General features: G+C 41.0%; 2 protein-coding genes and 1 long non-coding RNA gene across 5 annotated transcripts; all 3 read right to left on the bottom strand.

Annotated features, from left to right (window-relative positions):
- Nucleotides 1-3364: 3364 nt before the first annotated feature.
- Nucleotides 3365-33997, bottom strand: PPP4R3A (protein phosphatase 4 regulatory subunit 3A). 2 transcript variants are annotated; one of them, XM_033141103.1, is made up of 15 exons: nucleotides 33297-33997; nucleotides 26991-27046; nucleotides 25047-25145; nucleotides 22885-23502; nucleotides 19032-19109; nucleotides 18833-18949; nucleotides 18077-18193; nucleotides 14660-14791; nucleotides 14456-14558; nucleotides 13503-13661; nucleotides 12057-12226; nucleotides 10076-10218; nucleotides 8410-8600; nucleotides 6942-7168; nucleotides 3365-4234 (listed from the first exon to the last, which is right to left on the bottom strand). In XM_033141103.1, exons 1-15 carry the CDS (start codon nucleotides 33436-33438, stop codon nucleotides 4136-4138), a joined length of 2451 nt encoding a protein of 816 aa, XP_032996994.1. In that variant the 5' UTR covers nucleotides 33439-33997; the 3' UTR covers nucleotides 3365-4135. The 2 variants fall into 2 exon arrangements, with proteins under 2 accessions (XP_032996994.1, XP_032997002.1); XM_033141111.1 differs by lacking the exons at nucleotides 22885-23502; nucleotides 25047-25145; nucleotides 26991-27046 and having other exon boundaries at nucleotides 33297-33378.
- Nucleotides 33998-39722: 5725 nt separating this feature from the next.
- On the bottom strand, nucleotides 39723-59560 carry LOC117041834 (cation channel sperm-associated protein subunit beta-like). Of its 2 annotated transcripts, XM_033141073.1 has the most exons (8): nucleotides 59467-59560; nucleotides 58528-58679; nucleotides 48161-48271; nucleotides 45219-45329; nucleotides 43685-43823; nucleotides 42893-42993; nucleotides 40900-40974; nucleotides 39723-39976 (listed from the first exon to the last, which is right to left on the bottom strand). In XM_033141073.1, exons 1-8 carry the CDS (start codon nucleotides 59549-59551, stop codon nucleotides 39752-39754), a joined length of 999 nt encoding a protein of 332 aa, XP_032996964.1. In that variant the 5' UTR covers nucleotides 59552-59560; the 3' UTR covers nucleotides 39723-39751. The 2 variants fall into 2 exon arrangements, with proteins under 2 accessions (XP_032996964.1, XP_032996955.1); XM_033141064.1 differs by lacking the exons at nucleotides 58528-58679; nucleotides 59467-59560 and adding an exon at nucleotides 50810-50946.
- Nucleotides 56136-57228, bottom strand: LOC117041849. The gene is made up of 2 exons (XR_004426030.1): nucleotides 57168-57228; nucleotides 56136-56287 (listed from the first exon to the last, which is right to left on the bottom strand). It is a non-coding gene; the product is annotated as an uncharacterized LOC117041849 (long non-coding RNA).
- Nucleotides 59561-60948: the final 1388 nt, after the last annotated feature.

Here is a 60948-nt window from a genome sequence, read left to right as displayed (position 1 = left end):
TTATAACTGTGCAAGCTGCATTGCCTTGCCTAATGATTAGGAAACTTTTATCACACATCTGCTTGATCTATCAGGCCACGGTTTTACAACATGCTGGCATTAGTCTCTCATGTTTGTTGTTTTTGTAATCTGGAAGGAGCACTTTTGGGAAGGCAAAAAGCGGGGCAGATCCCCTGCCCCTGAAAATAAAGTATGGCATGCATACTCATGTGTGGTACCAATTCCCTTTACCGCATGGCAGGATGATACATGGGACCAAACTAACCCTAAAATAGTTTCGACAGCATGGGAGGGTTCTCCTTACTGCAGAGGAACAGTTTTGTGTGCACATAATCACTCAGAGAAAAGAGAGTTGGTTGAACAGTACACCAGTAGACCAAAATCATCGTGGCAGAAGATCCCATTTAAAAAACGTATTACTCCTGGCCTTCTGTCAAGACAAAAATCAGTAAGGTAATAGGACAGCTATGAATACACACCAACTGGGCTTTTTATGTAGTAAAGGGACCCATGACAGTAAAGCCCAGCCGTGAATGACTCTGGGGTTGCAGCACTCATCTCACTTTACAGGCTGAGGGAGCTGGCGTTTGTCCGCTTCCACAGTTTTTCCGGGTCATGTGGCCAGCATGACTAAGCCGCTTCTGGCGAAGGCAGAACAGTGCATGGAAACACAGTTTAGCTTCCAAACATTAAGAAAGGGTAAATATTGTTAGTTTTCAGAAAAAGTTTTCATAGGGGTGAAGCATTGTGTTTCATGAAGGGTTTTTTAATCTACCCACCTTTGCATTAGACATCTTCAGTAGGTAATCAGCTGAAGGAAAATCGTTGATATTTGTAACCCAGTTCTTAATTCCCCATCTTTCAACATATGGAAAAAGGGTAAGAAATTTGTATCTGTAAGCTTCCTATCTCCATTACTTGTATGTGGGGGGTCTGAGAACTCTGCACTTTGCCTTCTGGGAGCACCAAGCACACTAGCTATTATCCTTCCCCTATTATCACATGATGGAGACACACACAATACTGGATGTTATCTGTTTAATCCATTTGTAGCTTGATGTGCTTCTGAAAATATACTATGATCCTCAGGAACTGTTGGAGCACGTGATTTAAGTACAGTGGTACCTCTAGTTACGAACTTAATTTGTTCCGGAGGTCCGTTCTTAACCTGAAACTGTTCTTAACTAGAGGCGTGCTTTTGCTCATGGGGCCTCTTGCTGCCGCTGCACCACCGGCACACGATTTCCATTCTCATCCTGGGGCAAAGTTCTCAACTCGAGGTAACTCTTCTAGGTTAGCGGAGTTTGTAACCTGAGGCGTTTGTAACTCGAGGTACCGCTGTAATTCATAGCAGACATACTACAAACTCACACCTCCTATGAAGATGGATCCATATCCCACTTATTGTGGGCTCCGAGCTAATCAATGTAATCTATTCAACTTTCCTGCTCTCATTCAAACAGCATTTCCTACAGACACTTAAAATCCAAGGAAAACCGCTCCTCTGTATTCTTGGCAGGCCTGCCGCATGGCTGAGCCACACAGCTCAGTTTCACCTTATGCGTCTAACATCAAATCATAATCCAAAATATAGTCTCAGAACTTCCATCGGTGCCAAGTGGGGAGGGTGCTGTGCGGAGAGCAAAGTTTAACTCGACAGGCAGAGTACTAGACTTGGACACTGCAAAGCTAGGCTAGGTTGAAAGTGATTGGCTACCTGGTCCACGGTAAAATCACAGGTTAGCTTTACAACAAGCAAAACAATTTTGAATCACTGTAAATGTTGGAATGTCTTCCAAAAAATCTTGGGAAACACTTAGGCAAGGTGCTGAAAATTGTAACTGAAGAACACGAGGCTCAGGTCAATATGACACAGGAGCAAATCCATATTATTTAATAGTGCCTATGTAGGAGAGAGATGTGATGCTCTCCTTGCAGTGAATGTAATGCCTACTAAAAAAAGTTTTGCTTTATGCTGAAGACATCCTACTTTTTCCTTTATTGACTGAGGTAGAGTGTGATGAAGAATAAAAATTTAAGTGTGTCCAATATATTAAGAGAACTCCATGTTATAACAAATGTCAAACATACTGAGCATAGAGAGCACTAACAAACATCAAAAACCTGCACTTGGATACAAGTTTATGCAATTCAAACTACCCCTCAGGGCTTAAAGGCCATAAAGGGATATTCTGTAGTATAGAAATGGGTTAAACCATCAGTGCTGCTTGAAGCAGCTCTTGACAGTTGATTCTAGATGGTGGGATGATTGGGTTATACTGGGACTCGATGATTGGGTTATACTGGGAAGTCTCAACCTCAAAACTTGAACTTGAGCAACTCTCCCCCTCTGTATAGAGGAGTGAATGGAACTTATCCTGGAAACAGGTGGGTAGCCGTGTTGGTCTGCCATAGTCGAAACAAAATAGGAAACAAAATAGGAAATTCTTTCCAGTAGCACCTTAGAGACCAACTGAGTTTGTTCTTGGTATGAGCTTTCGTGTGCATGCACACTTCTTCAGATCCTGGAAAGATGGTGGTGTTTTGATTCGACAAATAGGATACTTTTCAACTACTTGATATTTTCTCTTTGCAGGAAGGGACAGAGGTCCATGTTCACCCAAGAACTATACCAAATTGAGAAATCTCTCTGGAAATTATAAAATAGAACACATCCTAAATTGTAGTCTTCTCTCCACCTCCCCAACAAGCAACCAGTAACACGTTTCCAGCAAATGGAAATTCAGTCCTTATAACTATCTTATGGAAACCAAAGTTTTAGTCCAGTTTGCAATGAGCAGATAAGAGATAACCAGTGTTATACCAATATTTTCCTATCAAGAACTAGAATAGATTAATAACCTGAATCCTCATTAATATTTCAGAGTTCCAGCACAATCTGTGAAAGTAAAACTGGTATTCCAAAGGGAGTCAGAAGTTTTTAAAAAATGCCACTAATGCAGTAAATTGTTTCATTTCTATTTGTTTTTATTTTAAAAACTCAAATGTGTCAGTACTCTTAAATAACCATTTCAAATTTGATTTAAATGTACCAGCATGGTTCCAAGCTAGGAAATTTCAAAATCTCTTTGGAATACTAATTTCATATTTATAGGTTTCTTTATTTTATTTTTTAAAAAACAACCTATTTCCCTGAATTGTTTCAAGACAGTTGATGATGTAAAGTTTAATATAAAATATTTAGTCACAAAATAGTATTGCTTTTGTATGCACATTGTGGCAAGATTCATTTGCTCTTTTTCAATAAAAACTATACCATCTCCCATAAAATCCTAAACATATCAAGAATTGTGATGCAGAACAGAATTACACAGGTGAAACAGGTACCAGCACAACAGTGAGATTATATTACATCAAAAATTTTTTAATGGTCCCAAATATATACTCAACAACTAAGCATACACTCGGGGCAAAATAAAAATATGACACAAAAGTGACCACATCTAGAATTCCATTCAATCTTTAATCAAGGGATAGACAAATCCCTTAGATCCAAACAAAAATCTGCAGTTTAAAGGGCAAAAGGGAACAGATTTTTTTAAAAAAAGAAAGAAAGAAAGAAAGAAAGAAAGAAAAGAGGAAACTTATGTTCAGCCCTCCCCCAATGAGTTTTTCTTTAAAACCTGTTGTAGCTTGACTAAAATGTTCAGAATGTATGGTTTCAAAGGCAGGTCTCTTTAGACAAAGAAACTGCTGGCATTCTTAGCTAGTGAAGAATTAGGGCAGAAAAAGCATTTTCTTCAAAGTCTTGTACATGGTCCAAGAAAGCATATTCTGATTGTAACAAACTGAACAGCCAATCCAGAGTTCCACTACCAAAACTCCTGCCCTGTTGGCTTTTACATATATATATTTTTTCCGTTTCCTTCCCTGAGAAAAGGGCAATGTGTGGTCCAAGCTGGAGAGGTCAAAGGCATGTCTTTTCCATAAAGCATAGTATTTCCTCTTCTTCTGCTCCTTCAAATTGGCACTTGACTAGCAGAAATCCATGTTTTAAAAGTTGATCTGTGTTATACACAGTAATTCATTAGAAATTATAGTTTTTAATTATAAACTTTTCCCCCTCTGGAAACTTTGTTTATCCCTCAACCGATACTAATTTTCAGAGCTGTCATTATGAGGACTCTAGCTTTGCTTTCTGTGACAAAGGTATGCTTTCTTCATCATCCTCATCATCATCATCAGGATAATCTACAAGCCCCACTAGGCCTCCCTAAAAAGAAAAAAAAAAGATTTACAAACATTAGCTATTCCAGAGTTTCATCCTTCAAATGGACTTAAAATGATCTGCTTAAAACTCCAGTAAGTTGATATATATGAAAAACACAGATACAAATTCACAATTTACAATATTCAGAGAGAAAAATATAAATGCAATGCATGGCAATCTAGTTTCATTAATTCCTGTACTGTGCAAGAGGTTCTTATCTTAACCAAAATATGCATATAGTGGTACCTCAGGTTACATACGCTTCAGGTTACATACTACACTAACCCAGAAATAACGCTTCAGGTTAAGAACTTTGCTTCAGAATAAGAACAGAAATCGTGCTTTGGCAGCGCAGTGGCAGCGGGAGGTCCCATTAGCTAAAGTGGTGCTTCAGGTTAACAACAGTTTCAGGTTAAGAACGGAACAAATTAAGTACGTAACCAGAGGTACCACTGTACTTAAATGACTCTTGCCAGCAATTAAGGGGCATGATGCTCAGGTATGATGAACTGCTAAAAGCAGCAATACTTGGCTTAACACATACAAAGGAACACACAGTGCTATGCAAGCAAAGATTTATAATGTGGGTATTATTACTAGATTAATAATGTGGGTATTATTATTATTAATTGAATTTTATACCACCCAATACCCTGGGGTCTCAGGATGGTTCACAGGATAAAATCAAGATATAAAACCACAAAATATGTAATAAAAATAAAAACAACAACCCAATAGTCCTTTCCCAGAAATACAATGGGCTGTTCGGGAGGGAGAAGATAGTTTACAGTCATACCGCGGGTTGCGCGTTTTCAGGATACGAACTCGCTGAACCCGGAAGTACAGGAATGGGTTACTTCTGGGTTTCAGCGCTCACGCAGAAGTGCTAAATTGTGTGAATGCTGCGGGTTGCGAACGTGCCTCCCGCATGGATCGTGTTCACAACCCGAGCGTCCACTGTATATGTATATATTACAGATGCATGCAAACCAGCCCCCCACTAACACACTATCAGATGTCTCTCTCTCTCTCTCTCTACACACACACACACACACACACGTCAAAGCAATCACATTGTTTCGCAGATCTTTCATGGATTTTAAACGTACACATTCCAAAGCTGCAATCCTAGAAAGCAGTCATACTAAAGTCTGCTTCAAGGGAAACACTGTGGTTGGAGTGTCAGAATAAGACTGTGGAGATCACGATTCAATTTCCCTCTCAGTCACGACCATCGCCCAGTCACCATCTCTTAGTCTAACCTACGCACAGGTTTGTTGCAATGATAAAAAGAATCTCATGTATGCTGCCTTGAGTTTCTCAGAAGACAGACAAAGCACAAATAAATAAATAACTATGCTTCACTTCATAAAATACTACTTGTTACATGGAGTGCAATTTAGGGGAAGAATTCTGGGTTCTAGCCCCACGCAGGGGGCTGGACTAGATTATTCTTGTGGTCCCCTTTCAACTCTACGATAGAATGAATCTAATCCTAAAATCCAACATGCACGAGAACCGGAAGCAACTGAACTGCTTAAGCAACTGTGCTGGGACTTAGCAATACTTGGCTGAAAACTAAAAATGTTCCTTTTGCCTCATCTCACCACCTCTAAAACTCTAGAAAACATTTCATGCTTTTAAGAACTTAAATGATGTTTCAAGAAGATAGCAGCCACAAACCAAGTCTTAAGAAAAAGAAAAAGTCTCCTTGCAAAGGAGACCTATGCAGCGGAGCTGTTTTTTGAGATAACAAGTTGCTGTTTTGTGGCACTGGCATTCTGAAGGTGCTCCAGGAAAACATAAAGTACAAAAATTATTGAGATATGAAAAGTAAGCAAATGCTAACAATGATTGGAACATGTTGCGCAGTGGTGGAACCACAGACAGCACTGGGAACAGCATAGCACTGGAAGAATGAGAGGCAAATATTGGGGAACAGAGTTTAGGGCACTAAAAACTCCCCCATATTTCTCACACCATATTACCCACTGAACCCTAGTTTACTTTTAAAAAATGACTTAGAATTACACAGACCACACACCTAACATATAGGACTTAATTTAGGAGAAGAAACTAACCTGGTATGTATAAGAGACCTGGCTGACTGAAGCTGGTGGTTCTAATAGACATAGCTGCCTGCTAAGTGTACTCTGCTTAGAAGCAGCATAGGGCAGGAAGGCTGTGCTGCCATGGTTTAAAATAATGCCATAATTCTTACCATGTATCTTGTTTATGGGTTATATTCAGTGTTTACACTTGGACTTGGGTCCAAAGGACAGAATACATTCTGTTAATAAATTAGCTGTGCCTCCCTGATTTGACTGATCCCAATCTCAGTCAATGTACAGGGGAGGTAGAAGTATTTCCTAAGCAACTCTGTTAGGAGTCTAAATGGACAAAACAATAGTAATAAACTCATTAATTAATAAATACCTTGCGCGTAACTAGATGAATTCCCCTAAAATTATTTCTATTGAAGGCAGTATATTTTGTATATATTTTAAAGGGCTTCTATGCACACAAGCAACTATTCTTTTAAAGGCTCCTTTACTTTTAAGTATAGACCGTATTAAAAGCGTGGGGCAGAGAGATAGCCACAAACTCCATCTTAATCACCTATGGATTTTCCAAATGGCAAATTCAGAGATTGGCTGTCTCGTGGAATAGTTTTGATAACAGCATGATTTGAGTCAAGTGAAAACAGTACCTTGGTAGTTATAGCTGCCATCTGAGATGTGCTTTTAGAAACTGATCCAGGAGATCCAGGGGACCCGGGAGATCCTGGAGACCCAGGAGACCCAGGCAAATTACTTGCAGATGACTGGCTGGTGAGATTAGCCTTTGTACCACTAGAGAAAGAAAGTTTGAAACTTGGGCTCTGGCGACCAGAAAGATTAGTTTTCAGAAGGACCTCTTTTTCTTCACTTTCTTTAACTGTAATTTAAAACAAATACAGCTTTAATAAAGTTGTGAAATCCAACAGGCTAAGGGGATAAAAATTACTATTATCATACTTATGTTACATTCCTGCTTATTTTAGTACCATAGAATCATAGAGTTGGAAGAGACCACAAGGGCCATCCAGTCCAACCCCCTGCCAAGCAGGAAACACCATCAAAGTATTCCTGACAGATGGCTGTCAATAAATACCAATTTATTACTGTCAAAAATTCAGGAGGCAGCTCTGTGCCTAATTAGCTGTGCTGCACACATGCACCTGTATATATACACTGGCCTTTGGTATAAAAAGTAAAAGTGAATACATTAAAGGGATGGAGAACTTGCGGCTCTCATTGATTGCTGGACTCCAACTCCCATCAGCCCCAGTCAGGATGGCCAATGGGACTGGTGCCCATTGGACTAGAAGAGTAGAAGTCAGAAAGACCAAGAGTAGGTGGATCTAGTGCCAAGCAAAGGCAGAGCCAACTAATTTTACTTTTGTTCCCATCCGCCTCCCTGACGAGTTCTACAACGACAACACTGTTTGGAAGGAAGAACAAAATCGAAAATTCTTTCTAGTAGCACCTTAGAGACCAACTGAGTTTGTTCCTGGTATGAGCTTTCGTGTGCATGCACACTTCTTCAGATACACTGAAACAGAAGTATCTGAAGAAGTGTGCATGCACACGAAAGCTCATACCAGGAACAAACTCAGTTGGTCTCTAAGGTGCTACTAGAAAGAATTTTCGATTTTGTTTTGACTATGGCAGACCAACACGGCTACCCACCTGTAACTGGAAGGAAGAAGGCAGGCAGATGTGGTCCGGCTAAGGGGAGGTTAAGGTTGGTGAGGCAGTGTCCTATTCACCCTGATGGATCAGCCGTAACTGGCCAATGACCAGGGATGATAGAAGTTGTAGTCCAGCTACTTCTGGAGGGCAACCCCTGCATTAAAAGCTTCCTCAATAGAAACACAAAAAGCAGCCTTATACAGTCAGATCAAGTAGATCTAGCTTAGTATTGTCTATGCAATGCATTGCAATATTGTCTATCTCCCTACCTGCAGATACTGGGGATTGAACCTGGGAGCTTCTGCTTACAAAGCAGATGCTTTTCCACTGAGCTTCAGCCCTATGATAGCTATGTCCATTTAAACCTTACAATATCCATTTACAGCCCTATGGTAGCTAAATCTATTTAAAGCTTAAATATAGTAATCCCTCCCAGTTACTTACATTTTTTTCTTTCCATAAATTTACTTATAGGATCCATAATATCTTCATCATTTTTACTTTTGTCAGAAGGTGGCACCACAGCCTCTCCATCTTCCATATCATCTTCATCAGTGTTAAACCACATTTCTTCCTCATCCTCCAAGGTCCTTGCATCTCTCCTGTATCTATGGTTTCTCAAGATGGAACGCATGCTACGGAAAAAGATTGTTTTAAAATTATTTTTCATATATTGCTAAAACAAGAGCTTAAAAATGAGCAATGTGCCAAAACCCTTACATTTCTCTCACACAACTACGTGATACAATGCCTAAAGAAATATTTTTAGGATCTAACATACTAGGACAATCACTATGCAAGCTGTGGGCGTGTTTTAGCATTAAGCTAAGCCACATGCACATCAAGAAACCACTATTTCATTTACCGGTAGGTGTGTCTTCCTGACACTATTTCCAAGCCTTTTTATTTTCTCATCTCTTGTATGACTTTCTAATGCAGGTGATTAATGAAAGAATAGGGCACTTCTGGCCGCCAGCTACGTATTGCAGGTGTAAGTTGTATAACATTTTGAAGTTTGAAAATCATCAGGGAGACACTCATCTAAGATGCACTGAGATGAATGAGACAACTTACTAAAAAATTGTGTACCTTATTTTTTAATGGCAAAAATACATAGAATCATAGTGCTGGGAAGGACCATGAGGGTCATCCTGTGATGCAGGAATCTACACGTACCTTTAGGATGAAAATCTATCAAAATGGAATGTTTTAAAAAGAGTTGGCTGCCAAAGGTTTTTATCCAAAGACCAAAAGGAATGAATGCAAATGTTAGTGTGTGTGTCCCCATGTGTGTATATGCGAGTATATATATAAACCGAACAACTAGAATCAATGCACTCATTTTTTTATTGGGGTCTCCCTCTCCAAAGAAGTTGTATTTTGAGATAATACAATTTGCCTGAAATAGTAATTTCTTCATAGGGATAAAGTAGACAGAGTTTGTGCTTTCAACTGATGAGCTGTATCCAGACACCTTCTGTTTGCGGAATAAAGATGAAACATGAGGCTTAAGGCTTCCCCACCCTTGCTCCAATGGCAGAGTCTTGTGGACAGAACTATGCCCACAAGTAGTTTGAATCCAACCTGATAGGTTTCTTACCTTGGAGGTGCATTTATTTAGTTACAAATGATGAGTCTTAACTGCTTGATCTGGGCAATGAGAGACACTCTCACAAGTGATTTGCAAACTTTGGATATGCATCACAAAGTACACCTGCAATATGAAGCTGGCAGCCGGCAGAACAATATTTCAGCCTACCTGGTACTGCATCACAGAATAAGTTCCAGGACTTTATATCTTTTTCTGGCACTGGGAAATAAGCATGTGTGTTATAGTCACCCACCAGAGATTATTTGGGTAAATTGTATGGAGATGTATATTTCTCTGTACAGGTATATCCTGATATGGCTTAATTAAAGAATCCTTCCAACACAGCACAGTGGCTTATAGCTTCACTGAATGATCTTCACTTAAAAATATGTCAGTCAACTGACACTAAAAGCAGCCATCTGAGAAACAGAACCAACGTTTGCTTTTCATTTTCCCCTAGTTTGTCCTCAATAAGAAAATGTTTTATGAAAGAGCCAATAACAATTTGTGTACACTAACCTGTCAAGTTTGGGATTATCTTGTCTTTCCCTTTGTTGTTCATAACGCAATTTCAAACCTTTGAATGTCTGCACATAATCTACATCTTCTAGTGCTTTCCAGTAATTCTCAATTACATGAGCTGTTAAGGATTTTATGTCTTCCTAGAAAATAAAGTTATTTTTTCCAATTAAAGATGTTAAAAAGTAGAAGCATAGAAAAGCCACAAAAAATTCTTTAAAATTGATGAAGGGAATTATTCTAAGTTTGTTCCCTAGTCATTTTTGTCATCCATACAACTACTAAGCAGCATGAGGTAAACATGGCCGTCATTACAGAAAATGCAGCAAATGGAAGTATGCAGCAAATCAAAATATAAAATTTTAGGAAGAACCATGTTTTTAATCAGTCCTTGACACATTGTTGGTGCTTAGAAAGTGTCTTCTATGATTAAAGAATAGTAAACAGATGGAAAGTTATGATGTCCAACAAAATGATTGAACAGTTTTGAATTCTTTTTAAAATCCTGACTGGTTCTGACAATATGCCAGCGGCCAAATTTCGGAAAACCATTCTCATTTTTCTTCCAGGAACTGAAAATTACAAGTGACAATTTTACAGTTCATGAAAGAGGTGCTGTGATCAAAAGATGGCCACTAATGTATTGTTACAATAAACTCTAACTGAAGTCCAACTCCTTTACTCTTTGAGCAGGATACCTAGCCAGATATCTATTAGCCAGAACATGCAAATTTTAATTTTGCACAGATTATCTATGCTGAAGACTGCTACGTTTTTAACAAGATTATAAAATAAATCTGCAAACACTTTAAAAAAATGTTTGCACCACGTTCCAGGCCAAAAACTTCATCTTCAACATCCTGGTGCTTCAGTAGCGAAGACCCACTGTGAGTCACCATTACTCCATCTATCCCTGGGTAGTTAAGAGATGGGTTTCCCTTTGTGTTCAGTCAAGAACCTGCCTCAGTACTGCACATTAGGCACTCATTATTTTCTTGTAGTGCACTAAAATCTAATTTGTTTGAGGAATTCTTTTTTGGGGCCCTGAGGGAACTAGACACAATCTTCTGAACCAGGTGGATTTCCATCATTTCAACTTCTATATATGTATCAAAAGTAATGGCTCAAAATGTCCTAACACACAGTAATTGCCCTCATTGGTACATTCTTACTCCTACTTAAATCCTAGTTTTAAACAAGGCTGACCATAAATACTTTCCCCCTAAAAAGCAGTGCCATCTCTCATGCTTCTGTCACTATCAATACGATCTGACTATTGGGTGAGTATTCAGCTCTTCCAATATTTCTGCACAGCTTGGAACCTTGGTGTCCAAAGGAACACCTCTGCCGGTATGTACCTACCCAAGCCTTAAGATAAGCAATCTTAAGTGTGGCGGGTGGCTATAAGAGAGTGACCCTCTTTCTGTTAGTGAATGCACTCCAGATGCCTGCCTTGTGACTACATGAATTACTTTTTTGCACCAAAGACTATTTTCCCTCTCAGGCCTTTTAACACCAATTTAATATTTAAAAAAAATATCTTCCAAAGATTATTTTTTAACATCAGTAGTTGTTAAAAACAGTTGATGGTAGTTTGTTTTTAGCTTTTACTAAATTGTTGTAGCACTCCAGAATATTAATGTGATTAGACTGTCATTAGAATTAGGTTTTACTCTCTGTGTTGGTTTGGTTTTTGTGTTGAATTTGACGGTCACCATTTGCACATGTTTTAAACTGAAGTATTGCACATCACCTAGAGAGCTAATGAGGTGATCAATATAAAAAATAATTTTTTCTGCCTTGAAAGGCCTCCTATTCCAGCATTCCACAAACTTTCTTTTTCTCTCTCCAAGCAGATACTTGGGAGTTACCTTATTTTATCTGCAACTCCCACCTGTACAACATACTCAGAGTTAATAATGTTTTTGACACCGGCACCTGCAGTGTTAACATCCACCCTTCTCTAGAAAGTGGTACTCACCACTCTGATAAATTCAAACATCTCTATAATAGCAGAATTCATCAAATTATAGCGAGATCCATTGCTGAGAAATGCTTTGACCACTGGTTCAAACAAAAAACTTTTCATTATATAGCGGTTGTAGAATTCATCCTTCAACCCAATTATCTTTCTTTTAAAACGCAGGGCACCTAATGAAGAAAAATAATTATTTAAAAGCAATTTTCACATTTGGTTTCCAATAACAATACCCTCAGTATCCGAACTTTAATAGAACAGCCCACAGCTTAAGTAATTCACAACACACTTTTACATAGTAGTATGTAATGATGAAAAGCAAACAAGGACACTGAAGATCAGTCAGATGAGAATATACTGACAAAGGACTGCCACAGTATCATATAAAACTCTTTATGAAAAAGAGAAAAGTCACTATGTTGCAGATAACATCATAAAACAGAGGTAGCCAGTCCTCTAGTTTGCTTATTATGGTAAGTTGAACTATGGCTTACCAGGACTCCACAAATGCTCTCCCTCCAGTCAGCATAGTGCAGCAGTTAAGCCAAGGTTTGGAACAGTATGTTGTCTTGAAACCAGGATCATGATTACGGTCTCTCTTCCTCAACCATGACCTGTGACCATAGGATAAACCTTGATTACAGGTAGTGGTTAAGGAGGAGAGACCTTAATCACAATCCTGGGTTTGGACACACTAAGTTTGGTTTAGCTGCTGTGCTAGGACAGGAGAGTAGCAAAGCAGCTGTGAGCTCCTCTCCAAAAGCTAGCACACTTGTAGAGTCTGTTAACTTGGCTAACCATGATGTGTGAACAAGGCCAAAGTTCCACTTGGTTTGGACTATCACCACTGACCACTGGCCGTGCTGACAAGAGCTGCAGTCCAAAACAAATGGAAGCACCACAATGGCTGCTCCTCCATACAAAAAGGTCAGATGGTTTGGGTTGGTTGAGACAAGCAGCAGCTCCACACAAATGACAAGTCTGTCAGATCAGTTTCAATTACTGCAACCTTATGACGTGACCAAGCTGCTTGAGGGGTTGTTCCCTCAACCCTGGTTGAGGCTAAAAAAAATGAGCGAAAGGCCCAGGGAGTTAATAATACTTCCTTCCAATGGGGGAGACAGTTTATCCCCTCCTTAAGAAGTTGTCGCTGGATCCAGAAATGTGTGACAACTATTGCCTGGTTGCCAATACCCCTTTTCTGGCAATACGCTTTACTAGGTAGTGGCAGGGGAGCTTCCTGATACTTAATTATATGCCTCTCTTCAGATCTTTTTTATGTTGTTTCCACAACTGATTTACTTAACAGTCTATTAGTATGCTTTGTATCGATGCTACTTGGATCTGATTAATTAGTTTCTGGGATTTTAAGTACGGCTCTTATTAGCTGTGACTATGCGTTTTACGTGACTATTTGTAAATCACCATGATTTTTATGAAAATACTTACATAGTGCCAAGAAGGCATGCATTGAAGACATCAGAACTAGCACTCTTCGAAGGATATCCTTATTTATAATGTAGTTCTTTATATGGTATGTATGATGTTCCACACAGAAAGTTAGTAACTCTAATATCAAGGCCAATAGCTGGGCTGTCTGAAAGTCATCTAAAACAAAATAGACAACATAAAAATAAACAATTTTTTATTTTTTGATACATAAAACAACTCACAATTTATTTCTGCAACATAAACAAAAACAGAAATCAGACTGGGCTTATTTAATTTTCTGTTCCACTTGTTTGGCATATAAAGCAAAACATACTAATTGATTCCAGCACCATAGACAAATCACTACATAATGGATATTATTCCATTATTATTTTAGTTTTTTATTAGTGTAAAAGCTGCATGTTCAATTTTTGATGCATTTTATGAGATGTACAAGAGCAATCCAGTCCCATTTGTACACACAGAGGACAGCAAGACACACACAGTCTAAGTGCCTTCTATCCAGGCATGCAGTGATCTACTACCTGCCCTTAAACTCAAACCACATTTGCTGGGAGCACATGAAGGTGCTGGATGACTGCAAAGGATGGGGCTATGCACAAAGGTATAGGGATGATTCTTAGTGACTGGGCCAAGACTAAGCTCAGATCTCTATTACATGAATTTTTTACTATTATGGGAAGCTCTGAAGTGCTACACCTGGAAGACCTGCTTGATGAAAATATAAACTGTCCTCCCCCCCCCCCCAGCTGTAAGTGATCTGGATTTTATTGATAAGGATGAAACAGGGCAATGTGCCTCACACCATTCCTTCTGAAGCAGCAGCTCTCCATCCACACATACCCTGTCATTTTGCTGGTTACGAAATTTGTTAAGATTATTTGTATAATTCAGTTTATTATTTGTATAATGCTTTTAAGGAAAAAAAACCTTTTCATTTCTTGCCTCACCTTTGCTAGGCTTTTCCTCTGTAGTATTGGCCAGTAGTGGTGCAGTGAGGACATGCATACAATGTTTGTAAAAGAACCCCAAGAATTCAGTTTTTTCTGTTTTCTGCAGAATAAATAAATAAAATTTATACCTAATGCACATAATACAAAGTGCCTTAATAACTTGGGGGCGTATATTATGACTGCATATAAATACTTGCTTACATTGGCAGTAGCTAGCATATTTTCTGGATCCACCAAGGTACGCAATAGACCCATCAGTTGGACTGCTCCTCCAAGTTCAGGATCTGTATCACAAATCATGTGTTCTATGATGAGGTTAATGAGTAAAATATCCTGGTTTAAAAAATAAAATTAAATAATGAACTGGTTAGTAACAACTAAGATGCAAAATAAGACACACCAGCAGGCAATTCTAGATAAAAGCCTGGATCTAAGCAGGAACTGTGGGTGTGTGTTTTCATAATAGCAGCCACTCGTGCTGTTTCTGGAAGTGAGGAAAATTTCAAAAAACATGGGATCGTCTGCTGTCCAAAACGGGAGGGGGTATCTACAACCCCACAGGATAGATACACATCCTTGGGCCTACCTGAAGCAGCTATGCAGATGCTAGCCAAGTACTCTAACATACAAATGTACTTTCCAATTCCAATAGATGCATCACTACCATGTGAGGAGTAGGGAACTGACAGACTGCTGCCTACTCATGAAGAAGCAAGTGGGGCTGTGCTGCATCAAGTTTCTCTGCATTTTCTCCAAGAATCCAACCCAGAAAAAGGCAGAGATATTCTACATCATCCTGTAGCCGAGCACAAAATAGGAGGATGTTCTTAATAGGAGCATCACTGGCCTGGCATGAAGTCTCCTCGCCTTCTCCCATTCAAAGAATAGAGAGGACAAGGTTCCCAGCAACAGCTGCAATAATTTCTCTCCAGCACTTGCTCTGTGAGGGAGGCAAGAGGGACATGCACATGGAGAAAATCAAACCACTCAGTGCCACTAAAGATGGTCCACAGTTACTGAACAACTGCAGAACCAAAATCATGTTCAGAAGCTCCATTAAACATACAGAAAACCAAGTAAGTGGGGAGAGACTGATTTCCCCCCTTCATATTTTGGTCTCTTTTTTAAAGGTAAAGTATTAGCTACAATATTTATTGCAGGCTTTAACACGGAAAAGGGGCTGGGTCTAGAGAAGCACTATGGAGCTTTACTGCCACCTTTCCTCCCAGGTGCAGTCCCGCAGTGGCCCTTAAAAACTGGTGTGCAAAAGGTCATGGGACCTTCTGGATCAGCAAGGGATGAGGTGGGGAAGCTGCAATAGGAGGGGGAAACTGGTGGAATTCTGGAGACCACCTTGTGTGAGCAAATGGAAGTTTCCACCCACACAAAACACCTTTACATGTAACCCAACAGTGTGACCTACTGCTAAAGCTGGCTTATATAAAAATGATTGCTTTCATGTAACTATATATTTGATCCAAAACCTTTGCCTTGGTTGTGTAGTATGCAGTATCATTGAACGTTATGGGAAGATCCTTGAACATACACTATGCTACAGCCATTTGGGGTGGTATGGCATAATCACTAGCTACTAAATGCTCTGAACTACATGCTATAAGAAAATTGCATCCTATTTACAGAAACACTCAATTGCTACTGCTGTTTTAAAAATGTGTTCTGGGGTCTAACATACTATATATATCAATCTCTAAATTCAGCTGATATCACTTTAGAGATTTTATTGAAAGGTTTTTTTAAAGCAAAACATAAAAACTTATTATTAAACATATTCAAAAATTTAATATATTAATAGAAAAACAAAACTCTATGTCATCCAAATAAATACTGTTATCAAAAATAATCATGTATATGACTTGTGCATAGTTATATTCACAGATCTGGAGCTGCTTCATGCTATCATTTTCAGGGTTTTTTTCTCCACACAAGTTTTACCTAGGGGCGCACTTGAGAGTGATTTCTCTACAGTGGTTTCTGTATTCAAATAAAGGGATATCAGTGGAAAGTGTGAATCAGTCTTCAGACATTGGCCCCGTAGGGACAAAACTTTGGCTTACTTTCCCCCACTCTCAGTTCTCGGAAGTGAATCTCCTTTCCCTTGCTGGCTTTAACCATGTTTTAAAACAGCCTCTGCATATCATCATTTGCATGGTCACCACAGACAACAAGAAATTATATGTAGGTATGTGGAATGTGGCAGCTAGAGGAGAAACATGGAACTCTGTTCCTCCTCCTATTTCTACACAGTGCATGCAGTAGAGCACCAAGCACAGAAACAGAGGATGCTCTTCTCTTCTTCCAGCAGCCCTCTGCACTTGTATGAAGAATGAGGTTTTACTACTTTTTAGTTATATATAAAAATATTCATATATCACTATGTCATAGAATATATATCAGAGCATTTACAACAATAAAACATAAAAACCATACAATAAAACCATTAAAATGTTAAAAACATATCAATTAACCCTTGTGGAAGGATGTACAGCAGTACCTCGGCTGTCAAACGTAATCCGTTCTGAAAGACCGTTTGACTTCCAAAACGATTGACAACTGGGGCGCAAAGGGCGGTCGGCAAAGTGGAGAAAAAAGAAAAAAATGCAGAAGTCGTTTGACTTCTGAGGCGTGTTCAAAAATGGAAGCAATTACTTCCAGGTTTTCAGTGTTCGGGTTCCGAAGGGTTCAGCTTCCAAGACGCTCGAAAACCGAGGTACCACTGTATTATTGATTGCCTGTGCAGGCCTGACAGAATAGTTTTCAGCAGGCGTTTAAAAGTTGGCAGAGAAGTTGCCTGTCAAATCTCTAATGGCAGAGTATTCGAAGTACTGGGCTGAAGACACTAAGGACTCAGTTTCTCATGATTGTCAAATGTGCCTCACCAACTTGGGGAAAAACCAACGACATGCCTGCAGATGATCTCAGCAATTGGGCTGGGATATAAGGGGTTCAAGAGATTCTTGAGGTACACTGGAACTAACTTGTTCAGGACTTTGTAAATTAGTACAAGAACTTTGAACCTGCCTTGGAAGTAAATTGGCAGCCGGTGCAGCAGTTTTAACAATGCTGTCACATGTTCTCCACCAGAAGCTCCCTGAAGTAGTCTGGCTGCGTGGTTCCTCCTCTGCCAGTTTCTCTTTGGTTGGGGGGGAGCCGAAATGTTTACAAGACAATTTAACATCTGTATCAACCATGCTAACCATGGTTAATGGCAACTAGCATTTCCAAATGAACCTGGGGTTGTAAGACAGGACTTGCAAATAAAGGTTTAGAGGAAATTTGCTTAGTATCATCATTAATTAGTGCCAATGCAGAGGTAACTCTGAACCATGGTAAAAGCTGACAAGGCAAGCAAGAGGGAAATTTGTGCTCAAGAGGCAAAAGGAATAGACTACAAACTTCCAAGACTGGCTCCTAATGTGCAAACTGTGGTTTGCAGAAGCCAGGAACACATCTGTGAGAAAACTGCCTGAGTTTTATACAATTACACATCAGTAAAAGAATACTGAAGCATCTATCTAAGCTTCAGTTGCTGAAATACTTCACTGTCATACTTTACTAATGGAAATGTAATTTTGAAAACGGTAAGAGCCACCTACTTACATCATCATTCTGTTGAGCTTCCTGCATGACAAATTCTCGTACCATAGATGGGTTATATTCAACCAAATATGAGAATATATCAGTAGCTGCACTTCGCACTTGTGCATCATCCATACCCTGCAGTCAAAAAACAAATTGTGTAACTATAGTAGAAAGGTAGTCTAAAACTTATTTTCATTGTTTTAATTAACACACTTTTGAGACAAAATGCCTTACTAAAGAAGTCTATTTTTTAATATTCTTTGCCCCCAAGGAAGGTTGAAACCAAAACCTCTTGCACATTTTGTGTATCTGATTAAACAGCCCAGTACAGTTTTTGATGCTTTGTCTATGCTTTGGTGCTGCCCTCTTCCATTCCCCTACCTGGAGTATGACAGGACAGGATATATATAAAACTATATAGTTTTTATAGATAATGTAGTATCCCAAAATGGTACATAAAAAGTTGCAAACATTTATTTGCCAGACTATGGGCAGAATTAACTAATGAGTCCCATCAGTGGAAGCCCAGACAAGGATTTGCACTTGTGCAATGGAGCCCCCTGCCCCCCCCCCAGCCAAAACAAAAAAACAGCTCAGAGGAGTCAGGAGAACCCCCACAACGACATGCAGGAGAAGGGGGGGGGATTGCTCCTTCTGGCAATGCAAAATGCTTGCCCTGATGGAATGATTGACACAGTGCTACATGGAATTCTTCCTCAAAAATACTCCAATGAAAAGAAAATACAAGTTTAGAAGTAAACTTTGCAAACTTACTAGGATGACTTCTAGTGCTGGAAGAATGCCCATATTAGACAATGTTTTGAAAAAAGCATCTCTGTTTTGAGGTTGTAATGTTTGAGAAAATGCACAAAACTCTTTAAGAAAGTTTACCTGAAACACAGAAAACAAGACTTTATTCACCAAGAAACAGAATGCAGCAATTGCCTCACTAAGCTCATTTCAAAATACTTACCAATTCTTGTCTTTTCTCCTCATCTGTAGCTTCATCTGTAAGTTGTGCAAACAGGTCTGTCAAAAACTTTTCATCTTCCTATAATATATCAATGTTATGTTTAGAAATACAAATTGACACTCAAGGTCTATAATACATTCTCCAACCAAACACACCAGTTACAAATCAGGTCATTTGAAGGGACAAAGCTATGCCTTACTGGTACACATTGTATTTAACAATAATATAAAGCAAAACTTGATTTAAGGGCAAACTCCCACTGACTTCAGATGCCAGAGATATCACCTGGAAGCAGCAATGTTTCATTCACCTAATAACTTGTGCATAATGTAAAAAAGAATTGTCTTGATGGTAGAAATCAAATATTCACATTGTCTACAGAAAATGAAAGAATATTTTCATCTAATACCACATTTTTCCTAGCCTTTGCAAGTGAGCTTACACAGCCTGAGTCAAAGTTAAAGCCCCCCCCCCCCCCAATGACTCCATACATTTAATCATTTCATATTCTTTACACAAGCCTGCTAGTGGTCACTCTAACAAATTGTACACCACTTGCACATAAACTTATGTAATAGGAAGTGGTATCACACTTCTTCCCCTTGCATCTTTGTTAACATGTGTTTAAAACTGGACAGGTACAACTTAAGAGCCAATGCACAAAGGACAAGGTAGGCACAGTAGACATAAGTAGAATTTTGCTCTCCTGATAAACGCACGTTCTAAGCAGTTTCAGGTACATGTGAATAAGGCATCATTACACCAATCTCTTGTAGAAAATGAATGTATATGACAATATAAAAACAAATTCCTCTCCATCCCTCAAGTAATCAGATTAGAAAGCCTTTGTATGTATTAGTTAGCCCATCCACGTCACCTAAACACTAAAAGTCATACTTCATGGAACAAGTGTGCTTTTTTAACATAGAAATGGTCACTAAATATTAATAAACTGTTTACTATTAGATTCTAATGGATTACTGAATATTGCTTTATTTGATGTAGGTTGTTTATTTTAAAGTTATTGTGGCTTTTTATATTGGATCAGATTGTTATTATCAATGTTTGACGTTTTAGTGTGTTTTTGTATGTGCTGGAGGCTGCCCAGCGTGGCTGGGGCAGCCCAGCCGGATGAGCAGGGTATAAATTAAATATAACAACAACAAGTAGGTGAAATAGCCCTAAGACCTAACAATCAAGCACTGCTATCCTGTCCACTAGGACAAAATTTTAAAAGTGACAAGGTTCAACCATAGTAGTTGTTAAATGCATATCTCACCATTGATAAATGTTAACAATCACACACTGCACTCTATGTAAATGCACAGTATGGGTGTTTGAAACAAAGTCTAGGTTGTAAACTCTGTATTAACACACACAGCATTTGTATCATAAATGATTCCCAGTTTATCCTCATGATTTTTAACTATTTATTTTTGGTTAACAAAGGGTGGTGTTAAATTAATGAACATGTTTATTTCAACAGGTCTACGCCAAGTAAAACTTAGCTGAATACCACCCATCCCTTTTGGATTTAACATTCGATTAGAGAGATGATCAATTAATGAAAAGGTGTTCACAACATTCACTTTTTCCAAGCAAAGAACATTCCCGCTCCTCTGCCATGAACAGATAGCAATTTCTGTTGTGAACTGCCCTGCGATCTAGGGGTATAGGGCAGTTAGTTAGTTAGTTAGTTAGTTAGTTAAATAAATAAATAAATAAATAAATAAGGTTTCATATACCTCTAGCCCATTCCCAAGGCTAGATGTATATCAATATTTTAAAAATGCACCTATTAAAAACATACTTAAAATTTATTACTACTTAGAAGCTTAGCTCTAATCATCAAAAGCCAGCTCCCAAATAGTACAGGATTAGGAGTGTTTCATGTGTACCAGGTGGTTATAAAAATATATATATACGATTATCAGTTAATTGGGTTGGATTCAGAGTTTCCCTTCTGTGTAGGCTCCCATGACTGAGATTGAATGGAGATTCTCCATTTAAGAAAGTGGGAATCAATTCCCTTTCCAGGCCTGTGTCACCACCTATCCTCTTCTGCAGGGCCCTCAACCCTCTGGAGCAGTTTTCAGGGAGGCTGCAGGGTGAAATAGCAACCAGCAACAATCACGACTTCCACTACCAAAAGCAGGAGCATCCTGCGAACAGCACTCTCTTCTACTCTTCTTTTCCTGTTTGCAAAAGTTAAAACATTTCTTCCAAACCTCTCTACTTCTGTAGGACAGCTATACTTAGCATCTTAATGTTTTCACAATAATATCTGCCTTCTATATTTACCTTTGCATACTTCTGCTTGAAATGAGCACACAAAATTTGTACTATTTCAAATGCAGTCTTACTGACTCCTGAGTTGTACAATGCATAAGCTTTAATGTTCCTGTTAATATAGTCAAAATTCTCCAAATCAGACCCCTTTGTACCACAGTATCACATACTGATATTTAAAGTTATATTAGCAACTCTTTAAAAAGTTCAGTTTGTTATGCACTATAGCCGTAGCATTTTAACTTTTCTTTCTCATGCATAAAACTTTACATCAGGCCTTAAACTGCATTTTATTACCTGAAATAGTTCTCCTATTCATTCAAATATTTGCTAATTTCAGTAAATATGATTAGCTTATTATCTCCAACTTTACCCAAGCTAATAATAAAAAGCAACAGAACCACAGAATCACTGAGTTTTTCAAAAAAGAGCATATTTACCATATGGTAGTGCCTTGTAATCCAGTATTAAGACTCCAATGTTCATGGGTTACAGCTTTTAATTCCTAAATATTCACATGTGGCATACATTCATTTTACCCATTAGGTGTATTCTCCCCATCCCCCAATTACACTGCCCTTTGCAAACCCAAAAAACTCAAAACCTAAAGTATTCAAAGCATACACAATGCTTCTAACCCCAACCAACCCCCACAATGGATCAGAAATTGTCTAAGTTAGCACTGACCAGCAAAACAGTACAGTATTATTTAATTTCTGATGTGTAATTTGGGATTTCCTGGCATATCAAGAACACCTGACTTTGCTACTTACTACAGCAGTTTCGGCTCTACGAAACTGTATCTATTAAAAGTGACAATTCATTTTATAACAGAAATTGTTTCCCTTCAGCTTCTTGGGCCTCTGCAGTTCTCAACATCCCCTGACACTGCTCATGGGACTTTCCTTGTTAACTACTGCCAAGGCTTGTGCTTATTGCTTACCATATAATTAACAAACACCAAGGCTCTGCAAAAAACAAAAAAAAGTTTGGATTCGTATTGGTTTGTGGGCATACAATGTTTTGTCTCATTCCTACTTTTTAGGGTTGCTTCATTTTGTAAAGAAAGATTTACTTTACTGTATTACCCATTGGGAAAAATCACATTGCATTTGTATCTTAACATATTTAAACAGAACTGAATCAAATTTGCAGGAATGGGAGCCCCTTCTAAGAGGATGGATTCTGTCACTTTTCAGACAACTAGGTCATAGCAGGTTTGTGCTACTTTCTGTTTCCTTCCACCGGCCTTTTAGTGCTAAGTATTTGCATGATATTCACAGGGAATGCAGAGGTGCATTTTGATAAGTTACTGGCAAAATTTTACACCACTATGTTAAAGAGTTTAGAAGTTACCCAAAATTCATTAAAAATCCAGTATTTGAGTTTTTAATTAAACCAATAAACAGGAGCCAAACTGTAAGACCCAGCATCCCAGACTGCACCCTTCCAGATATAGAAAATGCTCTAGGTTTGCCAGCAGGCTCCAAACAAGGAAATCTAGATAGAAACAACATTCAATCTGCAGAAAATCCAAGATTAAAGAAAACAATTCCAGACTTACCTGTAACATACCAACTATTTCTACTTTATTAAAAAAGATGAATGAATGAAGAGTTGATAACATGTTTTCCTCAAACACCGAAGGAGTAGGTAGAACCATATCTTGAATATACTGTACTCTGTATGTCTGATGTATTTTTTGTTTCAATTCTGGATCAGATATTGGAATAACTTCTTTAAATTTTGCAGTTTTTGTCAGAAATTCCCTGTGTTTCCGTGACTGTGATAAAGAAGGATCATATTCTAGGCATCCAATTACATCCATTATACATTCTTCAGAAAACATTACTTCAAAAAGTGCAGTTCTATTCAAAAGGAAGATTCCCTTAATAATTTCATACAAATGGTGTAGTCCTTCAATGTTTTCCAAGTCCTCACACACATGAAAAATTTCTAAGAGCTTTTTAATGTAGCCCTCATTTTCCAGTGCTAGAGCAAGTTTTTCTCGCCGCAATGGAGAAGGCAGCGAAGACGCCACAAGTTCTGCAATTTCCTCTAGTCGACTTAATTCACAAGATGGCAACTCTAGACCTGGGGATGACATATCATCAAAGCGTTCCTCTTCAGATTCATCCACCAGATCCTGAGTAATGTCCACTGAAGGGTCTTTCCCTTGAACCTATTAAAGTGAGAGAAAACCAAAGGGGACTTCTTCAGCTTTCACAGCCAGATGCCTACAGCTATATACAGAGATGCAGACAATCCAAGCACTTTTACCATAAATTTATCTTAAACAATTTCGCAGAGAAAAGGGAACTGTACCCAATCCAGTGGAAATGCATAAAACCCAATACAGTGGTGCCTCGCAAGACGAAAATAATTCGTTCTGCGAGTGCTGTCGTATAGCGAATTTTTCGTCTTGCGAAGCACCAACGGGAGAATAGCGGTTTGACGGAAAAAAAATTTTTTTCGTCTTGCGAGGCAAGCCCATAGAAAAATTCGTCTTGCGAGACAGCCTTTCGCTAGCGAATGCCTTTCGTCTAGCGAGTTTTTTGTCTAGCGAGGCATTCGTCTAGCGGGGCACCACTGTATTAAACCTTGAATATCAGGTATTGAAAAAAATATACAAGAACCAACAGGGTGGGTGAAAGTTCTAGTTACAGAAAAATCCACACCATGACAGCTAAGCAGCACAATGCAAGCAGCACCAGGTTTGTCTTCAGATATTGTTATCTTAGACTAAAAATTGAAGTGAGCTTTTTTGCTTCACAATACTAAGTTCAGCCTCTAACCAACACTATGGAATGAGCCCGAATATTTTAGAAGACTGTTCCTACCTAGCTAATGCTTCCCTACTAATATTTGGTTTTTCTATTTGAATGTATTAGCATCAATTTTTGTAAACCACCCAAGAATCTCTTGATGAAGGGCAGCACATTTTTAAAAAATGCAAACAGTACCACCCTAGGCAACTGCTGCCTAGTTATCCACACTCTGGTCAGGGCTACTGTTATGAATTAAACTGGGCCATCTTGCCAATCCTGCCCTCCATACTTATGTTCAAATATTCTTGCTACTCCAAATTAACTGTATGGGTAGAATTCAACTCAAGCTCCTTTGGGAGGAAGGGTGGGACAGAAATTTAACAAATAGAAACAATGAAATGCTCTTGTGCTTGCAAAAGGACTTTTGATTAGCAGGTGTCTCTGCTGATGGAAATTATAGTTTTCACAGTTTCCCCCTTTTTCCACACAGCTTTTCAGAGTACCTTACATGCTGTTTTGGAAGGCCCCCCAATTCTCTGGAGATTACTTTTGGGGGCTGCAAAGGGAAAGGGGAACAGGCAAAAATCTCCTCTTCTATTAATGGTATTATCCACTTTATGAAAAACCCATCTGTTAAGTGCAAAGGTACCAATTTAATTCTACTTTTGCTATTGCTATCTTAGCACCTTCCTAATGGCAAGGTTTAATTTATGATTTCCCAGTGTTCTACAACAGTGGAATATTTTCGTTTTCATATTTGCTGACAATCAGGAGTTGTAGGTATTTGGTCCTCTTGTTTAGTTAGCCCATTTGTTAGTTTGAATGGAAGTCTGAATATGCACTACATAGACTTCATGTTTTAAATAAACTGGATGCTTCTGAAGGAAATGGTGAAGGAAATATTCACTTAATATTGCAAATGGAACAAATATTTAAACATTTGAGAGGGAAAGCTTACCTGACATATTTTTTCCCATATTTCATCACATCCAGCTTTTTCTTGAAAGCTAAGTGCCAGATCATAGTTCTCTGCTTCAGACCACACAATCAGTGTGTCCTTAAAAAGTTAAGAATTATGTTTAGTTGAGCTATATTTAACATTTTACCAATTGAACTGTACTATTTTTCTGCTGGTCTTTGACTATTAAAGTTTTACTTACTTACTATTTAACATTACAAAACATTTTCTAAAGATGAATTATTTGATCCAATAAAGTCTGAGATAAAAAAGTAGTGTTTCACTTGCATATTACTCTTAATAAAACAACCCCCCCCCTAAAAATTCCCATATTGGACTGTCAGTGGATACCAAGCCAATGCAAAGAAAGTCACATGCACGGCACACTGGCAGTGTTTTTAGCATACAGTTGCCACTGAGCAAACTATGGCTGCTGGATCTAAAACATCATCTATATTTTGGCAAGTAGATGAATTTTATAGGGCAACATTGTGTTATGTCATGCTTTGCATGAAATTATGATTGTCACACCTACATTCTCATTTTGATTAAAAGCCACTTTCATAAAGAATATTTCTTATTCACTTTTTTATCACCAATGACCACACTCCATCTGTATTGTATTTTAGACACTCTTCATAAAACAATTCATCCATCTGATAATTTTAGCAGCCTTTATGCACCCTTTTTACAATTTCCCAAGGGTTTTGAACTGCATACACAGAACATTTCAAATATACACAACATCAACTTTGGTAATGGCATTATTTGTTGTTTAATTTTCCACTCTTTTCCTATTATCTCCATTTGCTTTTTCCCTACAGCATTATACAGTCATACCTCGGGTTACGGCCACTTCAGGTTGTACGTTTTCCGGTTGCGCACCGCACTGAACCCGGAAGTACCGGAAAAAGTTACTTCTGGGTTTCGGCGCTTGTGCAAAAGCACTAAATCGCACATTGCGCAGAAGCATTGAATTGCGACCCACGCATGCGCAGACACGGCACGGCGGGTTGCGAATGCTGTGGGTTGCGAATGTGCCTCCCACACGGATCACGTTCACTGCACTAAAAGACTTCTGCAGAAATTTGTTTACTCATTCACATGCTCTTTCCTGTTTTTGAATCAGTCACCAACCCATAAGATCACAGAGACTAATTAATGACTGCTACATTCTTAATGAACTTTTCACAAGGCCCTTCAATGCACACTTTTTGAAAAAAAAAATCTTTATATTTACAGGACTGCCCTACACTGTCTGCTAGTTGAGACTACAATTATAATCCTACTAGCCTGGCAACAAGCCCCACTGATTTCTATGCTTCTGAGTATACATTATTCTGACTGCAGCCTTACTTGGGTAATCTGACTGAGAAGCATACAGTTCCTTGGATGCTATTTAAAAGCCAGTGTTACATTGGTGATCTACTAGTAATTTGGTATGGATGGTCCTGCAATTTTACATAGGAGTTCCCTAAGAACCCATTGGTGAATCACAATTTATCCAAGCAATTGGTTACTATTTGGTTTGTCAATCAGTCCAAAAATCTCCTGACACCTTTTTGGGTGCAGCTTTTTTATTGTGTTAGCTGATCTGTTAAGTTTAATGTGAAGTTCACTAGACTTCACTGTATTCATTTACACTTGAGTACCTAACTCACAAGACTATTGTACAGAGGAATGATAAAAGGAGTTCTGGAAAACTGTCATACTTCAAAAAGGTTCTATGGTAACTGAACTGTTAGATTAAGCTGGAGACACAAACAATTACCATGTTACTGTTACACTGTTGCCAGTGAAGCATCAACAGATACATTTCTGGGTCATAGCAGTTCACAACCCAAGCCACGACAGCCTGAAAGCATGTTGAAGTTGGCAGACCCAACTGTCATATTTCCATCAAACATTTCTTACACTGGGAAAGATAGCTGACTAAATTGTTACCTGTTGCTTCTGGTAAGCAGTATTAGGATTGATTTTGGACTCCAGAAGAAGAGAACCTAAAAAGAAGGGGGAAAGTGTTTTATTTCCTCCCCTAGAAATAAAGCAGCATTTATATAATCTATACAAAGCAAACTTAAAATAATCATTCACCAGGTATACACAACTATTCCTGTGAAGAAATGGTTACTGATTCTGCAAACAGTTCTTCTCTTAAGGTAACCTTCGCCATCCTGGTGTCCTGCAGATCTTTTGAACTACAACTCCTATCAGTGCATACATCCCAAAAAATGAGAAGGGCACCAGTTGGTGAAGGCCGTTCTTACGATTATCAAGCACTGAAATCCTGTAATATATAATTTTAATTAAAAGCAGTTAGTTAATGTTATATTTATTTTTCTAAGTCTTGATTGTGCAAAGCAAACTTTCCTAGGTTAATATCAAAACACACTTCCTCTCCCTCAAAGAAGGTTTCAAGGTATTGAAACATTCTGGAAAGGAAACAAACATAAATCATACAAATCATGTCTTCTGTAAAACCTTTCAGGATGGGTAACAGAAAGGTTGATATACTGTGAAAGAGTGGTGGCCAACTAGTCACTGTTACAGAAATAAAGCAAGGCTAGCTATTGCAACTTCCTAAAAGGCCCTGCATATATTACACTCCACTTTTGTACTGGACTCTAGGGCTGGTAAGTATTTCAATTTTTTATAGGCTGAACAATTTCAAATTTCTAGGTGCCATTATCAAGCTTCCAGAATTTTTGTGATTAAACAGATCCACCCCTCCAGCCCAGCTGAAGATACCGATTTAGACTTGTTCTGGTCTAGTTAGAGGTAGACAATGCGAACACAGAAATGCAAAAATCCAAATCAGTTTGCATGCAATGTGAAGCCAATCCATGGCTTAGTACAAGCACTTTGCATCTGCACTTACGTGAGCTAAGTCATAGTTTGGGTTAGTGTATCATCAGAACACAGGCTCAGGATTTCTCTCACTCCAGAGAAACCAGAAGCTGTAACCAAGTTTTGGTTTACATGTCAAACCATGGCTTTGCTTATAGCAGTGCAGCAGCGGCACCAGGAGCAGAGGAAGAGCAAAGCAGTTGTGATTTATTCATCAGAAACCTGCATGTTCATGCATTTGCAAAAAGCCATAGTTTGGCTTTGTATTATATATTAACCACATCAATAGCGGTAGGAGAAATAAACTGTTGCATTAAGGTTCTGTATTACCTGTAAGCACAGATCTATAACTAATCATGGCAATGGGTTAAAAGTAACAAATTCAAGCATTAGGCAACTAGGAAGAAGTAGTGTATGGCTGAAGCCAAAGGAAACATACTTCTGAGGACACATTTGAAGGGTAGAAAAAGTTTACAGTTCAAATACTGAGTTATTACTGCCAGGGGGAGGGAAGAGAAGCAGTACCATTAAAATGTAAAAGCAGCTGATGGTTCAACACTTCTTAAATGCCTGAAATAGTTAAAAAAGAAAAGAAGAGACAGTGCCTAGTTTTTGTTCCCTGCATAGACCAAGTCTCTTGTTTATCATCCCAGGAGAGTGCAGAGAACATTCTCCTAGAGTTAACTGACTGAACAAATGGAACAGGTACCTGAAAGTTACCTTTTAAACTCATCTCTTACACAAATTTCAGTTAGTAGGAGTCTACTTTTCAGTTACTAAGTTAATGGTTAAATGATTAACACTATTACCAAATATATTGTGTTTAGTTGTGGCTGTTGCCTTACTTCACTGAGATAACAGGTGTTCAATAAAATTGATTTAAGGGCATGGAAAGATTTCACTAGCGAATAATATGGACTAATGTTAAAAACATGTTTGTCCTCTTCTTTAATATAAGAAACAAGGTGGGTTCAAAAACAGACAAGACATGTGTTATTTCCCCAACAATGTATAACTGCCACTAAATCTACCTCATATAATTTAAGAGATTAGAGAGATATTTGCAATATTCACAGGTTACAATCCTATACCCACTTACATGGGAGTAAGCCCCAATGAACTCAGTAGACTTCTGTGTAGACATGTACAGAATTGCACAGGAAAATGACTATACAGTAAATGGGAAGTATCACAGTAAGTAAGCTGTTCTTATTTTTAATTTGTAAGCTACCTTGAGTCCTTGTCAATGTGGGGGTATAAATAAATATACAATAATAAAGTAAGGGAAAATGCAATAAAAATAGGCTTTCCTTTCATTCCAGTTTTATCATGCAGCCAAAAATCTGTGTGTGCTGCAGAGGAGAAATGAGATATTTCTGCCCTCCCAGAGAATCAAGTTGCTCACATATGTTGGCCATCTTTGCTTAGAAGCCTTATCTGGGGTGTACATTTTAAACTCCCTTGACAATATATCATTCATGTCAATGTCAAAGCATATATACAAATATAGAGGCTATTGGCATGCCTGAAAAAGCGGACCATTTGGATTCCTTCCAGTCGGGATTCAGGCCTCATCATGGGACTGAAACTGCCTTGATCGCACTGGTCGATGATCTCCGGTGGGCTAGGGACAAAGGTGAGAGCTGTTTCCTAGTTCTGCTGGATCTCTCAGCAGTTTTTGACACCATTGACCATAACATCCTTCTGGACCATCTGGAGGGGTTGGGAGCTGGGGGCACTGTTATACCGTGGTTGCGCTCCTTCCTCCTGGGCCATGTTCAGAAAGTGGTGGTGGGGGATGAGTGTTCAGACCCCTGGGCTCTCACTTGTGGGGAGCCTCAGGGTTCTGTCCTCTCCCCCATGCTTTTCAACATCTACATGCAGCCACTGGGAGAGATCATGAGGGGGTTTGGCTGGGTGTTCAGTATGCGGATGATACCCAGCTCTACCTCTCATTTAAATCAGAACCAGTGAAGGCGGTGAAGGTCCTGTGAAGGTCCTGTGTGAGTGTCTGGAGGCGGTTGGAGGATGGATGGCGGCTAACAGATTGAGGTTGAATCCTGACAAGACAGAAGTACTGTTCTTGGGGGACAGGAGTAGAGGACTCCGTGGTCCTGAATGGGGTAACTGTGCCCCTGAAGGACCAGGTGCGCAGCCTGGGAGTCATTTTGGACTTACAGCTGTCCATGGAGGCACAGGTTAATTCTGTGTCCAGGGCAGCTGTCTACCAGTTCCATCTGGTACGCAGGCTGAGACCCTACCTGCCCACAGACTGTCTTGCCAGTGGTGCATGCTCTAGTTATCTCTCACTTGGATTACTGCAATATGCTGTATGTGGGGCTACCTTTGAAGGTGACCCTGAAACTACAACTAATCCAGAATGTGGCAGCTAGACTGGTGACTGGGAGCGGTCACCGAGACCACATAACACCGGTCTTGAAAGACCTACATTGGCTCCCAGTACATTTCCGAGCACAATTCAAAGTGTTGGTGCTGACCTTTAAAGCCCTAAACAGCCTCAGTCTGCACCCCCATCGTTCTGCCCGGACACTGAGGTCCAGTGCCAAGGGCCTTCTGGCGGTTCCCTCACTGTGAGAAGCCAAGTTACAGGGAACCAGGCAGAGGGCCTTCTCGGCAGAGGCACCAGCCCTGTGGAATGCCCTCCCACCAGATGTCAAAGAGAAAAACAACTACCAGACTTTTAGAAGACATCTGAAAGCAGCCCTGTTTAGGGAAGCTTTTAATGTTTAGTAGATTATTGTATTTTAACATTATGTTGGAAGCCACCCAGAGTGGCTGGGGAAACCCAGCCAGATGGGCAGGGTATAAATAAATAAATAAATATTATTATTATTATTATTATTATTATTATTATTATTATTATTATTATTTAGTATGGCTAGTGCTATACTCCACTTTCCCCTTCTCCACATTGCCTTATCTTGGCACTCATCACTTTGCTAGCACTGGGGTAGACAACTGAGCATGGTGAAATTCCATGCTGCTGAAATGTGCTTGACTATTTCAACCATGTGGCTTAGGCCATTTGCATGGGTTTTTCCCAAACACTCCTAATGGCAGTCGCTCCTGTGATGCAGTGTGTATACCTGGTATGCGGGGGCGGGGAGCTTTGTTAATACCACATGATTTGTATCCCAAGTACCAGGACTATCCCATTGCCTTTGTCACCAATATGCCTGTCTTCAACCTCATTTGGAGAGACTACAACGCTATGGTATACTTACTGCTTTTTACTCCCTAGAGATGCAGATACCAGGTCCTATCTATCACTTTCTACCAGGTCCTAGGTCTAAAACTTTCAGTGTGGTGCACAGCAAGAAACATAAAAATATTAATATGGCAACAGAAAATATAAAGCAAAGCCGAACACGAAATTCTAGAACTACAATACATTGGGAGTGAGAAAGCTCTCTACTTAATCTCCAGGGTGCCTATTCCAGAAGGCTGTGTAGTGGCAAAATTTGTGACACACCCCACCAAACTCAGCCCATCAGTTATGTATTGCTGCCTGCTAGTGGCATGGTAAGTTTCCTGTTTCTGCTGCTTGTCTTGTACAGCAAAACAGCTCATTATCTGAGATGCAACTGGACTAGGTTCAGCTTGCAGATCACGAAGCATGACTTGTGTACAATCAGTAAAACTTCCACAATATCTATATAAATGTTTACATTTCATCAACATTATTTTACACGCTGGTCCCATTATCTGCACACTCACTATTTGAAAATTCATGTCCCCATGAAAATAATTATGCCCAAACCTTGCTATACACTCCACAGATTCACTTATCTGATTGCTGATTGGCTGCAGCCATTTCACGAAGAAACCATGGAGGGGGAAAGAGAGCAGACAAATCCCACAGTAGAATTTCCATAGGAAATTGTAACTAGTTATGTGAATGCTTGCCTAACCAATGATTTCACAGAATGCATTGTGTTTAGTAAGCGGGACCCATGTGTATTTTAAAGTCTGAAAAGTTTAAAAGTAATATTAAGAAATAAAATAATTGCATTTTACTTCATTTATAAAGTTTGGAAAATGGACTTCCAGACTAAGATAATTTGAGGCACACTTTTGATAAATCAACTAAGAATATTAAGTTCTAATCAGTCACAAAGATTCCCCGAGTTAACACGCAAACTTAGTGTAACTAACGGCATGAGTCTACAGGTATTATTCAACATTGTACTATCACAATTGTTCCATAAGTACAAACATTTGCCCCAGAGCAGATTTGGGGGGCTTGGTGGGGGGCGCAGTCCCACTACACTAGTGGGAGTCCTTGAACTAACCAGGTAAGTTGAATCCGGCACTATCAATGGGATTGAATTAACAGTAAATATGGAAAGGATAATGCTGCAAGACTGAAATATTATGCACAAACTTATCAGCAAGTCTCACTGCTCTCTTGGAAATCAGCTCCATTTATTTGTTAGGGTTTTCCCCCACCTAGCCTACTTTCATTTTTACTTAGTTTCAAAAGAGGGAGAAGATGTTTTTCGGCACCAACCTAAAAGGGTCACTATCAAGATAAAAAGAAAACAAAAATAGGAAGGGGGAAAATGTTGTTAAAGATGAAATAGAACTTAAGATCACTTGTGTATATTGCAGCACACACAGGATTCATTGAACTTCCAAATTGCTATTAAGTATTCTCCAACTGATTTGTACTTCCTTTTGTTGGCCTAAAACCTGAAGGAAAAAACATTGTATTTTATTTACTTTAAGCAGATACAAAAGGCAGATCCTGAAGCTTAATTTATCATAAAGAAATTATTTCATATGCTTTCACAAAGAATTTCACCACAGCAATCATGAAATAAATCTTATGTTAAAAGAGGTAAGTGTGTTTTTCAACTTATAATTTTGATAATCTATAGTTCATGGGTTTGACAAACATGAACTATGGATTCTCTTTAGAATGTAAGGAGATAATGGGTTCTTATGGAAAGTGGGAATTAGAAGTCAATATCATTCCACACTTGCTGAGATAACTTAAGGGTTCTAGGACAGCATGTACATTCATTAAAATTAATGCAATTTTTGTAATTATCTTCCATCCTAAGATTTTAGGAGCAAAATTTGCTAATCAGTACTTAATTTTTATCTAGGCACAGTGGTCAAAGTCTATCGTTGCAAATATTCTACAGCAGAATATTGCAATAACTGTTATGTAGTTAACAACAGCACATTGTCGGGAATCAACTGTCATGATAGCCAACATATGTTGAATAATACTTACCTGGTTTCAGACTCCCATATACATCATCCAATACTTGAAATTCAATTCCAAGATAAGATTACCACCTCCCACCTTACTAACACGAACACAGGGATTAATACTTTTGGTGTGCACATGTTCACACATTCAGCCAAACTTACCATCGCTCTCTGCCCTGACTAGCAGGGACATGCCCTTCAGCCTTTCCACATAGCCAGAGGACACATGTCCAGTGCCTCGGTCGTCCCACTGTCTATCTTCATTCAGTGTATAAACCTTCACCCTTCTCCGGGTATCAGTCATCCTGCCTCTTGCCACACCACAGGGGACTACAATAGTTGACTGAGCTGATGTGCAGGGTGGGGGCTTTGCCCCCCTCAGTGAAGGGGAGCAGTAAAGAGAGTAAAAAGTCTCAGACGGTGTCCCACAACAGTCCTCTTTATGGCAACTGCTAGAGTAGCTGCTGCATCACCCCCAAAAGGGGGCCAAAGCAAAAGTGAGGGGGGGGGAGAGAGGAGGGAAGGGAACTTCTTCAGTGAAGAAGCAGCACTGCCTTGCAGAATGCAAGATAACAGGAAGTAACAATGGCAGAGTTGAGAGGGGGAAACAGAAGGACAAGGGTGGTCTTAAAAGAAGGGTGTGAAAAGAGTCCCGAATTAAACAGGTGACTAAAAGCGTAGAAATTAACCGGGTGTGCCAATAAGGCAGGCTGGCATGAAGAAGAAGTGGTGGTGGTGGAGGAGGGGGGCGCAGATCGGAGGCGTAAGTGACAGAGCAGCGGGAGGAGAAAGAAAGCGGGCGGATCAGTGGTGACAGGAAAGGTAAGCCGGGGGAATCAGCTAGTTCCCCCCACCCCAATAAAAAAAACCCCGAAAAGTACCACGGGAGCGGCGGGAAGTGAAACCCGTAAGGATAGATCGGGGAGACGTATTTAGGGGGGAGCGGAAGGCGAAGTGGGGGAAACAACGGGCAGAGCGGATCGGTTCGTCCTCTGCCCGGCTCTATTGTGCGCCGAGCTCCCAGGCCCGAAGCCCCTTCTTTCGGCCAGACTAGGGGATCGAGACGGAGCCGCCCCTTCTTCGCAGAGAGGAGGCCGCGGCCTAAGCCGGCGGCGGCGGCGGCGGGGGGACGGTGCTGCTGCTGCTGCCTCGCTGCCTGCCTCCCTGGGCGTGGGCGGGGAGAGGAAGCGGGGCCGGGCGGGCCGGGGGCGCGCAGGCGGCCTCACTGCCCGGTCTCCCCCATCAGCTCCCCTCACGAGCAGCGGCAACTCAACTCCCAGCCCGACTCCTCCGCCGCCATGTTCTTCCTGCTCCCGCTCCCGCCGCCGGTGCCGAGTCCCAGCCTCGAGCCTCGTCGCCTGAGGCGCTCCTCCTGCTCCTTCCCGCGCACCGGGCCAAGGCGCGGGGCCCTTCCGTGGGCGGGCTGGGTGGCTGAGGCGCTGGCCGTTCGTGTCCTTCTGTCTCAAGGCTCAGTCACGGCGCGGCCGCCATCTTGGTTTCACCTCTTCGCTGCGCGCGCGGGGTCTCCCAGCGAAAGGCAGCACGGGCCGGCCGCGAACATTTAAAGGGCCAGCAGCCTCGCAGAGGCTCCGCTCGGGATGGTGGCTCAACCTGAAGGCGCGCGGCGTTTCTTCGCACTTTGATCCCCCTTCCTCCGAGAACCGCACAAAACTCTCCCGGAGGAAAAACAACACGTCTTGTTCCGCCTAGGAAAAGCCGCGTCTGAAGCAGCCTGCAGAGAACCGAGTTCCGTGAAGGGGGCCCAATGCACACGTGACATTCAGGAGTGCCAACTTATCCCGGGGCCGTGAGTGCCATGTAGCGTGCACCGAAATTTGTGGGTGCCCAGTCCCTTCATGGGGATTTTTGTGGGTGCTCGGGCACCCAAGGCCCCAGCGAGTTGGCACCTCTGGTGACATTCATGGTACCAAGGAGTTTGTGCCAAAGACGACTTGTGTAAGGGCGAGGGGTAAATCACAGCTGGATCTCTCTGTCACCTGCATGTGCTCTGGGGATACATTGCCAGTTCCAGTGTTAACGCCCCCCCCCCCAAAAGAGAGCCTGTGGCAGCCAGGATGTCTTTCAGCCTTGCTGCTGCTGCTACACATCGGCCAAGCCCAAGCTGCGCATAAATGAATGCAGATTTCCAAAGAATAGCAAGGAGAGACAAGAGGGCCTTTCTAAACGAGCAATGCAAAGAAATAGAAATAGAGGAAAATAACAGTATGGGAAAAACCAGAGATTTGTTCAAGAAAATTGGAGATATGAAAGGAACATTTCGTACAAAGATTACCACAATTAAAGACAAAAGTGGAAAGGACCTAACAGAAGCAGAAGACATCAAGAAGAGGTGGCAAGAATACACAAGAGGAATTATACCAGAAAGATATGGAGGTCTCATACACCCCAGGTAGTGTGGTTGCTGACCTTGAGCCAGACATCCTGGAGAGTGAAGTCAAATGGGCCTTAGAAAGCCTCACTAACAACAAGGCCAGTGGAAGTGATGATATTCCAGCTGAACTATTTAAAATTTTAAAAGATGATGCTGTTAAGGTGCTACACTCAATATGCCAGCAAGTTTGGAAAACTCAGCAGTGGCCAGAGGATTGGAGAAGATCAGTCTACATCCCAATCCCAAAGAAGGGCAGTGCCAAAGAATGCTCCAACTACCACACAATTGCACTCATTTCACACGCTAGCAAGGTTATGCTTAAAATTCTACAAGGCAGGCTTAAGCAGTATGTGGACCGAGAACACCCAGAAGTGCAAGCTGGATTTCGAAGGAGCAGAGGAACCAGATACCAAATTGCAAACATGCGCTGGATTATGGAGAAAGCTAGAGAGTTCCAGAAAAACATCTACTTCTGCTTCATTGACTACGCAAAAGCATTTGACTGTGTCGACCACAGCAAACTATGGCAAGTTCTTAAAGAAATGGGAGTGCCGGATCACCTCATTTGTCTCCTGAGAAATCTCTATATGGGACAAGAAGCTACAGTTAGAACTGGATATGGAACAACCGATTGGTTCAAAATTGGGAAAGGAGTACGACAAGGCTGTATATTATCTCCCTGCTTATTTAACTTATATGCAGAAATCATCATGCGAAAGGCTGGACTGGATGAATCCCCAACCGGAATTAAGATTGTCGGAAAAAATATCAACAACCTCAGATATGCTGATGATACTACCTTGATGGCAGAAAGTGAGGAGGAATTAAAGAACCTTTTAATGAGGGTGAAAGAGGAGAGCGCAAAATTTGGTCTGAAGCTCAACATCAAAAAAACTAAGATCATGGCCACTGGTCCCATCACCTCCTGGCAAATAGAGGGGGGAGAAATGGAGGCAGTGAGAGATTTCACTTTCTTGGGTTCCATGATCACTGCAGATGGTGACAGCAGTCACGAAATTAGAAGACGCCTGCTTCTTGGGAGAAAAGCAATGACAAACCTAGACAGCATCTTAAAAAGCAAAGACATCACCTTGCCGACAAAGGTCCGTATAGTTAAAGCTATGGTTTTCCCAGTAGTAATGTACGGAAGTGAGAGCTGGACCATCAAGAAGGCTGATCGCCGAAGAATTGATGCTTTTGAATTATGGTGTTGGAGGAGACTCCTGAGAGTCCCATGGACTGCAAGAAGATCAAACCTATCCATTTTCAAAGTAATCAGCCCTGAGTGCTCACTAGAAGGACAGATCCTGAAGTTGAGGTTCCAGTACTTTGGCCACCTCATGAGAAGAGAAGACTCCCTAGAAAAGACCCTGATGTTGGGAAAGATGGAGGGCACAAGGAGAAGGGGACGACAGAGGATGAGATGGTTGGACAGTGTTCTCGAAGCTACTAACATGAGTTTGGCCAAACTGCGAGAGGCAGTGAAGGATAGGCGTGCCTGGCGTACTCTGGTCCATGGGGTCATGAAGAGTCGGACACGACTGAACGACTGAACAACAACAACATGATTATATGATTTTTCACAGTTGAGAAATCCTCCAAGCCCATTACGAGCTGAGCGCAAACCTTCACCAGAATTCAGACTCAGCTCGTGATGGGGTTGGCTCAGTTTCAGCCCTCCAGATTGCAGTTGTCATCCCCTTCCCTTTTTCACCCAGTCTTACCAAGGGATTACAAGGTTTTCTCTGCAAGTGCTGCCACAAGTATCTGCAGAGAACTATAGGGGATGAAGTTGCTATGGCTCCTGACCCCTTAACTGAGTTGGCAGGATCTACAGGAAGTACATTTCCCAAGGAGTCTTATGACCAAGATGCTGCTTTGCATTCCACAGAAGATGCGCAGAGGTGTAGAAGCCTCCAGACTCTGTTGTGCTAATGCTAACACGTTCAGGAGATGCACAGAGTTTGAGTTTGGAAGAGAACTAAGCCTAATTCAGGCCAAAATTAAAAGGAACATAAATTCACTTTTTTAAGAGCGCACTTTGGGCCCTGGAAGCTCTCTCAACTTGTTTTGGTAAACAACAAAACGTTATATTAAAAATGGCTGTGCAAAAATGACTTATGTGAAGGACACTAGAGGGCAGCATTCGTACTGCCAAAAAAGCACTCTCTGGCTGTATCTATACCACTGGATTAGCAGATCTTTCCTCTCCTCAGAAAAAAAACCTGAGAACTGTAGCTGAGGGAGGGAAGAGCGCTGACATTCTGTAACTAGTGCCAGTAACTAGTTTTTGCAGTGCTATTCAATCGTACAAGGTGCCATTTACCAGAGATTGACATACTGAAATATATTATATAATTAATGATAATATATTTAATGTTAATGGATTCTTTTTATATATGTATGCATATATTTTTGTTTATCAATCTGTGTTTTAGTCACCAAAACAGTTATTAAGTGTTAGAGCTATTAGAAGCACAAGAGAGCCTATTGCTGAATTTACTTGTATGAAACTTTAACATGCCAATTGTATTTTTTTACTTGTCCTATATCATGTACATGTTCTAATGGAAAAATAAAATATGATTCAACTACTGAGTTTCCTTCTACCAAACCTTAACATGACAATTACTGGTGCCATCACTTTAGAATGGTTTAACTATGAAACATGTTTTACTTTTTAATTTCATACTTGGAAGTGACAAGTGTGCTTATATATTTTCACTGTACAGTAGTTCCTTTACTAAACAACAAGTTTCCCTATATGTCAACATATTGCTGACCAATAAGAAAGACTCCTCCTTATAGATAGTAATTTGATTTCTGATGTTATGTAACTTGTCATTACTGATTATTTGTGTTTTATTTTCTGGAAATAATAACATTTATTTTAAACTTTATATTTAGTTTATTAGTGTTGCACTGAAAATACTGTAACATGTAGATATGCTTATTAAAGAACGGACTCATATGGTGGACCTGAGTTATTTTCATATTCCTTTTACTTTAAAAGCTACATTTCATACATACACAACATAACTAAAATTCAAAGTTGATGGTAAATATACAGTTAGTGGCAGGCTTAGTGATTAACGTGAGTCATTCACGTTGAATTTTCAAGTTTAGAGAAAAAATAATAATCAAAGAATGGGAATTCACTGCATTGCCCCATTGAATAAGCGTATCTGTACAGTTTTTGGTTGCCATCTGAACACGTTTACCCATTAATAAACATGCATATTAACTAAAAATCATTTTCAATGCATTAAAATGAACATTCTCCTATTTTAAATGAAAATTCTCTAATCTCATTAATCAAGAATTCTTGAGAATTTAACATCACTAATTATCAGAGACCCTGCGAGCAAATGCTCATGAGAATTTGGAGGAATCTGGTAAACCTAGAGCTCATGTTACTGTGAAAAAATTGTTTGTTGGTGGAATTAAAGAAGATACTGAGAAACATCTCTTTAGAGACTACTTGTCGGAATATGGAAAAATCGACACAATTGAAATAATTACAGACAGACAATCTGGTAAAAAAAGGGGGCTTTGGATTTGTAACTTTTGATGACCATGATCCAGTGGATAAAATTGTATTGCAGAAATACCACACTAGTAATGGTCATAATGCAGAAGAAAAGCTTTATCTTAGGGAAGTTTTTAATGACTGATGTTTTAATGTATTTTTAATATTTTGTTGGAAGCTGCCCAGAGTGGCTGGGCAAACTCAGCTAGATGGGTGGGATATAAATAAATTGTTGTTATTATTATTTGGTTGGGGAAATACAAAGTTTGCACATATATGTACATTAAGAGGAGGAGGAAGCAAGGAGGAAGAAATAACCAGTACATAAAATAAACTGAGGCGCAAGTAGACACATTTAGCAATGCAGTGTATTTTAAATATATGAACTATTTTATTGTATATTGCTTCAGTGACATTTTCGAGGGGGGGGGGAGAATCTTGCCCAATAAACTTCAGTAAAATTCATGACCAACAGTGGCTAAATGCGTTTCATCCCAAGGGACAAGAGAAAATTCCTCACATCTTTTCAAAAATATTTTACCTAAACAGAAAGACTACAGCTAAATATGAAATAGTTGTACATATGTTCGTTTAAAAAAATACTGTTAACATTTGTGGTCCTGAAAAAAGCAACAGGGGGTTCTTACAGCAACTTTAAAAACCAATACATTATTATAACGTTATTACTATTGCCAGTCAACTAGTTCCTGCGGAATCACCAGAATTTACTGAATCCCTCTTGGGTGGGGGTTTTGATGCCACTTTATTTCTTCTTAGTTTCCTTTTTAAGAAGTTCCATATCTCAATTTCAAATACATACAGAAGAAATGCCACAAAAATACTGCCTCCAATTAATATAGTCGTAACTGAAGCGATAAGATATTTTCCTGGGAATGCCAGTGGAGAATCGTCAATATAAATCTGCAACAGAAAATATTGTAATTCCAACAGTCACTTCCCTTCAAAGACTCAATATTGCTTACACTGTTGACAACAAGATAGTGAAACTGGTCTAAGTGATAGTGAAAGCTGGCATATGCAAATCTTAAGTGGTAGGGGAACAGAAGCAGTCATCTGAGTTTATAGGGAAACCAGTTTGGTAAGCATTGCATGCGGTTTGTTGCAAGATACTGCATTATGTTGTACCTCTTAAAATAAAATACCCAGAAAAGTATGGGCTAAGAATGAGTGCTCACACCTTCCTTGTGGGCGCCTTTTGCGGGACTGCATCAGTACCCAGCTCCTTGGGACCTACCAGCTGGCTGGCCTGGCTTGCCTCCCTGTGATAGCCATTGGAGGTTCCTGCCAAAGCTCAATTAGCCATTCAGCCCGGCAGGGAGGCGGGGCCAGCTGTTTAAATAGGCAAAGCCGGCAGCAACCATGCTGGAACTCTCCCTGAAATATTGGAGAGATGCTGCTAGCCAGAGCAGACTAGCCTTCCATCACAGGTCAGGGAAATAAACAACTACCTGACATTCAGAAAAAACCTGAAGGCAGCCCTTTTTAGGGAAGTTTTTAATGTTTGATATTTTTGTATTTGGTTTCTGTTGGAAGCCGCCCAGAGTGGCTGGGGAAATCCAGCCAGATGGGCGGGGTACAAATAATAAATATTATTATTATTATTATTCCCGGACATTTGGGTCTCCCATCCCTATTAGCCCTTTGCAGTTCAAAAGCACCTGTTAATTCCTGCTGTACTCTGGGAATGTGCTGAAGTAAGGGCTACATACTGTATTTGGGGACATTTTGTACAATCTTGTATCCTATTTTATGTTTGTTAATTCATTCTACAGTATAGTGTAATTTGTGTGCTTTTTTTTATTTTAAAGAGCTAATGACAATACCTGAAATTCGTCAAATAAGTTACAAAAGGAGACTCCAGGAATAGTTGATACCCTGAAATGGAAAAGCTCAGATCCCTGTTGGAAAGGGGGGAAAGTTGTTACTAATGTGCAGTAACATTTGTTTTCATTTTTTAATTAGAATTTTAATCCTTGGCTATTGATGGGATCTGGTTGCCGACAGAAAATAAGTGTTTTGTATGACCTGAACAGAAACACAGCTTTGGCTGACTGAACTGCAATGTGGCATATGGTGCAATATTGCCTCAATATTGCTGCTCCATTAAAAAAAAAATTCTCTTAAATGTCACAACCGATAACTAAAATATAAATATATAAACTAATATATAAATATTTCACAGAAATAATGTGTAGTACCATGTAGAACAGACAGGAGCTGCTTGTTCAGAAAAGCATCATGCATGCAATTGTCAGTATAACTACAGCCTTAAAATCAGTGTCGCTAGCAGCTGCGTTATATCCTTGGAACAGAACATTTTTGATATTTTGATTTAATATGCAAATTACTTAATGTCAAATGTATATTGTACAGTGGCCCAACATGTGGTCCAAGGGCCGCATGTGGCCCTCAAGGCTTTTTTTTCCACCCCTCAACAACACCTGATGCCCCCGCCCCAGCCCTCGTGCTGCCTTCTCTAAGTTGGGTATGTGCCTTGAGCTGTGAGGGCTGACAAGGCCCTAGAGCCCTCCTATCTCTTTCCCAAAGCCTAGTTAGTGCTTTCCCAGCTTTGGGAAGGAGGTAAGAGGGCTCCAGGACCCTTTCAGAGCCCTCCCACCTCATTCCCAAAGCCCAATGCCTTTATTACCCAGGTTTGGGAAGGCAGCACGAAGGTTGGGAGGGTGTGCATCAGTTCAGGGGCGTAGGAAGGCTCCTTGGTACCCGGGGTGGGGACCGGAGGCACCCCTGGGGGTGGGGCATCATGACGCAACGTCACTGCGGCTCCAGCCCCGGCAGCGGGAAAAAAGCCATTTTTTAAAAAAAGCAAAGCAAAGGCAAGCAGCCTGCTTGCCTTGGTTTTTCTTTTTTTCAAAGGGCTTCTCTCCCCGCTGCCGGGCGGAGCCGCCCACAGACACGAGGGGCGGGGCGGGCCAGCGGGGATGGGGTGTCATCCTTGTGACAAGCCTGACACCCCTCCTCCTCGCTGGCCGCCCGGCAGCTCCGCCCCGGCAGCGGGGAAAAAAAGGAAAGCAGGCGTCAGCGGCTGGCTAAGCCAGCAAGTGCGGCGCCGCCGATCGCGGGGGGCGGTGCCCCCCACCCCAAGTGTCACCCCCACCCCAGGGTGCTGCCCGGGGTGGCAGGCCCCCTCGCCCCCCCTCGCTACGCCCCTGCATCAGTTATGGCCTCGTTCCACCACCCCGCCCCACCTGCCTGCATGACAAGGCTTTGTGTGACCCGCAGGTTCCATGTCAAAGTACTCCATACATTCCTCTGATGAAAATCAGGACATGTGTCTTTTGGTGCTATGCTGACTCATGCAAGAGCTCAGCATCACTGTAAGCACTGGCGCATCCTCCTCCCCAGTGTCAGCAGTGGTGCTGGAGGGGGTAAATGGGACATTCTAGGATCAAATCAGAAGCTGGGATGGCTTCTCCAAATTCCCGGATGATCCAAGAAAATTGGGGCACTTTGAAAGGGTATGAGTACTCTTGCAACACACTTTGTTTGGTACACAGAGTATAAGGTAATAAGAGTTTGGGTTTAAGGTTTGGTCTTTTTGTTCACAGTACAGTGATACCTCTGGTTACGAACTTAATTCGTTCCTGAGGTCCGTTCTTAACCTGAGACTGTTCTTACCCTGAGGTACCACTTTAGCTAATGGGACCACCCACTGCCGCCACACCACCAGCGCACAATTTTTGTTCTCATCCTGAGGTAAAGTTCTTAACCGAGGTACTCCTTCTGGATTAGCGGAGTCTGTAACCCGAAGTGTTTGTAACCCAAGGTACCACTGTATGTATTTTCTCTGGCACTTACAGTTATCGTTATAGATAGGCCATCTGGATTATATAGTTCAGTATTGAGTCTGTGCTCCAAATATTTTTTCATTTTTAACATACTTGATGTTTTATTGGTACCTGAAAAAAAGTTAAAACAATCGCAGAGTGGTAGGTTTTTCTAAAAAAAAAAAAAGTTTAGGGGTACTCTCATTTTTCTACTCATATTGAAATACTGCCCCTCAATGAGGTCAAACTTAGATTCACAAAATGTTTAGGGTTATGCGTAACCCTGCATCCCCCCAGAAAAAAGCACTAACAGTGATTAATTATCGTGAGTGGGTGAAAAAGGAGGGGTGTGGGCAAACATTAATATGACATGTTGGTTAACCTTAACTATTCTTTGTTATAGCCAAAGTGCCACCATAAATATTAATCATGTTAAAAGCTAGCAGGAGAAGTAGAGGAGAAGGAACAGCTAGGGGGAGGGGTGTACACTTCAGCAGACTGTTCAGTACCCATGGGTTGTGTTATGCTTGTTTCAGGCCTTAAGGGTCTGTGGGTATAATGGGTTTTGCATGTAGAAAGAATTGGACTAGATTCACATCTTTCCACATCAAGTCCTCCCTGAACTAGAACTTGCAACAGCCCCATCAGGCATGGTCAATGGATAGGGATGTTGGGAATTCAGCAACATATGGGGGACCAAAGGTTCCTCACACCTACTAGAGGGCAAGAAAGAGCCTGAAAATATACTGACGACAAGTATTTCCAACAGAACCTCTCTGATACGAAAGATACTGATGAATCCCAAGATTCTTCCGTTCCCTACCTGTAACTTTCCAGTTGGTTCTGTTGTTGACTTCTATGATTGTGATAAAATAAGGAGATGTCAGATTTACAGAGTGACCCTCATCCTCAATGGTGAAATAGAGAGGAAGCCTTGATACTGGGAATTTCATTCGCAGGGCCTGGCAATGAAAGATATATAGAAATTACTGACATTAAAATAATGCCTGCATGGACAGACATGGAATGACACAAATGTAAGTATTAACATAATCTGGTTTAGTTCTGCTAAACAGGAAGTCTGATGCTGGACCTACAAATTGGTAATGAGCTGGATGAAAGCCAGTGGACTGAAAATCAGTCCCAGAAGGTCTGAGATTCTGTGGGTAGGTGGTACATCTGATAAATCTGTTATGTATAATGTTGTGCTCCTTCTAAAATAGTGTTTCACAAGCAGGTATGGGGGCAGCCCACAAGGCCTAACGTTCCTTTTTGCCATGTGTGTTTTCTTGGAGCAGTCCTGGTTTGTTTCCAGAAAAAAGAGGGCAATTGCTGAGGCTTCTGTTTTGACCAGTAGAGCCCACAATCCAGAACTCCCAGGTCAGCTAAGTGCGGTGGTGGGGTGGCAATGGGTAGGGCTGGGCGAATCAGAGCTGCTTGTTGCTGCTGCCAGTGCTGGGTCCGGTGGCAGCCTGGGTCTGACTCTGCAAGATGCAGGGTGCAATCCACCTCAGCGCCTAGTGGATCAGAGCCAACAGATGTTGCCGATGAGCGCAGAGCCCGTCGGCAGCATCAGACCGGCTCTGCATGGATTTTAATTGATTTTTTACTTATGGGAAGACAGACTGCTATGTCCATGTGGGGTGGGCCACAGGAAGAACACAAGGTCAGAAGAGGGCCACGATCTGGAAAAGGTTGGGAAACACTGCTCTAAAGGATCATATTCCTAGATTGAGCACACTCCTAAATATAGCTTTGTCAATGGAGAACCAGATAAGCCTTTGTGGGAAGGAATGTCTTTCACATTAATTTAGGCTGGTGTGCCAGCTGCAGCTTCTTCTGGAAAGCAATAGACTGGCCACAGCAATCTGGAAACAAGGATTGACTACTGCATTGGGTTGCATCTAGGGCTACCTTTGGAGACTGCTCAGAAATTGCAGTTACTGCAGAATACAGCTGCTAAGTTAGTAACTGTGAGTGGCTTAAAAGGCTTCACTAGCTACCAGTCCATTCTAAGCAGCATTCAAAGTTTGCCTTTAAAGCTTGGGAACCCAGGACCTTGAAGAACCATGGGAGTCTTTAGAAATTCTCATTCAGGTATCCCCACCATCTGAGGTATGGCAGAAGGCAGCCAGAGAAAGGATTCATTGGTTATGACACCCCATTTGCGGAATTCTCTCCCCAGAGATGTTTGCCTACCACAACATTGTCATGTCTAAGGGTATTTTTATTTTCTTAGGTTTCTTAATGTACTGTTATTTTTATATAGTTTACATACTGGATATAATGGTTCCAGGATACTATATAACTCCTCAGAATAACAAACAAAAAACTGCACATGTAGGCATAGCCCTTACCTTCTCCTTGCAATCAGAAAAGGCAACAGAAAATGACAGCTTCATATTTTCTGTACATCCACATTCAGAGCGCGTTGACTTGCCAGCACATTGCTTGTACTGTCCAGAATTCTGTGGAAAACATATGTAAACTGGATAGATCTGAGTCCTTCTCCTCATTTAGAGATCTTTGATGGAAAAGAAGGGATAGTAAAGGCAAAGGACCGTTAGGTCCAGTTGCGGATGACTCTGGGGTTGTGGCACTCATCTCGCTTTACTGGCCGAGGGAGCCTGTGTTTGTCCGCAGACAGCTTCCAGGTCATGTGGCCAACATGACAAAGCCGCTTCTGGCAAACCAGAGCAGCACACGGAAACGCCATTTACCTTCCCACCACAGCGGTACCTATTTATCTACTTGCACTTTGACGTGCTTTTGAACTGCTAGGTTGGCAGGAGCAGGGACCAAGCAACTGGAGCTCACCCCGTTGCAGGGATTTGAACCACTGACCTTCTGATCGCAAAGCCCTGGGCTCTGTGGTTTAGACCACAGTGCCACCTGTGTCCCAAAGAAGGGATAATTAAGGCAATTCTCGACTGCGCTTACAAGGTAGACTATCATATGCAACGGAAATCATTTGGCCTCTGAATTAACTATCAGTGGATTGGAGAGCCCTGCATGTTCAAATTTGGTGGGAAAGGGTTTTCAGAAAGAAAGAGAGAATCAGGGCAAAGAGAACTATGAATAACTCTGGTTCCTTAGTGAACAGGTCGTTGGGTAGAAGAGAAGCTTTCTCTTGAGCAAGAGACAAATGAGCTGAATGGACATTGGGGTTCCTGGGTGACAGCAATGAGCGTTCCCCCACATCAAATGGGGTGCGCCTTTTGCGTGGTCGCAAGTAGCCCCATTGGATCGGTGCAGCTCCTGGCAGTTGGTCCTGGCACCACCTTCCCAGGTTGGATACCTGTGGACTCCACCTACTCTAGCAGCTGCCCAATCCCGGCTGGGGAGGTGTTGCCGGGGGGACTGGCCAGGTAGAAGGGGGGATTATACAGTACACACAATAGAACTTGAGTCATACCTGGGAAGCGGCCATTGGATTCAGAGCTTCCCCACCCTCCACTCCCTCAATTGACGCTTTCTTTGCAGGTTTAACCACCTTTTTTCCACAGCCACACAGGCATGCAGGCGCTGCTATGACAAGGTTGCTGTTGAAGGGCCGGAAAGGACTTTCCCTGTATTGGCAGGTTTTGCCTTTCCCATAGCAATTCATCACAACTTTGGCGGTTGCAGGCCTTGGGTGAAATCCTTTAGTCATCTACAAGATGGGGGGGCGTGGGGTGGTGACCCCCACCCCATTGCGGTGGTCAGTGCTGTCAAGTATCCCGTTTTCCCCAGGAATCTCCCTTATTTCAAGCAATTTCCCGCTGCTATCCCTTATTTTTTATATCCCTTTAATTTCCCGTTTTTTCAAAGGAAGCAGCTCCTCTCCCTCCCGCTGCTGGCCAGGGACTGGGAAGACCTCGCCTCCTTGCAGCCTCAAAGCAAGCGGGAGCCATTTCCCGTGCTTACAGGCGTCGTAGCCCACAGGCAGTGTTTCCAAAATACAGTAAGCCTACTGCGCACATTCACACCAGTGCCGCCCACTTTTGCTTCTGGCTCCGCCCACCACTGCCATGTGACTGTCCCCGGGATAGGTGAGGCTGCTGATCCCTTATTTTCAAATCCGAAACTTGACAGCTATGGCGGTGGCGATAACAGGGTTCCCATTAAAGGGGTCTCAGGGGGAAGCATTGACCATACACCCAGGGTCGTCACTGCCCTCCCCCTCCAGCGGGGCGGGCTATCTGCTTGAACATACGTTCTCCACAGCTAGCCCACTCCCCACTCATGCTGGATAACCTTGAAATTACCCAGAACCCCGGCTGGGGGGCTGGGAAGGATAAACACCCAATGCCTGAGCCAAGGTCTTCCTACATCTGAATATTAATAAAGTTGTGGCCAATTTAATCCCATAGAATGTTGTCACGCGCCATTATTTCCCTCAGGGGCTGCCCCAGGGTTCGGGGGACTCCGCCTGGCCGCGCAAATGATTTTGCAGATGAAGTTCTCTGCCTGTTTTTCAGCCTTTCCATTTTTCTTCTCTACTCTCTTCATATTCTCAAGCAGCCTTGATACTGTGGACTTTGAGAGTCTTTTCTCAGATGTAAAATATCATTATAATGAATATATAGAATAGTGCAAAAGAAGCTATGCATGCCATCCTCTACTGCCTCCTGTTGATAGAACAGGAAAACATGGAGGATTGTAAAACGGGGTGAGGCAAAAGAGTTCACCTAGGGCAAAAACGGGAAATGCTCATATTGACTGCTCTGGGTGCTTCAGATTGTTTCCATTACTCCTAAAGTATATTTACCTTGAGTGTGTGGAAAGTAGTTGGGCAATTTTCTGATCCTGATCTATGCTATTACTGCAAAGGTTTGGCAAGTGATATGATGTGGACATGAGGTGGCCATAAAGTTAAAACATAAGGATTCAAGCCCAAGTTTTCAGGTTATTTTTCTTAGAATAATATGCGAAAACCAGCTATTTATAGTGGGAGGCAGACAGATGTTGAGTCTAATAATAATAATAATAATAATAATAATAATAATAATAATAATAATTTATTTATACCCCACCCATCTGGCTGGGTTTCCCCAGCCACTCTGGGCGGCTTCCAACAGAATGTTAAAATACAATTGTCTACAGTATGTACAAGCAGGACGCCTGAGTTCTGGCCCAAATTCTATAGAAATGCTCATCTGAAAGTTGAATTTCAATATTCTCCTCTTTATTAGAAATCTCTTTTCTTAATGTGTGTATGTGTATGTAAAGAACATGCAACAGCACGGAGTGCAAAATGAATAGCAATTTTTAAAAATGTATTCTCAAAGCTCTTACAGGAGTAGCTATGAAGACTTACTTTTGAATTTGTAAAATAATCCCTCATTTTAGGTTTGCTGGGGTCAGCATTATAAAAGTTTTCTGTGAGTGGAACAGCAATTCCCAAAACAGATGGTGGCCTGTAGTTCACCTGTATGAAAAAGAACACATTTTAATGGGGGGAAATTATTGATTATTTGAAGAATTTTTGCAAACAATTTAAATCATTAGCAGGACTGACATAAAAACGTGCAGTGAAAATTATTTAAAAAAAATACAAAGGATAAATAGTAAATAGATATGAATTGGATATGCAGTGATAAAAGATAAAACATAAGTAAGCAAAGAAAGGGGGGTAAATAATTTGATGTTTTCTAATTGGTTGTATAAATTTATTTGTGTGATAATCTTTGTAAATGAAAAAATGGGAAAATTATATGATGGAAAATAAGACCAGTTTCCCCTTTGTGTCATCTCCCCAACCCTGTATTCATACACTTATTACCAGCAGCACAGATTTCTTTCTTTTTTAAAAATAAAATAAAATTTTATTAAGGCTTTATTAATACAAATAAAAGAACAAATTTAAAAAGCAAACTAATCTAAATGAAAACAGAAAGAGAATGAGAGAGAAATGCAATCCTCTCTCAAAGGTAGATCTGAATCCGTGTCTCACACATAAGGGGGTGTTACAGGTAGGTAGTTGTGTTGGTCTGCCGTAGTCGAAACAAAATAAAAAATAAAAAAATTCCTTCCTGTAGCACCTTAAAGACCAACTAAGTTTGTTCTTGGTATGAGCTTTCGTGTGCATGCACACTTCTTCAGATACCCCAGATACATAAGGGGGTGGTTCTTCCCAGTTCTCACCTGGGAGATTCCCTTCTTCCAGCCTCCCACCCTAGGAGACCTTCCCTTCCCTGCCTCTCACACAGGGTCCTTCACCAGCCAGCCACCAGCTTCATGTGCATACAACCTCCTCATTGACCCAGAGCAGAGGACATAAAAACAACAACACCAGAAGCAAGACCAAAGGAAGGCAGGAAAAAGAAATATGAAGATGAAAACAATAAAAGAGTAGGAAAAGAAAGGGGGAAAGGGAAATAAAAGGGCTTCTGATTCAAATATCCCGAGAAGACCTCTGGAGCCCAGATGTAATGAAGCTCTTTTGTAGAAGGCAGTCCGCTTCCAGTTGCCTAGACAGTTGGAAATGTTGGACTTCTGGCGCAGCTGCCATGGTGAACTGCTGGTCCCATGGTAGCAGATGCCAGCCATGCAGTTAATTAAGGATAATTTGAGAATAGTTATCCTTGCAACCCCCACCCCGGGTTGGGGGGGAGAGATTCCTCTTGCAGATAGTCCGATAACTGCTTCTCACTCTGATGGAATGTGGGGGCAGGGATGCAGAGTGCATAGCACTGCATGTTTTGGAAACTCCCCGATGCAGTCGCGAAGAGCAGAGGTATCTCTGTTTCTTTTAAGACAGATCTGAATTTGGACTTAAGAAACAGACATGTTTTGGAATAAAGAGAAAGATAACCTGCGAAGTGAATCAGCCACCCAGTGCCAAGGTTTTGATCTGGAGAGGACTCTCATTATGGTAATAGGAATGCTACGTAAGTGAAGGGGAGCCTTTGTTCTTTTTTACATTATTTTTGCTGTGCTATGAATCGGCAAGCCTTCACTGAAAAAGAATCAATTATTAATGGAATGAAATTACTAATGGATTACAACCATATTGGGAATGAAAGAGGGATTCAACAAGAACCTATAATTTTCTTTACAGAGTGCTTGAAAGAATAGACTGTGTGAAATACTGTGATGATTGGTAACATTGCCAACTAAAGAGAGCTCAAATTTGATTTATTATGGTTTTGGTAAGACGCCAGGTTGTTAGAAGAAACAAGGAGATAAACACTGGAAGTTAATCAGAACTCACGGCTGGACGCTGGATTGCTTTCAGTTTCAGAGAGGCAAAATGGAGCTGTGGCGTACCTACACATTAGTTTTCGACGGAGGGGCAATGTTGAAGAAAACTGACAGATTACAACATGAAGGAAAAGAAGGTAAACAAATATTTCACACAGCTACAGAATATAAATTCCCCCTGCAAGTTAATGGATTTGGATTTATTAAACATGATCGAAAGTCATCACATCAGTGACTGCTAGAATAAAGGATTAAGATCGGAATTGTGGAACTTGGACTAATTAAGAGAATTGGTGCAGGATCAAGGAATAACATCCTGATAGCCAGAACATGGGAAGTAATGCAAAAGTGTTTAATTCAGAACTGTTTAATTGGCTCTTTTGATTGTATTGTGATTTGGCATGATTTGGCATCGTATTAATGTGATAATCCTCCATTGGATTGTTATTAATGAAACATTTAAAAAAAGACAGTTGGAAATGTTGGCGCTGCCTTCTATCAGAAGAAAAGTTAGCTTTTACCTGTCTGCTTCACTGACACAGACGCCAGAGAGTGTAGTCGTGTCCTCAGGATTGCTCTCTGTTTCAAAGGCCACTCTTAAATCCATCCAACTCAGGAGTGTTGTGCCTGGGTGTGGCTTTGGAACAATGTATCCCGAGGCTTCATAGAATAATGGGTACATCTGTGCCCTTCCCCTCTTCAGAACATTTAAGAAAGGGCAGGAAAGAATTCTAAACTAACATATAGGATTTAGGATCCTTACCGGTAGCTGCTTTAAAAGTCTGGCAATTGCTGAGCCATTTGGTTCAGCGCTGACATCTTCAACTAGCCAGTCCGAAGGAGAGGTTTTAGCAGATAGAACATAGTGCATTGATTTAAGATAGGAGCAAGAACTCTTCAATGTTAACACAATAGTTGTCACTTCACATCGGAGAGATCCCGATGCGATAATCACAGATATGGTGGTTTTACCCTAGGGATGTTTATGAAAAAGCATAACATGAATTGGTCTCCAACATAGATTAATATCATTAGCTTCCCATCATAGAATGGATCTACACACAAGGGGAAACCCACTATAAATAAGTCAGAAATCAAATAGTTAAAACAAAAGAAAACAAACAATATGGAAAATCACAAAGAATTTTATTTGTTTGTTTTTTCACCAGCACCATCTGGTGTTGCAAGTTTATAACACATTCAAAGTGTTGCTTTTCGACTAATGTAGCTGACTCCATAGAGCAGGGGTGGGCAAACTAGGGCCCGTGGGCTAGATAAGGCCCAAGGGGCTCTTTAATCCGACCCGTGGACTCTGCGCCTGTCCGGTCAGTCCCCGTGCTAAACTGGCGCAGGGACTGACTTCTGCGATGGGCGCACGGGCGGCTTTGGGTTGGCTTCAGGAAGCTCCCACAGGCAATCCAAAGCCACAGACACCTCTGGGTGGGTGGCGATGCTGGCCAATCCGAAGCCGCGCTGGGTTTCCTCAGCACGTGGGTGGCGAGGTTTCGTATTGGCCAGCGATGCGGCCATGGAAATAGTTTTAACCAATGGAATAGTTTTAAGAATTCTCATATGACAAATGCCTCTCCTGCAGGAACATTTTAAATATTAATTTAATACTCCAAAACAAGCCTATGATAAAGAATATATCCATACCAAGACAAGGGTCATACATCAGGTAAAGGTAGCTGGGACTGGGCCCCATTCATAACAATAGAACTACAGTAGCTTTTAAGCTATCTCTGCCTTGCTTTGCCTCTCTGTGTGACGGGTCTTGGATGCTCCTGGGTGATTTTGAGAGAACTTGGATGGACCTATGAGATCTCGCAAGGCCACTTCAGAGCTTCTGGAGCCCCAGGATGCTCATGAAGGGGTCCAGTTCCAATGATTTGAGTATACACATTTTTGCAGATATCCAGAATGCTTTGAACTGAACGCCTGTGTAAGACACGGTCACACTGTAGTCATGAATAACTTGCATCCCATTGCTTTCAGTAAGTCTAGCTGTGTCTGTGATAAACTGGTGCCTGAAGATGATAAAATAAACTGAAGCTGAACACTATGAGTGGCTAGTTTTGTGTTCAGGATCTAACCTGTTCTAGGTGTTGCCAATTAGTTTCTGGGCCAAATTCCAAGTGCTGTTTTGACCTATGAAGCCTTAAATGGCTCAGGACTGTAATACCTCAAGGACAGACTCACCCTATATAAACCAACCAGGACCCTGCAGTTTTAAGACGTCTGGAGGGTTCTATCACAAAAGCGGGCCTTTTCTGCGGTAGCTCCCCATTTGTGGAATGCTACCCCTAGGGAGGCTTGCCTGGTGCCTTCAATGCATGTCTTTAGGTGCCAGGTGAAAACCTTTCTCAAGCGTTTGGCTGATAAACATTTTATTGCTTTTAAAATGTGCTTGTGCTTGTGGGCGGGGGATTGCAGGCCTGTGCCCAGTGTGCCTTGGAAACTGGGAAGTAAGCAACAAAAATGACATGAGAAGAATTTGGAAATAAATTGGCCACAAGGTTTTAGCACAGACATTGGGTGTGTATCCCAAATCATCCTACCTGACTGCTGGATGATTATTCACAAGGGTTAAGGGTCCCCTCAAGATGCTGGTAAACTAAGCTGACAGCCCCTGGCCACTGAATGGAAGTCCTTTGGCCCAACACCCCCACCTCACATCATCTGGACTTTCAAATTTCAACCCAGATGCCTTTACCAGGGTACCCTGAGATTTTTACACGTCCAACAGGAGAGGCTCCCTCTCACTTTCAGGTTACACTAAGTATCCAACCCAATGCCTTTCCCCAACACACAAGCTGGCCCCTCCCTGCCAGCTCACCGCCAAACCTACTCACATCTGCAATCAATTCCCAACACATCCAGCAACCAAGTCTCATTAATCTACAATTTCCAGGGTTCTTTGAGGAAAGTCATAGTGTAAACTGGTCTAAAACCAATACAAGTTTGTTTTGTACAAAAACACGGGGAGAAGACTGATAACATAGTTTTTTGGAGTCTGAATTCACATTAAACCTGCTTGTACGTTATCAAGGTACTCTGAAAAGAGCCAGCGGCATGTTACCTGTTCAAAAAATCTACTATGAACAGTGATATCGATTAAATTGCTATTGTTGTCGTCAAAGTAAGTTTTTGTGGTCACATCCAGTAGAGAAGGCCTTCCTATTGCTATGTACATTAGCTTATCGTGAAACACATTATACGCTGTGGAAGGAAACAACAATGAGAAGGATGTTTATTTCCAATATTTCTTTTCTGTAAAACAACCTCACACAGGAGGAAAAACTTAGCTCTGCTCTGAGACTGCAGTTGGGTTGAAAAATACTGGAGGATTTTGGCTGATTCCAGTGTACCCTTATTTCATATACATCTGTGTACAAATGCACATCAAAACATTGAGTCAAAATGAGAAATCCATATGAAAGATCTGTAGGCAGGATGGGAGTCAATAGTTTCAAAATCTATATGACATACACATTCTGAAATAAACCTTTCTTCATAATGAAGGGGAAGGTGTTCAAGTGGTTGGTTGGCGGCTACCTCCAAGTCCTGATTTTCTGGCTCCATTTCAGTTGGGTCTCATGCCTGGTTCTGGGACAGAAACTGCCTTGGATGCCATGTGGAGTGACCTTTACCAAGACAGATATGGAGGGGAGGTGTGACCTTGTCAGTTCTCTTGTAGTTTTCAGTGGCTTTTCAGTACCATTCTTCATAGTACAGTCAAACCTTGGAACTTGAACGGCTCCGTTGCCGAACGTTCCTGAACGTTCCTGAACGGCGAAAACCCAGAAGTGTTCCAGTTTTTGAATATTCCTCAGAACTCAAAAGTCCGTCCGGCTTCCACTTGAGCGCAAGAAGCTCTTGCAACCAATCGGAAGCTGCACCTCAGAATTCGAATGTTTCAGAAGTTGAACGGTCTTCCGGAACGGATTATGTTCGAGTTCTGAGGTTTTGTATGAAGCATCTGCCAAACATAATGAATGAACAGATCTGTTCTGAGGAGTTTATACAAATGGGATTACTTCATCGGCATTTAGTTTAACTGAAGGTGCTCGGCAGGGTTCCTCCTGTTGTCATTTTTGTTTGTTCTAGCAACAGCACTATTAGCAATCAAGATGAATACCTTGCAAAAAATAACATATTTTCCAATATACAATCAATTAAGTAACAAATAAGCAAATTGAAAGCCTTTGCTATTTCAATGTCTGAATTAATACATATAACAAATTGGACTCCTCTTATTGGGTATACAAAGTAATATAGAATGTTATCCAGTGCAAATCTAGGACTTGCTATGTTTTGAAAGATGGAAATATAAGATTTGTTATTGCACACAGAATTCTGTTTGGTGTTTTTTTTAGATATTTGTGAATATATCTGCCTTTTAATTTATTTTTGAAATATTTTTAATGGAATATAGTCTTGGATACAAATGACCAAGTCCTTCTCTCTCTCACACACACAGCATGTAACATCTGCAAAAGTTATGGAAGTCAGATAAGCTTTGATAGTTTGTGAGTTTCTCTTAAGCATTGATATATGTTGGTTATAATTATTTTTATTATTACATTTTAAAAATTAGTCATGCATATAAAAATATATGAAAAATACTTATTGCAGAATTTCAGTTAAATTATTAGAGGATTATAACGTATAAAGAGTTTGCTTTCATATGATTTCAAACTCTTTCAGACATTTTATAGAGAATACTTAAGAGCAGAGAGACAAGAAATATATGCAGTCTTACCTACATTAACTGGAGTCACTCTGAATTTAAATTCCAGCTTTGACCCAAGATCCAAGTATTTAATGGCATGACGTGGTAGGTCATCAAACTGTTGTATTGTATATCTACATATGTCAGCAACAATTTTCCATTTTCTGTTATTTTCGGTGCCAAAGTCATACAAGAACCACCTCCCAGGTGGAATGTCTGTATTTAAAAGCACCCTATTAGGCATAGTAGCATCTCCTAAAGCATTTAGGTCATTGTCAATTTGAACAATGAAGAAACTGCTACTGCCTGGAATCACCACTGTTTTCTCACGATCGGTTGGTTTAAATATATTAACAACACCTGGAAAACAAGAAAATAATGAAAACATCATTCTATGTGCAGGAGCTGCATTTCTCTTTGTTGTTGTTGTTGTTGCTGCTGCTATGAATATGCCTAATTTACACAAAAGATAAACTGACCTGAAGCTATGGTTTCTTTGATTTAAAGTTTAGATTCCAATTTTTTGTCAGACTGCCACAACCTGTGCTACCAGATTAACTCCTTATGTTATTTTTCTTCCATATCCTCCCTTCATTTTGCCATTCTGTCTCCATAAGAAAAGTATGAATTGACACATAGTTGGAAACTGATTGGCTGGCTGTTGATTTAGGAAGGGGATTTAGTAGAAATAAAAATGACTGGATGGCAAGGAACATATAAGAGGCTACATAGTAAATTAGGAAATGCTGGGCATGGGCCAACAACATGCAACCAATCTTAGATGAATTGTTGTTGTTCAGTCGTTCAGTCGTGTCCGACTCTTCGTGACCCCATGGACCAGAGCACGCCAGGCACGCCTATCCTTCACTGCCTCTCGCAGTTTGGCCAAACTCATGTTAGTAGCTTCAAGAACACTGTCCAACCATCTCATCCTCTGTCGTCCCCTTCTCCTTGTGCCCTCCATCTTTCCCAACATCAGGGTCTTTTCTAGGGATTCTTCTCTTCTCATGAGGTGGCCAAAGTACTGGAGCCTCAACTTCAGGATCTGTCCTTCTAGTGAGTACTCAGGGCTGATTTCTTTGAGAATGGATAGGTTTGATCTTCTTGCAGTCCACGGGACTCTCAAGAGTCTCCTCCAGCACCATAATTCAAAAGCATCAATTCTTTGGCGATCAGCCTTCTTTATGGTCCAGCTCTTAGATGAATAGTATCCCTACAATTCTTTTCCTATATATTTCCCCACTGAAGCGTGATTAGCATAAACCAAAGACCCTCCTTCCAAAACCTTTTCATTATCAGGTGATGCACAAACCTGGAGAAGTCAGCTGAAGCGTGTATGATATACTGGTCCCTGTAGGGGGCAAAATTCTTAAAGTGTTTGCTGTACAAGGGCTAGCAGCTTTAGATTCAACAGGAAACCGATCTAGAACATCTACCAGTATAGATGATACAAAGCCCGGAGGAGGTGGCGTCCTAAAAACCTCTTTGATTATACATGATCCTCCTGGCCTAAATTAAAAAGAAGCATACATTTAATACCACCTTGACGATGTCAGATCACGCATCTAATGAATGTTTACTAGTTCCTAACGTTGCTGGAAAATAGTGCTAAGAGAAAATTGTGGTTTCAAGCATGTCAGCTGGCACAGGACTGCTACTTAGCAGCTATTTCTGATCTTTTGAATCACTATGGTTTTTTATTGAATTGTAGTAATTGTTTGAAGAATTTTTCTTTAGCTTTATACTCTACTGTACTTTGAATTTACTACAGTGATCACAATGTCTGTTAACTTGTATTGGTATTATTATTACTGTGAGCCACTTTGAGCTCAACATTTGTTGTGGGGAAAGCAGAATACAAATATTAAATCAAATCAAAATCAAATGTATTTCTTATCACATGGAAATACCCCTTAATCTCCACGTTAGGTGCAATACTTCATGGGCCATATTATCTGAACCTGTTCCTTCTGGCTCCAGCAATATCACATCCCTGGAAGACAGCAGACTCCAGCAGTCTTTGCTCCCAAATGTGCTGGTGGGTCCCCCCCCCCCCATGAGGAAGTCATGGGAAAATCATGTCCTCATCATATACACTGCAGGAACAGTTTCCAATTTCCTACGACACACACAACTCCTACTGATATATTTTTGAAGCCTGTAAGTTTTGTTTGAAACTTGTATTACACTGTATACATTGCAAATGTTAGTACAAAGTGGTTCTAAGAGCAGGCAGAACAAGAAAGTGGCAACCCTCTGAACAATTTAACCAAACTAGAGAGATGCTATTTTTCTATATTCTGTAAAATAGCAGGGTATATTAAAAAGAAAAACCTGACTGATCAAGACATTCCTTGTTAACAAAACTTATGCTGTTATTGATATTTACTCATAATCTAATCTTTTGCCTCTTTGCAGATTACTGAATCTATCAGGTACTGCTGGTATCAGTGGCTCGTGGTTTAAAATTAACATTTGCTCTTCAGTGATATACTGTACAGCCAAAGGACCTTCAAAACCTAAGTCAATATCCTGGAACAAAGTGAGAAAATTAATTATATTATTTATTTCATGCGTTTATAGAGACAAAACTTGCTAAACTAGTTTAGGAATAAATGGGAATTTAAAAAAAACAAGAGATAATTTAATTTATAATATCAATCAGAAGATAAATTGCTTAGAAACTGGTAAGCCAGTGTGGTGTAGTGGTTAAGAGCGGTAGACTCATAATCTGGTGAACTGGGTTCGCATCTCCGCTCCTCCATATGCAGCTGCTGGGTGACCTTGGGCTAGTCACACTTCTTTGAAGTCTCTCAGCCCCACTCACCTCACAGAGTGTTTGTTGTGGGGGAGGAAGGGAAAGAAAGAATGTTAGCCGCTTTGAAACTCCTTCAGGTAGTCATAAAGCGGGGTATCAAATCCAAACTTCTCTTCTTCTTCTTCTTCTTCTAATTAAGCAGCACATAGCTGCAATAATCACAAAATAATACTGATATTACGAAATTTCTCTCTAGTGTCTCTTAATTTCTAATGAGTACAAGGCTATGTTTTTAAAAATCAGTATTTGCTCAGGGTACAGAAGATAATGGTAGGAGTCCATTAAAGCTAGGAAAGGAATTGGAGGTGGCAACTTAGTTGAAGCATTATGTGACTGCCTGCGCTGGGGGCGGGGGCACAAACCCACTGGTTTTCTGGAAGTTTCAATAATGCAATCCTTCGGCATATAGGGCACATATACAGGAAATATGGTTCGGATTGACCTATTTAGACTCCACTGCACCGCTGAGGTCCACCGCCTTTCAAGGTGATGATGCCTGGCTAGGCAGGAGCAACAGCTAATGCCCAGACTGCCAGTCTGAATGGTTCTTCTTGGCAGGGTATTGACCAGGGTTCCTGGGCCTGGGGAGAGATTTCCTGCAACAACTGGAGCACGTGAGGCCAGAGCTCAAGGGACCACAAACGTCACCCCTGCTCCCCTCCAGAAAGCAGTGAGCAGCTATTGTATATATAATGTAACCCATTATAATGGTGGCTTTTCTGAAATCAACTTTTTTTTTAAAGAATAAAATCTATTATAAGGATATCTAGATAGCGGTGAAAAAAGTGCTGGATTAATGACTCCAGTGGCAATTCTAGCATTAGCATCCTACTTTGACATGTTGGAAGAGTGAAGGTTTGTCCTTAACAAGAACAACAATTATTACAATCTCATAGACATTTTTCATTCGCTCATCAAAAGCATACTTAACCTTCAATAAACTGTCCACATCCACATTCGTTTCTTTCACAAATGTGTCAATTGTATCATTCAGAGAAATATGATTTAATATTCCCAGGTGGTCAAAGTACATGTTGAAGATACCCTTTGCCGGCGGGAAAAGCTTGGCATATCTCAGTAAACCTACAGAAAAGGGGAAATATAAATAATGGGCATGCACCAAATCTTATTAGCATAGGAAGCATGAGTTTATTCTGTAATAGGTTTCTGTGAATATTTGGAGAGATCAACAGCTCTTCCAACTGATATTTAATCAATGCAATGAGGAAATAGATTGTTTTGATCAGGAAAAAGTGTATCTAAATTATGCAACTTCAGACAATAGTTCCTAAGCAAATCCTAACAAAGGGCCAGGATCTAACAAGGCCATATGTGGTCAAATACTTGGAAGCATGCAAGGTGTTGTTCCTTTTTGGAAGAAGCTCCTTGTGCCTCACGGTCTGAATGGATTGATCTGCAGTGGAGGGTTTTGGAAGGTGGGGATAGATTCAGGGTGCTGCAGCAACAAATGAGTGGACTAAAAGCCTCCAAGACCCATTGGAAGATTACAACAGCTCTTTGGATCCCAGCCAACCATACTATACTATGAGATATCAGAAAGCAGAATGCAAACGGCATTTATTGCCTGGAGAATAATGTGAAAATAGGGGCATCAGGAGACACGATAATAGCCTTTGCTGTTGGTCACCCAAGTTCCTGCAATCTCACTTGCTTCTTGGTTTGGGCACCCTTAGGGCTCCTTGGTTCTGCCCAGCAGAGAGTGAATTCCTTAGGTGCATCAGGTGCTTCCACTTGTTTCTCCCTATCTAAATAAGAGAACACATACGTTGGGGAACCTGGTTTCTTAGCCTAATCTCATATTTGAGTCTTCAAAGACTGTAGGCAACTCCACTTTGTAATGTTTTCCTACCTGCCTTAGTGTAGAAAAGGTTTGCCGAGTCAGTCACAAATATAATTGCTTGGGTGTAAACACATGAATCTGCATCTATAATCATCTCAGCATTTAGGGTAAATAACGGTATAAAAGTGCCGCCTCCATCATAAGAAAGCCACACCTAAAAGGGAGGGGGAGAGACAATAATGAATATTGTCTAAGAGATCTTTGTTGGCATCCATCTGTCTTGAGAGACAATGGAGTGCGCCTCTGGGGGGTGAAGTCAAACCACTGTGTTAGCAGCACTGAAGTGACCTCTCCAGGGGTACAAGCCTGGGCAGTGAGTGTGGAGGTCGTGGGCTGCCCAGAAAAAACAAGCCCCCCCCCCCGGTCTTGCTGATGTGGTCCAAAGGAAAGCAGGGTAATATGTTTGGCACCAACTTGATTGCAGGAATTGCCGGAAGGAGGTGTACAAGGAGTTATCCAAGCATCTTAGGGATTCCAGACCAGATTTATGTAGGGTTTGCTCCTTGGCATTTTTTTCTCCCTAATACCGTATATCCCACAAGGCAGCAGAGGTTTAGGACCAGAGTTTTCCTTCTCCTAGATGGGCTATCTTACCAGGCTGACGAGCCTCACCTGTCCCTCACGTCCTTCTACAGCATGTGCAGAAACCACCTTCTTCACCACTGGACCCATAATGGGTTTCATCTGCCCAATCCACCACAGCCTGTCTTCACAAGCAGGGGAAGTCCGTAACTCATCGAAGGTTTGAAACCCATCAGCAACCCTCACCTTGTTTAGCAGGACACTCAAAGCCATTTCCTGGGGTGTGGCCGCTGTCACATACTGACAGCTAATAGGAGCCACAGGTGAGAATTGAGCACAAGGTAGGGACTAAAGGTGGATAAACTACCCCAGAAGGAGCATGACGTGTCCCCCAACAAAGGTACTCCTATGACACCCCATCATTTGAAATACCTAGAAGCACCACATTGTCTTGAAGATGCTGACAGATATTTACAAAAAGTCACCCAGATGCAGACTTCCAGTCTGTTAGCTCCTGACTGAAGATAAGGGTGATCTGGGAGTTATGCTCAAATGAATGAATATTCAGAAACAAGTCACTGGACATTACATCCCACAGGATAGCAACTCTGTTGCATGCCTGTAGAACTCAGATCACATGCATCTTACTCAAGCACATCCAGCAAGCCAACGTTTGACCAGCATGCAGGACAAAACACCTGTCAATCACCCAACATCATGATTATGCCAGGGGACGGTCAGGTGAGCCGTTCCGGGCACCTGCCCAAATTTGCGTTGAAACTGTTGCCAAATCAGTGCCTTTTCATCTCCGCTGTAGCAGCAGTTTCAATGCAATCTCCTTTCGCCTCCTGGAGCAAGGTGTGCTCTCACTGCCCACCAGCTGATGTGGGTACCAGAGTCAAGGCACCCCCCTTTTTTAAAGGAATTAATAATGGTTTGAAGTCTTAACCCAGGTGTGAGACAACTTAG

The sequence above is a fragment of the Lacerta agilis genome, chromosome 1 (genome assembly GCF_009819535.1).
Source record: "Lacerta agilis isolate rLacAgi1 chromosome 1, rLacAgi1.pri, whole genome shotgun sequence".
NCBI classification, from domain to species: Eukaryota; Metazoa; Chordata; class Lepidosauria; order Squamata; family Lacertidae; genus Lacerta; species Lacerta agilis.
The sequence above is the reverse complement of the archived record's forward strand: the minus strand, read 5'-3'. Positions and strand labels throughout refer to the sequence as shown.

What these genes read in the sequence shown, in the direction of transcription:
- PPP4R3A (XM_033141103.1), bottom strand. Translation starts at nt 33,438, where the DNA reads ATGACTGATACCCGGAGAAGGGTGAAGGTTTATACACTGAATGAAGAT. An exon ending in GCATGCCTTCTTGGCACTAT is followed by an intron (nt 12,227 to 13,502) that starts GTAAGTATTTTC and finishes TTTCTTCATTAG; the next exon opens with GTGCCCTGCGTTTTAAAAGA. An exon ending in TGTTTGAATTTATCAGAGTG is followed by an intron (nt 10,219 to 12,056) that starts GTGAGTACCACT and finishes TTTATTTTCTAG; the next exon opens with GAAGACATAAAATCCTTAAC.
- LOC117041834 (XM_033141073.1), bottom strand. Translation starts at nt 59,551, where the DNA reads ATGATTATAGATGCAGATTCATGTGTTTACACCCAAGCAATTATATTT. An exon ending in AACCAACTGGAAAGTTACAG is followed by an intron (nt 42,994 to 43,684) that starts GTAGGGAACGGA and finishes ACTTTTTTTCAG; the next exon opens with GTACCAATAAAACATCAAGT. An exon ending in GCCTATCTATAACGATAACT is followed by an intron (nt 40,975 to 42,892) that starts GTAAGTGCCAGA and finishes CCTTTCCAACAG; the next exon opens with GGATCTGAGCTTTTCCATTT.